The sequence below is a fragment of the Anastrepha ludens genome, chromosome 4, assembly GCF_028408465.1.
Source record: "Anastrepha ludens isolate Willacy chromosome 4, idAnaLude1.1, whole genome shotgun sequence".
NCBI classification, from domain to species: Eukaryota; Metazoa; Arthropoda; class Insecta; order Diptera; family Tephritidae; genus Anastrepha; species Anastrepha ludens.
Genome location: NC_071500.1, coordinates 9,087,016 through 9,151,332, shown reverse-complemented (window position 1 = coordinate 9,151,332; position 64,317 = coordinate 9,087,016). Strand labels below are relative to the sequence as shown.

The 64,317-nt window shown below is 37.4% G+C and overlaps 2 protein-coding genes across 2 annotated transcripts; one reads left to right on the top strand and one right to left on the bottom strand.

The window, feature by feature from the left end:
• The first annotated feature begins 38,344 nt into the window (after positions 1 to 38,344).
• Positions 38,345 to 42,893, top strand: LOC128862014 (uncharacterized). Its single transcript, XM_054100402.1, has 2 exons — positions 38,345 to 38,913; positions 42,310 to 42,893. The coding sequence occupies exons 1-2, from the start codon at positions 38,530 to 38,532 to the stop codon at positions 42,718 to 42,720; spliced, it is 795 nt and encodes a 264-aa protein (XP_053956377.1). The 5' UTR covers positions 38,345 to 38,529; the 3' UTR covers positions 42,721 to 42,893.
• A 20,181-nt stretch (positions 42,894 to 63,074) lies between these two features.
• LOC128860895 (uncharacterized) lies at positions 63,075 to 63,437 on the bottom strand. The gene has a single exon (XM_054098688.1). The coding sequence runs from the start codon at positions 63,435 to 63,437 to the stop codon at positions 63,075 to 63,077; it is 363 nt and encodes a 120-aa protein (XP_053954663.1).
• Positions 63,438 to 64,317: the final 880 nt, after the last annotated feature.

Sequence of the window (64,317 nt, the reverse complement as noted above, 5' to 3'; positions counted from 1 at the left end):
GGCAAACAATGTCATGAATTGTTTAGTCTTCAACAGAGTCTAATTGACTCGCTAACTGACAGGGTGACGCTAATGATATGAAAATATCTACAAAATACAAGCAATGTGGAGCCATCTTAGCCATATGAATTTGTGCTTGACTACCTTTCGGTAGAGCGCGGGATTGAAACCCACTCTTTGCATGAAACAACAAATGATAGAAGGGATTTTCTCTCATCTCATAGAGATCGTCCCTCGTCAAGCATTGCCGACCTCCGAGTGTATTTCGCTCCTCATAAAAAACCATGCTTGTTTCAGAGGCGACATAAAACTGCAAGACCCTCCACTTTGAAGAACAACTTCAAGGCCCACACCACAAATTGGAGCAGGAGTTCGGCCAAACATCTAAGCAAGGATGTACGCGCCAATTATATATAAGTATGTGTGTACATATGTGTGTGCAATAAATGTAATATAATAAATAGAAAGTTCCGAATAGTCTCGCAAGCAAGCGGTCAGTTTTGCTTCAAATTGCGAATGTTTTTTTTTTTTTTTGAAAATTAAAAATAGAATAAAGTAATTTGAATGGCCTAACAAGCACGCGTGGCACAGCGACGATGGTGGCAATTGGCGGGCAAGTGCAATTAGCTTAGCTAGGTGTGGTCAATTTATGGCGTGCAAAAACTATCTATAGACATTTTGTGCACAGTATCTTTCTCTACAATCAGCAGTAACTCAGGTTGAAGGAAATTCTTCTTTTTGGTTCTCTTCTTTTTCTTTTTTTCTGCTCTTGGTTTTGGTGTTTTTCATAGATAATAAAAATAAATTTAACCAAAAATTTTACACACAAAAATATTTTTCAAACAAAAATTTATTTTTTTATACATTTTTTTTCTTCTTGTCTTTTTCCAAAATTTATGATATTATTCAAAAAACAAAATCAAAAAAATATATATGTATATTCTCTAAAAACATGTTTTGCACCAAAACATACTTATATATATTTTTCTCTTGTTTTCTTTTTCCAAAACAAATAATTTTTCAAACAAAAAGAAAAACAAAAACAGACCAAAAAACAACAAAAAAAAACAAAAAACAAGAAAAACAAAAAAAAAAAAATCCAAATATCTCCAAAAAAAAATTTTTCTTTTATTCCAAAACATATATTTTTTTAATATTTTCCTCTTTCAATATATATATTTTTCCCAAACAAAAAAATTTTTCCAAATATTTTTCAAAAAAAAAATTTTTCAAATATGTATTTTTCAAAAAAAAAAAATTTTTTTTCCAATATGTGTTTTTCAAAAAAAAAAATTTTTTCCCCAAAATGTATATATTTTTTTCTTCTTTTACTTTTCCAAAATATATAAAAAAGGCAAAAATTTTCCAAATATTTTTTGAAAAAATTTATTTTATTCCAAAATATATGTACATATGTATATATATTTCTTTTTCCAAAGTATATTTGTTTTTAAATTTTCCAAATATTATCAGAAAAACACACTTTTCCAAAACATATAATTTTGGAAAAAACAAAAAATATAAAGAATTTCCAAATATTTTCCAAAAACAATTTATTTTATTCTGCAATATATATATTTTTTTATTCTTTCCCTTTTCCAAAAAAAATTTTTCCCAAAATAAAATTTTCAAAATATTTTCAAAAACATTTTTTTTTTTTCTAAAACGCATATATTTTTTTCTTCTTTTACTTTTTCTCAATATATATTATATTTTTCCACAAAAATTTTGTTTGAAAATTTTTTTTAAAAAAACATGTACAGTAAAGAGGTACTTTCTAATATACAATATGGTTTTTTTGACTCATCACACACAATGTAACAGTGAATGGCGAACACTATCGCGCCATGATGAACCACTTTTTGATACTGGATATTAAAATCCGTGATCCCCACAATATGTGGTTCCAACAAGACGGCGGACGGCGCTACTTGGCATACAACTCGTGAAACAATGGATTCAAATTTATCTCTCGTCTCGCACCAGTGGATTGGCTAACAAGATCGTGTGATATCACACGTTGGACTGCTATTTGTGAAAGTATGAAAAGTCTAAATGCTTTGTAGATAAACCAGCTGCAATTGAGGTATTCTAACCTAACAATACTAAAGTTATTCACGAGATACCGATCGAAGTTCTCCAGCGAGTTGCGACTCATTAAAAATTGTTGTTTACGGATTGACGAATTACGGCACAGTTGCGGCCGACATTTGAAAGGGATTATCTTTAAAAAATAAATGTCATGTCAAAATTAATAGAGTTTGTCGAATCAATTTGAATTTCGTTTGTTTTATTTCAATTTAAAAGCCGATACTTTCGAAGTGATCACCCTTTATATTATTCCCAACAAATTATTATTTTTTTTTTTTTGTTATTTATGTATTTATTTATTTTTTTACCTGGATACTAATTATAAATAATTAATCCACTAAAAAAGGCTAAAGCTACTAAGGCCTTCAGTTTAAGCAAATTTATAAAAAGTGAAAAGAACCTTAGATATTTCACTTTAAAAAGCTCTGTACCAAAATTGTCAGCTTTGAAAGTTTCGAAATTATATAATTCTTTCCAAAATTTTTTCATTCCACTTCTTATTATACTGAAGCCTACAACTTAACAAATTTTTAAATGAATTGACGATGATGTCCAAAATATTGGATCACTTGATGTGGAATCGCTGTCAGGCGTTTTGGCTCTCACTTTTTATTAAATAAACCCCTACAGTCGGGTCTACGCTACCAAAAAGTGGACTGTATGTAACTTCAACAGCATTCCCAAAAAGTGTATGCGCAATCTTTTATGCTGTTACAACTCCATCAACAGTCATCAAGTTTCGATATCAGCCGCCGGTGGGATTTTTTCGTTTCGCAATTTTTAACTACTTTTCGTCTGCAAGTCCTTGAACCTCTCCTTTCTTACCTTCAGTTTTTGCTTAACGACATTACAATGAACCATTTTCTATACTGAGCTCTGTTTAAGTATGCCCGTTCTGCTTTTCTTGCGAGGTTGGTTGCCTTAATTTGGGCCATTTTGAAAACACATTGAAGCAAAACGGTGTAAATATAATATAAAACAACAATTTAGCGCAACTTGCCGCACAATCAATCATGCTACACAAGCAACTTTTCACTAATTCATTCACTCTTGAACCGCACCTATCCCATAATACTCGTAGATATACTTATATAATGCACACACACACACACATATGTACATATCTACCTACTTGCATTTTCAGAATCCTTTCTTTTCCTCTGCATGAGTTGTGCGCCTCGCGTCATTTTCGTTACACTTTGTTGAACAACAACAATTAAATCAAACGAAGCGCGAAGTTTTCATTCTCCATTTTCCAACTTGCATCACCGGCCCACCAGTCATCTGGCTAACTAACTAACCAACCAACCTGTTAACATTGTTATGCAATATTTTATTTACAGCAAGCCTTTGTTGTTGTTGTTGGGTTTCAGTCACACACGAAATACACTTGCACTGCACCCTCACTTGTTACCAATAATTGCATTTACGCTCTAAATTAGCGCAAGTTTAGGAAGCGTGCGAAATGTTCACCCCTCATTCGCTGACTCTCTCCTTGAACATGGAAGTTTACGCGTTGCATCATTGGGATGGATATGTGATGCTAAGTGAATGTTGCAAAAGCTACATTTATATGGCGAAGTGTTAAATTTTAGTTACCACCTCAACGGCTTTGGTTTTGTGGCTGCGAAGGTGTTGATTTAGGACCGGTAATTGTCGCCTGCGCCAGGCGCCATCAGCTGTGACGGTGGTGATGATGTTACAGTTTTATGGTTTCGGGACGGAGTAAAGCGCTTGAAAACTGAATTTGTTAGACAATTAAAGGTGCGATAAGGTTACAGGGCCATGCTTTCAAAGGGAGTTCACGAGCTGTCGATATAGACTCCTATGATGCCCAGAAAAACGTCCATTTGTATATGGCCCGTAGAGGATTGCTGGCACAGTATCTCTAAATAGTACTTAAAATATACTCCATTTTGCATACGTTTTTGAGAACATATTTAGAAAGTTTGAAACTATAAAGTTGACTTTTTTTAAATCGTACAGTGCATACATTCTGACAGCACTTCTAAATAACGCAAAGACTGTGGATACTGTTCTTTAGTCAGACCGCAGAAGGAGGCAGTTGCTAATGTACAACTAGGCTGAGCTAATCTAAGCTTCGGGTGAAATAATGTTTATTAATTTTCTTCAGGTAAATGTCTCGGCGGTCTCCCGCAGCGAAGAAAGACGAAGTCCTGAAGACATCCAAATCGGGGCATTAACCTTTGAAGGTGTTCAACACTTCAAATATTTGGGAGTGTTAATAAAAAATGACAACAGTAGTTACGACACAATACAAGACAGAATAATGGCAGCAAACAAAGCATATTACGCCCACACAAAATTGCTGAAGTCCAAACTGCTCACACATGAATGTAAACTCCGCGTCTACCAGTCAATAATACTACCGGTGCTGTCCTACAGCTGCGAGTGCTGGACATTGACAAGCAAAGACGAAAGTAGCTTAAGAGTTTCCGAACGAAAAGTACTCCGAAGGGTGTTTGGCCTCATACGCTGCAACGATTGAACGTACCGAATACGCTACAACGATGAGTTGCTAAACTTATGCCAGGGAGAAGACGTCGTGAAATACATTAAATCCCAAAGGCTTCGATGGTTAGAGCACACTGTGCGCATGGAAGACAGCGGCCCCCAAAAATCTTTTTTACCAACGAATTGTCTAATGACCCGAGCACGAGGACGTCCAAGGTTAACCTGGCTTGACCAAGCCATAGCCGACGTAAAAAGCTACGAGTTAAGAGCTGGAGATCTATTGCTATGAACCGTGCAGATTGGAAGAGGATTGTGGATGAAGCTAAAGCTCACCCTGAGCTGTAATCGCTACTTGATGATGATGAAATGTCTCGGCGTGGGAAGTGCATCTACCTGCTGTTGAGAAGAGTCTCTTTAATCGTTTGAGTCGCAAGCGGCGTGATGAGATTTTACTTCGAGAAAACCCAATGCACTTCGAATATTGTGGACAACTGGCGTGCGTTACCGATTGTTGAACTCACATTTACTGAAACAATGCATAAATAGGTACCAATGGAATCTTCCTACCCAAAGACATATTGACCTCGTGAAGCAGCCCCACCAGCAGCAGACACCACAGCCATGCTGTATCGTTTGATTTATTTGATGCTTTTCAGCTTTTCATGTGGACGATGTCAGTAATACTGCTTCCCATCCGAAGCGGGTAATACGGGTCTCATCAAACCGGATCGCTCTTTTCCAGACGTCAGCACTCCAGTGTTTGTGCTTTTTACAGAATCTCAAACTCACTTTCACGTTTTTATGAGATAAGCCCTGTTTTTGTGGCTTGATGGCGGCCTCCAACCCAGCGCTCTGCATGCCGCCCACTAACTGATGGGCTTTTTAAACTTGTGCGCGACTGCTTTTGATATTTTAGCTACTTGATTAGTCAATAATCACTCCATTTCTCGCGCATCGCTGTGCGAAAGCAGATTGAGGCGTCTTTTTGTAGCCTTTGGAGCCTTTATATTCCGTCGTTTAAGAACATTAAGTACAGTTTGATGGCAAATTTCCATTTGGTTCTGTCAATTTTAACATACGAATGACTGGTTTGATGGGAAGCTCTTCGGAATGGCTATAATATCTTTAAACTGGAGAGGGTGCAAAGAAAATATGTGGAGAATCTCTACCGAGACTGTTACCCCTGTCTTCACTGACGGCTCCAAGATAGAATCGGAAGTCGGAGCAGGGGATTTCTCTACATCTAAATCAGCCAATTTGTCTATCTCCTTTATACTGCCGAATACTGCTAGTGTTTTTCAGGTAGAAGTCTTTCCGATCCTGCCGAATGCTTAGGGAACGCAGGAGCGCGGGAGATATCAACTTTTTCCCCCTCTAGTTAAGCTGCGAACGAGACTCTGACGACACTATGGTGCATATCCAAATTGTTCAACTTCCGTAAGGAGGAGATCAAATATCTTGCGTGATGCAGATAACTTTTTTGTGATGTGGCTTCAAGGACATAGGAACATAGAGGGAAAAGAAATTGCTGATGAGTGGTTTCAGAGATCTACCACCCGGTTATCGGCATCCCTCTGACTGTTGTTAAAGGGCAATTGCACAACTTATTTCTCAGAAAAGCACAGATCAGAAGGAACTCCATTGCTTCGTAGGGTATTTCGAAAATTCTATGGCCCCAGTGCTATAGACACAGACCGCAAATAATACTGGACATCCACGACATTCAATTTCCAAACTTATAGCTACGCTTACCAATCATTGGACACTCACGCATAAAAGTTGACTTTATCATTTAATCCACGTTGCAGTAGCTGTGGGGACTTTTTTTAATTTAATTTTATTTTTTTCGTCGGCGAGTGTTTGTCTATATCTATCCCGATTCTTTTATGATTCTGCTACAAGCAACTGTTATAAATAAGTAGCGGTAAATTCAGGGGCAACTGATATGCAAAACAAGCCACGACTACATCTTCACACGCTATGGCATCCGTATGTACGAGTATGCGCAATATGGCATAAAAAAGCACTTCCAGACACTGGCTATTATCAACAGTTGCGCAATCAGGCGGCAACAACCAGCCACCAGCTTGCATACACATACTCTTCACAGTGTGTGTGTGTGTGTGTGTGTGTGTGTGTGTGTGTGTGTGTGTGTGTGAGCTGCAAGTGGATGAAGTTCATTGCTCATTTGACTAGCTTACAGTGCAGCTGCATCTACCAGACACCACTCACTCCACACTTCTCCGCATTGCCGAGCCTTAACGACCCATTATTAGTCGTTCACTCCCTGCTGGTCATTGTGGGCGCATTGGTCCCAGAGTTTATCTGCAGTTTGATTAGTCGTTCGTTGTTGCTTGTTTGTGTTCATTAAGAGCTGTTTCCTACATCTTTTCCGAGAAGGTGTGCCAGATAACACCAGCAGCTGAGCTGAACTCCTCGTTTTGCCATTAAACTCTTCCCTTTGCGGTTGCACAGATTTTCTCTTTGTAATTTTTTTTTCTTGTACAAAACAAAAAAAGTTGCATTGGTCTGCTGTATGCGCTATGTAGTAAAATCTTCACTACAGATTGCACAGTACACGGAAAATGCATGAATGAATAATGATTAATGGTAACGAACATTGATTGCCAGAGGGATAATACCTACTCGCCAAATGTATGTATGTACGTGTGTGTGTGTGTATGCAAGTCCCTGTGCAACTTTGTATGCCTGGGGACACGGACTTAAAGCGCTGTAATTGAAGGATATTAATGACATTGGCGAAATCTTCTGCGATTGAAAACAACGACGCGCCTCAGGTAGGCAAAAAAGGTGAAAAATTGCAAATTTCAGGCTGCAGAGATTTCAAAATGTTTCCTTCTTCATTTGAATAAGCATGCTGAATTGGAGACAGAGGGTGAGCCTTCAGCGACTTTTGACGTATGCGCAATTCCACCAGTCGTTCGAGACTTTTCAGCATGAAAGAAGTCATGCTGATAGGTGTAAAGCTCTTGAGGCTGGCGTAGTCGTCTCTTCCAACCTTTGAGATGAAAGCGACCCTCACCGTTCTCCACGAGCGTGGTATGTAGGCCAGTGCCAGGCATGCCGAGAAGATTTTCTTCAGGGCTGCTGTCACGGACATATGTAATTGCATTACTGGATCAATAAATCCTTGGAATCATATATATAATTGGCGCTTACAATCATTGTGGGTGTTTGGCCGAGCTCCTCCTCCTATTTGTGGCGTGCGTCTTGTTGTTGTTTCACAAAAGGGAGGGACCTACAGTTTTTAACTGAAAACAAAATGGTTTAACGAGGACTAGCAGGTACTCTGCTACTGAGGTATCACAATGGATCGGCAACGGCCTAAGTGAGTTGGTTTAAGGACCGACAGCCACTTCTACGTACCCACCTACCTGCCTACCTGTCATGCAGTGACCGCAGCGACCAAATAGAGAGATCCAAGCTGTTGGCGAAGATTTATAAAAATACTCTATTTTTGTTGAAAATTGTTTTATTTATAGAAGAGCTGTGAACTGGTATTAGTGCTTTGGTGAGTTTATGTTGCTATGGTTAAAGACTGGTATAGGTACGTCTTCAGCACTTTTTACCACGCACAGTCCGTCACCTATCCTCGTAAAATCACCAATTAAAAAGTCAGCTTAAATTCAATTCAATTTCATGTAGAGCCAAGCATAAACAACTCATGGCAGATTCTGTGAAATTTGTAAATAATTAAAAGCGCGCAGAGTACAATAAATCACGTTTAAGCTTGGAAAGAACCATAAACTGTAACCATAAATATGTGCGTATGTTTGTATTGAATTGCATTGAGCACGAGCGTAAAGTGGCAAAGCAACGACAAAAAATAATAAAATATAATTGTGCATATAAATATTGCATTAAAAAGCGAAACCACAGAAACAATCAACAAAAAAAAAAAAAAAAATAATGAAATAAAAAAGTAGGGACGCACTACATTCGAGCCGGACCGAGCTTTTAATGCTCAAACACATTTGAAAAACACATCGTAAAATTTAGTTTAGGCTGGCTGTTCAAGCAGGAATCAAACCAAAGCATAGACAATGAGATTGATGGGTTGTAACATCAGACGGGCGGGCGGACGGAAATGTAGTTTTAGTATACAAAAAAGTCGACGATCCTCATAATATTTATGTATCTCTGATCTAACTGCAGTGGTGGCAATTCTGTTACGTCGTTATCGAGATACTCACATGGGCATTGCGACGCTCATTTTTTCAAATGATACGCAGTGCACTGGCTTGAGAGAGAGTAATTTGTTCCGAGATTTACGCTTAAAACTTGGTATAGAAAAAAATGTTCGCCCAAGGTAGATGTCCGTCTAACAGAGGTGTCCGTTAAGAGAGGTTTCACTGCATATGCCTATATTTATCTCTATTCCTTAATGCCGTTACATACAACCGTTACGGGAACAAAATTGTTATACCCTTGAGCACAAGTGCGCGCGGGTATAAAATTTGTGTAAACAATGCAAACAAATAAAAATCTGAATAAAATAAAAATGGAGCAATGAGTAATAAGCGAATAAGGAAAAAATTGTGCAAAAATACACAAACATACATACTTATAATGGCATGAGAGTCAAAATAAAAATAGTACAAAAAAAATTGAAACGAAATAAAAATTGCGCTAAAAAGAATAAAGGCCATAAAAACCATCTTTAATTCAATAAATTTGGTTTGCAAGCGCTATAAAATGTATTTTAGGTAGTTTATAAAAATTACGAAAAAAATGTCGACTCTCTGAAAAGGTAGACAACTTATATATACTTTGGTTCCACGAAAGAGTCTTCTCCTATTTTTCGATAGAAGGGTGGTTCAATGAGTACGTGAAACGTAAAGTGATTGAGAAGGTTTCGTTTTCAATCGAACTTAAACTTAAAAAACTGCGGAATTATTGATAGGATCTGTTGCTAGTCCTATTAATCGGGAAAAGACTACTCAAACCCTAGGCAAGTTGCAGTAAGGGTATTGCTTAGAATTTTTCATTTGGCATTTAAAAAATAATCTACAAGGTGGCACAAAATTAATCATCCATTTTTAATTTTTTGTTTAAAAAATTTTTTTACTAAACAATTTGGCATTTAAAATAATATACAAGGTGGCCCAAGTTAATCATCCATTTTTAATTTTTTGTTTAAACAAATTTTTTAATAAACAATTTGGCATTTCAATTTCGGACTTGACACACCCAGTGTTGGGCGGGCGTATGACGTGCAAAAGTCAGCGGAATATACTTGCATATAACCGCAGACGTTAAAAGAGCAGCAACAAAATTTATGTAAGCCAAAGTAATAACCCTCTTTTCAAAAAGTCAATCAAGGCGTGCAAAAGTTCAACAACAACAACCAAAAGAAAAAACGCACAAAGAAAATTAATCACCAATCGTCTCACGTACAGCGCTAAAAGCGAATGCTGCAACATAAAAAAACAACACAAACACAGTTGTGTTTACTTGTATCAACGTGTGCGTGTGTGTGTGTGCGGCAATTACTTTTGCTGTCAATTCATTGTTGTCACGCTGTTGCCAGCATTATTGAAAGTCCGCTTGTTGTTGTCAGCATCATCATTTTTGTAATTGCCAGTGCTGCAATTGCTTTTGAAATCGCAAGTAATCGGAGAGTCCTTGATGCGCTTGCGCACTTATCTTTTCAATGTCAGCCAGTGTCAACGCTTTGAGGCTATCATGCATTTCTGCGCACATACATACACACCAACCTCACCCCTCTCACGCACCCGCTAGCTCATTCACTCACTCACTGCGTTGCGACAATTAAACAGCCGCTGCTTTGTGTGCGTAACTCAACCCAGGTCTTGACGAATTCCCACGATCAGACTAGCAGCAGCAGAGCGGTGATGTGCGTTGTGCGCTCTTGCCATTTGCCATTTGCAAAGCTCACCTTTGCTCAGGAGTATATTTGCGCAGTTCGGTGCGCCACTCGCATATTTTTCATTTTTTTTTTGTTTCTTTTCTTTTCTTTTCTTTTGCTAAGCTCCTTTACAAAGCATGGCTTAATTGCTATTTGATTTGTTGCTGGTGTTTGTGAGTGCAGACGACAATGAGGCTGAAAGATGATATGGTACAAAGATCAACTGCCAAGGCCTATTTTACGAGTATTATTTATGCTCGTAGTCAATTAGAAACACATACATACATACATACGTACGAGCAAATATGAAGCGTTCGCTATTGGCAATTGATTTCTCATCTCTGCTTGTAATAAAACATTCTTCTTTTTGCCTGTAATTGACACTTAAAATGCTTTAACGATTTTGGCCTAGTTTATTTTTCTCACTCGGAAGGAGTTACCAATCTTCAGAGCAATGAGTCGGTCGGTGTATACCAGTCGCCAGTGTGAAAAAGTTCGTTAGTCTAAATGCCATAAATGTGTTTTGGCGAAGTCGATCAGCTTCAGTTATTCAGAAATTTCAGAATACTTTTACGAAAAACTTCTCAATGGCATAGCACAGGTTAGGATCAAAATATAACTTAGGTTATGATGCCGAGAGAATGAATAAGAGCTACTTGTTTCCTTATGTAAAGATATAAAATTAGAGCACTAAGTGGGATCTTGGTTTGTTAGCTCCCAATTCATTGTCAGATTTTTTTTTGAGGTTCAGTGCACCAGACAGTTACTGGTCTCCTATGCTGACGATTGTTCGATAATGGCGTCGGGCAATGACATCGACGACTTGTGTTCCAAAGTGAATGTTTATTTCGCCAGTCTTTCAACTTCCAACTTTCCTCCACTAAATCAATGTCAAATTACAGCTAAAGGTGCAAATTGATGGCCAATACCGACCGTTAACAACCTCAAAATCTTGGGCGTCAATTTCGATGGTTTCCTTTCCTTTTCAGCCAACACCACCGCAACTGTCACTGAGATCCAAACCTGCAACAAGGACATCAAATCACTAGCCGGTAGGACTTGGCGCAAATACAAAGAAATGTTAGTGGGGACATTAAAAGCAATTGGGCGGCTGTTTCTGAATTATGCTGCATGCGTCTGGTGCATCCGTGCAGTAAACAACACTTCAGACCTGTCAAAATACTGCATTCAGGACAGCCACGGGATGTCGCCTGATGCGCTCCCTGCAACACATTCACAACGAAGCTTCCCCATGAAAGAGCACAGCAAAAGCTTAGCAAGCAATTTCTACTTGAGTGTTTCCGCCCCAATCACTCCTGCAGACATTTGTTAGAGCCTTGAGTGAACTCCCAGGCGTGTCAGGAGATATCTCTTTAACTACACTAACGAGACGGCAGGTCATAACACAACTACAACTACTGGACGGGACAGTATATAGACAGACGTTAAACTATATTCATTGGGAGACTCATACCACCTTCCTAAATTCCCGACCCCTGCATGTCGTTATCGTTGACCAACCACCACCCATTGCAGACGAAGAGCTTCAGCTGCCTTGAACCTACTATTAGATGCATTAGAAGATGGCGATTAGGCCGCACTAACAGGGCCAACAACAACCAATGGAGCGCATAAACGTTAAAATTTAGGTTTCCTTTACGCAAATTTTTTTTTTTTTATTTATATTAGTAAAAAAGTTTTTATTTTGAAACGGTTTATAGCTGCTACTTACTACAAATCCGGGTGTTGCAATACCCACAGAAGTAGCAGCTTACTTTTTTTAATTTTTTTTAATTTAAATTATTAAGACAATTTAAAATCAAAAAAAAAAATTTTTTTTAAATTATCGAATCAAAATTTTTTCAACTTGCTTTGTTTTGTTTTATTTTTTCAATGTCAAGAAGGTGCTTTTTTTTACATTTTATTAAATAAATTATATACAAGGTTAAGTCCAAGGCTGAACTAAAATAGAAACGACAGGAGCTTTGTTCGGATAACTTCGAGATTATTTATTCAAAATAGTCTCCTGTGGTCTCGTTACATTGTTTTGCGCGATCTAAAAGCTTTTCGGAAGAGTGTTTCAAGTCATAGACCGGAATCCGGAATGCCCTTCAGGATATCGGCACGAGCCTCTTGGATGGCCTCTACGGATGCAAAACGTTTTTTTCAAGGCCAAATGCAATTTTCCGCATAGGTAGAAGTCACAGGGAACCATATCAGGCAAATAAGGTGAGTGATTGATGGTTAAAATGCGATTTCTAGTAAAAAAAAATCAGTCACTCGAGTGGATCGGTGAGATGGTGCATTATCATGCAATGAGCGCCAGCTCTCTCCTTCTCGGTATTCAGGGCGAATTCGACGAATGCGATGCAACAAACGCTTTAAAACGCCAAGATAGAAAATTGCATTGACGGTTTGGCCCGTTGGGACGGACTCCTTGTGGACAATTCCCTTAGAAGCAAATGTGCATCGTCTTGACGTTTGATTTCTACAAACGCGATTATTTGGGTGATGGCTCGTCTGGGGCCTTCCATTCGGCACTTTGATACTTAGTTTCAGGAGTTGGAAACAACACATTTCACCGCCTGTTACAATGTTGTAAAGGTAGTTCGTCTTTACTCGCCACTTTAATGAGGTCTTTCGAATGTTCGATTCTGAGTAATTTTTGGTTCTCAGTTAACTTTTGCGGAATGAAACGTGCACAGACCTTTCGTAAGCCCAAATAGTCAGTTAAAATGCGATAAGTCGTTGTTTTGGAGATATTCAACTTCGATTCCAAGAATTCCAGCGATGATTTCTGTTCATATTTGATAAATGTACGAACAATTTCGATGGAGTTTTCGATGATTACTGATTTTGGGCGGCCCGTGTGTTCATTGCCATTTATATCCTCACAACCATCTCTGAAACGTGTAAGCCATTCATGAACTCTGGCAAGAGATAGACAATCACCGCCATAAACTGTTTTCATCAATTCAAATGTTTCGGTAAACGTTTTAGCGATTTTAAAACAACATTTAATATTAACTATTTGTTCAAAACTCATTTTTGTACCGATGACACAGACATACTGACATTATAGGCGCAATAACTTCGCTTCCACTGAGCCGAATGTCACCAAGCTTGCACTGGAGGTCAGCTAGGAATGTAACTTCCAACGCACTAAAAAGATGGCGCGATCAAATACATTTTTATGACGCCAGCCTTGTTTATTTTGGGCTTCACCTTTTATATATTGTATAATTGGCGCTTACATTCTTTTTGGGTGTTTGTCCGAGCTGCTCATCCTATTAGCCTTATTGTTGTTCCACAAATGGAGAGACCTACAGTTTTAAGCCGACTCCGAACGGCAGATATTTTATGAGGAGCTTTTTCATGGTAGAAATACACTCGGAGGTGTGCCATTGCCGGCCGAGGGGCGACCGCTTCATTTTGGTGTTTCACGCAGATTCGAGCCTACATTCGACGAACTCCGAATTGTATTCACGCACCAACCCCCCACTTGGTTACGGCTAAATAAATTCGCTCCGTAAAGAAGACGAAGCACGATTTCTGTCTGATAGCTGACACTGCGAATGAGAAGAAGTACGCGTAAAAGAAGTGGCTCGTACCTACTCTTCTGGTGATTTTCCTGCAGGGTATCTATAGACTTTTTTGTGTACAATTATTACATATAAAGTAAGTGAATTAAGTCATAATTGTGGCTATTTATGTTGTATGTATATGTCTTACTGTACGTTCAAGTTCAAGGTGTGGCTCATTTATGTATTTTATTGTATTTTAACAAGCAAGCAAACCGCACAAAAGCAGTCAAAATTAATCATAGCCGAATTTTAATGATGTTGCAATGCATGGAAACAATCAATCATCAGCAGAAAGCTAACTTCAACTACAACAACACTACATAGTGAGGTTAAGCAAGCCATAACTGATTATGTAATAAGAAAATGAAGCAATTTTGAAAACTTCGCAGTCTCTCTAAATTTAAGAATGGCAAATTCACTGGTAATTAAACACCTTTACTTTCCGTGTGCTAATTTTGTCTGACTAATAATAGATATAGGAAATGGTATAACCCCCAAAGGGGCAGTTCAAGGTTGCAAGAATCATTAAGAAAAATTATGTTTGTTTATTTTTGCCAACTCTTTACTATCAAAAATGACGACTTTCGCAAAAAGTAAAAATCTTGCGATAGGATGATTCATTTTGCGCCACCTTGTATATGAGCATATTAAATTGCATGTATGGATGTACGCATATTAATTTGTAAGCCAAATTCAGACTCTTACTAATTAAACTATTTCAGTTTCATTCATTAACTTAAAAAACACAAGGCTAACTAGTTTGCTTACCACAAGAAAGGCTTTACTTTACGATATAACAGTAATTATAGGGCGCCATTCACTTGATTTTTGTAATCGCGCGCGCTTGGGCACAAGGGTATTAAAATTTTGTTCACATAACTGTTGTGTGTAACAGCATAAAGGCATACAGTAGCGGACAAAAAAAAGAGGGCATATGGTTGTAGTGACATTAAGTCAATGTAATAATAGTAAATCGAAGTTTATTATACATACAAGCAAATATTTATTATGATAATTACATTACTCAGCTTCACTTCAACGCTTCTTATTATTTTTTATGATAAATGTGAAAAATACAAAAATGACTGAAGCTGATAAGGCCACAGTTTTGCCTTTGAGATCTCAATAATTAAGTATACATAAAATTAGTGAAAAATCAAGTTTCCACAAAACTTGTGTCGGGAATTTTCTTCCAACCTATGCGTGGACCGGCTCCTTAAAACGCAAGTCTAGTTCTTCTTCCAAAAAAAAAAACAAAAAACGCTCTGCATTGAGCGGATTAGCATTCAGGACTAGTTCAAAAAAGCTGAATATATCGGGAGACAATTTCAACAACCAAATGGAGCGCGAATGACCAAGCTGCCCATCGCCCAACCGAAAAGCCACTTTTTAAAGTTAGTAGGCTTAAAACTGTAGGACCCTCCATTTATCGAGCAACATCAAGACGCAGAGGAGCTCAGCGAAATACCTAACAGAAGTGTACGCGCCAATTATTTATTTTTTTTATTTTTATAAAAACCATGCCTGCTTTAAGTATGTCAATAAAAAAAAAATAAATAAATAACTCGCATTGTCTATGAGCCAGGCAGTGATGGTAAATGAGTTTTTGAAAACTCCCTACACATCCCAAAAAAATTCCTTACTTTTCCCTACGCTTACAAAAAATGTTCCCTACAAAAGTCCCTACATTTTTTTCTCCTGTGTTTACACTATAATGAGGCACTTGCAACGTCAAAATTGAATTATTTGCTTAAGTTTTGGACTTGATGCTATTTTGACACTTATAATAAAAAGAAATTTTATTTCAAATACATACGAGTATAAGTACACATATTTATTATATTATAAACACAAATGCAAAGAAAAATTCAGCAAAAAGACTAAAAATTCAATTTTTTCATTACATTCAGTTCTGCAAGGCAGAGTTTTTATTTTTTCAGAATCCGGCACGGTTTCTTTTGAGAGTGGGATTAAATGGTTCACCACTTGCAGCGCGACATTATGCTCAGCAAAGAACGTGCTAAGTCTTAATTCGAAATTTCTGGAGCCATTTGGTTTACTCGATTTTTTCTTAAAAAAATCTGTTTATTTTAGGTGTCTTTTTTATTGCCTTCATATTTTTTTGGTGCATTTCTGATTCGGCGTGCTTCTGAAAATCAGACTTGCCGCAGTTCAAAACTTTGTCGCAGCAGTGTATTTTCATTTGAATGGATCGTTAGCCACAGCTTCCAGCCAGCCACTAAAATTGTCGTCGTCAAGCCGCTTGTTATTGAACTTTTGTTTCCGATACTTGCATTGTTTTTTCTGGTGTTCCTCCGAAGAGTCAGTCGAAGAGGAGGAACTCATATATAAATATATATATGCATTTTAAATATAAAAAAAGCTAAAACTAAATTATTTGTAAACTTACTTCAAAAATGAAAAGCACCAGAAAACTAACAATTTTCGCGCGAAGAAAAAGTCGCGTTAGCGTTAACGAATAAAAAAACGGCAATGCTGTCGTATTAACGCTTTCAAAAGTATTCTGCCATAAAGAAAAAAAGTCTTATTTTAAATGAATTTTTCTAATTTTTCCCGCTATTTTAAATTTTTTTCGGTCTTTCTTGAAAATTCCTTACATTTACGGAATTTAACAAAATCTGTCCTTTTCCATACACCCACATTTTTCGACAAAAATCCCTACATGTAGGGAATTTCCCCTACATTTACCATCACTGGCTCAGCCAGCACAAATTAAATTATACTAAAATGTTCGCGGCATCGAATTTAGCATCTTATCTTATTTATAAATTTTCTTTTTTGTGAGTCATTTAATTTTTTTATTTTTACTTTTTGGATTTATTTTATTTTTTAAGTTTTATTTTATTTCTTTTTTATTTTATTTTATGTTTTTTTCACTTTTACTTTTTTTAATTTTTTTATTTCTTTTTTTATTTATGTACTTATTTTTATTAATTTTTTTCGTTTTGTTCTGTAATTCGTTTCATTTTTTTATTTTTACTCATTTTTATTTAATAATTTTGTTTTCGTGATTCTTTTAATTTTTTGATTTTAATTTTTTGGACTAATTTTATTTTTTCAGTTTTATTTTTAATTTTATTTTATGTTTTTTTCACTTTTCACTTTTACTTTTTTAAATTTTTTTTTTCTTTTTTTATTTACTTATTTTTATTAATATTTTTCGTTTTGTTATGTAATTCGTTTCATTCTTTTATTTTTACTCATTTTTATTTAATAATTTTTTTTTGTGATTCATTTAATATTTTATTGTTTTTAAAGTAATTTTTTTATTTTTGCTCATTTTTAGTTATAATTTTTTTGTGTGATTAATTTAATTTTTTTTTTTAATTTTTTGGACTTGTTTTATTTTTTCAGTTTTGTTTTATTTTATGTTTTTTTTATTTCTCTTTTATTTATTTCTTTTTGTCAATTTTTTTGTTTTGTTCTGTAATTCATTTATTTTTTTATTTTTACTCATTTTTATCTATTAATTATTTTTTTTTTTCATTCAATTTTTTTTTTATTTTTACTTTTCGGATTTATTTAATTTTTTATTTTCTTTAAATTTTTTTTTTTTAATTTTTTTTTATTTTTACTCATTTTTATTTATAATATTTTTTTTGTTATTCATTTAATTTTTTTTATTTTTACTTTTTGGATTTTTTTTTTTAAGTTTCATTATATTTCTTTTTTATTTTATTTTATTTTATGTTTTTTCTTATTTTTTTTTTTATTTTTTAATTTTTTCACTTTTAATTTTTTTCCCCTTCCTTCCTTCATTCCTTCATTCCTTTTTTTATTTTTATTCATTTTTTTGTTTCGTTTTGTAATTCATTTATTTTTCATTTCTACTTTCTGGATATGTTTTTTTTAAGTAAATTTTTTATTTTATTTATTTTTTTTTTAATTAAATTCCTTTTATTTATTTGTTTTTTTTTTTGTTTTATTATTATTATTTTTTGATTCTATCCTCTTTCACAATTGTTGAAGTCGCTTAACAGAAAATGTACGAAACACTTTTTTAAAGCTTAACAAGTTCCCGCATTCAATTTTTATGAACACAACTATGAACTCAAGTCTGCGCCGATGATGACAGTTGAATGTACTCTATGTAAAAACACACTACTGCGTTGCCATGACATTCGCCACGTACACATGTATGTGTGTATGCAAGTAGGTAAGGCCCCCTCCCCCCCTCAGATGTTAGGGCAGCTTTTAGGGCTTAAGTGCAAAGTACCTTTACCTCTTTGCTTCTACAAAAAAACGCTCGTTTCATTGCCATCAATGAAAAACATGTATGTATGTATTTATGTATGAGCACAGTGCTTGTACTCGTAAATGCTGTTGCTACAAAAGTCTTGCGGTAAATTAACCTAAGACAAGACAAGTTGGCATCAACTGGAAGACTGGTTAGAACAGTAGCAAATGAGCAGTAAAAAAAGAAAAAACCAAAAATAGAATAATAAAAGTATAAAAATAAAAAACAATAAGAACACTAGCATGAAAATAGTTGGGAAGCAATTAAAGAAACAAGTGAAGCACTAACAGAGACAAAGAAAAAAAGGCGCTTGTGGCTAACGAAATATTTTGTACTCATAAGACAGTTTCGTCTTTGTTGTCTGCTTTTCTGTCACACTCGATCTTTTGCCTTACAAATATATTAGAGCTCGCGCTGAGCCAGCAAAAGGTGGCATGCCACTCACAGACAGACATACATACATATATGTGCACGTCATTAAAGTGAGTACTCTTTGTAAACCGCTTGGCTGCCTATGACCGATGCAGTAGAATTGTTGAATCACACAATTGTCTGATGATGTTTATATAATATAAAAAAATTAAAAAAAAAATATATAGAAAAAATTAAAATAAAAAAAAATATATGTATACATATATGAAAAAAACGAATTAAAAATGTTGAAATTTCAAAAAAAAATATAAAAAATAAAAACAATATATAAAAAAAAATAAAAATTAAAAAAATGCTTATATTGGGTTGGGAAAGGCTGTTTGGCAACTGGTAAGTATTCATTCGATAGAACTCTTTCTGCTCTACAAATCTATTTTGATTGTATTTTTGAGTTATTTCATTTTTTATGAGTTTTGAGTTTTAGAAATGGAATACTCGGGGGCAAAAATAAGCATTTTCGACATCTTGCATTTTGTCGAGCCTGGGTGCCTTATGAGCTCAACGAAAAAAACAAAGAAAGTCGTCTTAAAATTGCTTCTCAGCATCTCGTCTGCCATCGAGCAACACGCGGTCACAAACAGCGCTTTTCGTACCGAAACGTGAGGGAGATGAGAAATGGCGCCTATACATCAATAAGAAACAAAGAAAGGAGTGGGTGGCTCCAGAAGATACGCCAAAGGAGAGAGTCAAACCGGATTTTCATCCAAAGAAAATCATGAAATGTTTTTGGTGAGACTGAGAGGGCATGATGTACTGGATTATGCTCGAAAAGAATACCACGGTCAACAAGGAGCTCTACATTGCCCAGCTACATCGTGTGATTGAAAAGACCTATTCGACTGAAAACACTTGATCGAGATGGTCAAACCATACTTCTTCACGACAACGTCAGGCCCTATGTTGCACAAGTCGTCAGAGTCGCACTCCAAGAGCTCGAATGGGAGGTCTTTCAGCATCCGTCGTATTCTCCGAACCTTACACCGGCCAATTACCATCTTTTCCACTCCCTGTCAACCCATATGAAGGGAGTTACCTTCGATAAAAAAGAGGCCCTTAAAAACGGTCTCAACAAGCTCGTTGACACCAGACAGGACGATTTATGGCGGAACGGTGGCAACAAATTAGTCGAGAGGTGGAAAGAGGTTGTAAGTAGCAACGGCAAATATATAATTGATTAACTTATTTTTAAATTTATGTTTTTTTGTTTAAATAAAAGCCTTCGGTAAAAACGCTACAAACCTAACATATTCCCCAACCCAATACATTAAATTACACTATTCTAAAATAGATAAAGTTACAAACTGAAGGTTACAATTGAAAATGCTTTGTAATATTTGTTGCTTTTCTTAAAACCGCTGGTCTGTATGGTCATTCATGTATCACTCCCGAACAACTACGGAATGCAAGCCTTTAGCTATGTTTGAAGGAAAATTTTGTTAATTTATATGAAAATACGACTTTTTCAGCAAACGTTTTGCAGATCTGTGACTTACAGGGTTTCCCACATTCGACGGACCCATCTGGCAATCCTCAGATCTCGTAATGACATTCCGCGTTGGAAGCGTCAGTCCAAGCAGATTTTTACCATGGAACAGTACATGCCACGCAAGCGCTCCCAAATTGTTGAAATTTACATTCAACAAAAGAAGTGAAAAGAAGAAGAAGAGAACAAAATCATCATGACCGATGAGGCTTATTTCTTATTGAATAGGACGGTAAACAAGCAAAATTGCCGTATTTACGCCACTGAAAATCCTCACGAAATACAAGAGGTACCTCTTTACGACGAAAAAGTCACTGTTTGGTGCGGCGTTAGTGCGAAAACGATTATTGGGCCGTTTTTCTTTGAAAATGAAGATGGTCAAGCTGTTACCGTCAATCAGGAGCGTTATCGCGATATGATAAACACTTTTGTGATGCCAATTATTCGTCGAAAGCGTATGAGGCAGTTCTGGTTTCAACAAGACGGCACTCCATCACACACAGCTCGCACCACAATGATTTTTTGAAGAAATTGTTTCCTCGTCGTTTGATGGAAAACTATGGAAAATGCTGCAAAACGGGCACAATACGCCGTACAGGCTCAAGGCGGCCATTTGAGGGATATCATATTCAAAAAGTGATGTCAACAAATCTACATACTTGAATTAAATAAAATGATTATTATCGTCAACATCAAAAAAATTGTGTTTTTCTTTGATTAAAAACAAAAAACACAAGGGTCCGTCGAATATGGGCAACCCAGTGCATCTGGGCTATTCGTGAGCAGCATTGACAAAATCCTTGTTTTACTTACTCTCCCCGCAAAATCTGTTTCATAACACAGTACATGAATTTTACAAAAATATTGGTCAACACGAAAAAATTCATTTTTATATCAACCTTTAAGTTACAGTAAATTAAAAAATTGCTTTCCATAGGAATCGACCTTCAGAATTGCACGAGGGTTGACTTTTATATTTTGCTCCATTGCAACAACATCGTACAACGAGTTCCAATGTGGCCGTCAATCCTGCCGGGATGAATTTCGTGAAGAGCGTTAGTGGGACCAGCATACATTCAATATTCCATAAACATTTGGTCGTCAAGAAGATTTGCTCTCCTTGGATATCGCGCAATGTGACAATTGCCTTAAACGAACTCTTGTCGATTGGTGTATAGAAATGTTGAAGATTATATCTTATATATAAAATAAAGTCAACTTTTTGTGTGTGTTCGCTAACCGGCCGTGTCTTTGCACCGAATTAAACCAAACTTACACACATTGTTAAGTAGGTATTGAAGATGGTTTACGTATAGTTTGGATGCCTATTGGTGGATAGGGCTCGAGATATAGGTCAAAACGTGGACCCGGCTAACCTTCGGATGTGTATGTACAATATGGATATCAAATTGAAGCTGTTGGTGAATGCTATAGTACAGAGTATTTTTCATGCCGCTCCGTGACTAGGGTCTTGAGATAGAGACCAAAACGTGGAGCCTAGAATGTGTTTGTACAATATGGATATCAAATGGAAGCTGTTGGTGAATGCTTTAGTTCAGAGTATTTTTCATGCCGCTCCGTGACTAGGGTCTTGAGATAGAGACCAAAACGTGGAGCCTAGAATGTGTTTGTACAATATGGATATCAAATTGAAGCTGTTGGTGAATGCTTTAGTACAGAGTATTTTTCATGCCGCTCCGTGACTAGGGTCTCGAGATAGAGACCAAAACGAGGAGCCTAGAATGTGTTTGTACAATATGGATATCAGATGTAAGCTGTTGGTGAATGCTTTAGTTCAGAGTATTTTTCATGCCGCTCCGTGACTAGGGTCTTGAGATAGAGACCAAAACGTGGAGCCTAGAATGTGTTTGTACAATATGGATATCAAATTGAAGCTGTTGGTGAATGCTTTAGTACAGAGTATTTTTCATGCCGCTCCGTGACTAGGGTCTCGAGATAGAGACCAAAACGAGGAGCCTAGAATGTGTTTGTACAATATGGATATCAGATGTAAGCTGTTGGTGAATGCTTTAGTTCAGAGTATTTTTCATGCCGCTCCGTGACTGGGGTCTCGAGATATAGATCAAAACGTGTACCCGGGTAACCTTTGGTTGTGTATGTACAATATGGGTATCAAATGAAAGCTGTTGATAAGTGCTTTAATACGGGGTAATTTTCATACCTATTGATGACTAGGGTCTCGAAATATATGCCAAAACGTGGACCCGCCGTGTCTTTACGCCGAATTAAACCAAACTTACACACATTGTTAACACTTGATGATCATGAAAAAAGAAGATTTTTTTTAAATTTCAAATCAACGCAAATGAATAACTAAGAAACAATCGTCAAAAAGAAAAAAAAAAAAATTATTATTTTTCCAATTGACAATCGCTCACGTGCTTATATTTTTCTTGTACATTTAGGAATTTTCATTTTGGAATTGATTAATGTAAGTTCTCATCAAATTTAGTGGATTTATTTTTTCGGTTCATATGCGATAAACTACGTTGCACCATGAGTGAATCAAATGATAAAAAAAAATAAAAAAACAAAAAATATAATCCACAAAATTTCAGAATACCATAATTACAATAATGTTTATTACAGTACAAATGCCAAGACAATCGCGTATTCATATTAGTCGCTCGACAAATAATAATAGGCGCATGAGAAATGCTCGGAATAACGCGACATCAGAAGAACGTCAAGAAGAAAATGAAGCAAATCGGCAACGAATGGCACGGTCCAGATTAAATCGACTAAGGGACATCAATTTGAACAAAGCTGCTATGTAACGGAACTAGACTTGTAGTCAAACGATAATGTTATCGAAGAAACTATTTTAATTGGCAAATTCAAGAATGAAGACGTTCTAATACCGAGAATTCCAATGATTCCACCTGAATTGCCATTTGAATTCAAGCGTTTGCAACTGCCCATTCGTTTAGCATTTGCAATAACTATCAATAAATCACAAGGGCAAACTTTAGAATTATGCGGGATGAATTTAGAAGAACCAGTATTCACCCATGGTCAACTATACGTTGGCTGTTCACGTGTTGGGAAGCCAACAGTATTGTATATTTACTCAAAAACAAATAGAAAAACAAAAAATATTGTTTATGCCAAAGCGCTTGAATAAAGAATAAAGAAATAAATAATATGAAAACCATATCTTTTCTGTTCTAAACCATATCTATTCTATTTTAGTGTGCCCAGCGAAGCGGGCGGGGTTTGCTAGTTTTATATATATAATTGGCGCGTACACCCTTTTTGGGTGTTTGGCCGAGCTCCTCCTCCTATTTGTGGTGTGCGTCTTGATGTTGTTTCGCAAATGGGTGACAAATCGGTATCATTTATTTAGAGCAAATTTACGCCAAACTCTTCGGTTAACTCTTTCACCGGTACTCACTCACACACACACACACACACTAAAAATTCCGGATAAATGTTTACCTGTGCATTATCTCAAAAAAATTAAGTGCCCTTCCGGGATTTCACGCCTTCTAAATGAATTGGGCGAGTGCATGTGTTAATTACTGTTCAATCTACTCGTATAATTTGGCTTATCCGTTTCAAAGACGAACGTGACTAAGAATTAGGAAACTGGCAAAAGAGTTGTACGAGTATGAAGTGAAAATCGCCATCAACAAATAGCTGCTAATAAGTACTTCTATAGAATACAGGCACAGCAAATTAACGGCACAATCATTAGTGACAGATGACGCCACCACCCAATACCCATGCCATCATTTTTGTACAATAGTCAAAACAATTTGTAGCATGCACCATCATTGCATTATCAAACCCCACCATGGTGCTTCATATCTACGAAATTAATAATGGAATGCAAAACAAAATCGGGTTGATATCAAAACAAAGAAAATCAGAGAAACCATAGAATGCGAGCAAAAACATATTTCCTTTACAACAAACAAAAAAAAACATAATATATAAAACGTGGAGAATGACCGAATAACGATTTTTAAGGTCGAACCGAAGCCGAACCGAACTTTCTTGGTGGAGAGTATTCAGACCGTTAACCGGCTCTCAGAAATTTTGATGGAATCAGCAGATTTGTTGATGCACAGGGAATGTGACAGTGTTTTTGTTTACGACAAAATTGAGATTGTGTTGGTGATATACGAAAAAAGGCAACGCAGCTATCGCTCATTTTACTTCATTGCCGATTGAACATTGTACAAAAATACAAGTAAAAACACTCTTATGCTTAGTACTTTTTGACAGGCCCCCTCGGGGTGAGTTTGACAGACCCGACAAGTGTGTTATAGTGCGAGTGCTTGGACTTTTTGCTTGAGCGTATTGGTGATGTTGCTATGCCGAATTATCATACCAATTTTGTGGTAACAAATGCAAAATAATGTCTTTGACTTGGAAAATTTAGACTTTTTGATTCATACAATTTTCCATGAAATTTAATCAATTTTTATGTAACCATGCTAAATAGTTAGAAGAGCGTTTTGGAATCAGGTGACCTCAGCTGTAGGCATTTTTTGACAACCAGCTGAGTGTTTTTGCTTATAGATCTGTATAATGCATCTGAACAACGACTGATGGCATACGCGTGACGTGGCAGCTCTCACAATTTTACTTCGGATGGCCAAACCTGGTAATCCATCGTCCTTACCGAACTACGGCCTATATCAGCGGAAGCAGAACCGTGCATTTGAAATGGTCCAAGTTATAAACAAGCAATCATTTTTTGAACACCCAGTATATTTATTTAAAAAAAAAAATGTATATAAATTTTTAGTTCACAAAAATAACGAAAAAAAAAAATTATTTTTACACGTGGACATGTAAAAATTATTTAACGCTCATATTCTAATAATTATTTTCGTAATGTAAATATTAAAATAAATAATTGGCGCGTACACCCTTTTTGGGTGTTTGGCCGAGCAGCTCCTCCTTGTTGATGTTGTTCCACAAATGGAGGGACCTACAGTTTCAAGCCGACTCCAAGTGACAGATATTTTTTATGAGGAGCTTTTTCATGGCAGAAATACATTCGGAGGTTTGCCATTGCTTCCGAGGGGCGACCGCTATTAGAAAAATGTTTTTCTTAATTTTGGTGTTTCACCGAGATTCGAACCTACGTTCTCTCTCTGAATTCCAAATGGTGCTCACGCACAAACCCATTCGGCTACGGCGGCCGCCAAATGTAAATATGTAAATATTAGTTAGAGGAAAAAGAAATCCATTATTTTCTAGGTAGATGGACCTACAGATCGATACCTCGTAAAGTATGGTCCAAGCAATTTAAAGTTTATGTTCGTTGTCAAGGTGACATTTCGAGCTAAAAACATTATTTTGCTGTTTTTTGTTTGTGCAATTCAGTTGTGAGTTACAAGGTGTTAACAAATGGAGGTCAAAAAAGCGAAAATTCGATACAATTTACAGTTTTTCTTTGATAAAGGCGAAAATGCAAGCCCGGTCGCTGAAATTATGAATGCTGTCGATACTGTGAAAGCGAATTACGTACAATTTTGCGGTCGTCGATTCCGTTCAGGCATTTTTGATGTTAAAGAAAATGTTGATAACATCGAAAATGTCGATAAAATCACACAAATAATCGCAGTTGACCGCTATGTTAGTAGTCGCAGCATTGCGCAGGAACTAAAGATCGACACAGTTTTAAACCAATTGCGCAAAAATTTAGCTTAGCAGCACTTTCCCTTTCCTAGCGGCATCGGCTACCGATGAACGATTGCTCACAAGCCACACCCGATGGATAAGCAGAAACTCGTAGATATTCAAAAGGAAGTTGCAAAAACTAAAAGTTCGCACGATTTCTCTACAAAAAAAATTTAAAGAAATGTCTTCTATTTTGGTCGAAACCGAACCGAACCGAATTTGAAATTTCGTAGCCGCCTATGACCGAAGCCGAAATTTAAGTTCGGTCGTTCTCTAATAAATCGTTCTCTGAAATGGAGAAAGAGAAAGCAAAGGATACGCCAGGCGGTGGTACATATACCAAAAAGCAAAAGTCTCATCAATTCAAGTAGCAAAAGATTGGGGTAACTGGAGGTTATTCGTTTTGTTGGAGTGAAACCATGGTAAATGCAATTTTAGGGGTTGCAATGGTCTTGCTCTTAGGGTGAGTGGGTGTCCGGAAAACCGCGTGTTTTCTTTGTAAACTTTCCGGTGCACAAACATTATACAGTGAAGGTTTACAACCGCCTGGCAGCCGGCACGCAAAGTTTCGAAGGTCGATAATGTAAACAAGCACAAGCAAGTGAAAATAATCAGCAGAGAGGAAGAGAGAGAATGAAATGATGAGGATTTTCAGCGTCAGACAATGCACAACATGCCAGCCAGTAGCCGGTAGACAATGGAAAAGTGAAAAGACTTGCATGAACTCGAGTGACTGCCCGGCAGACGCACACTTTGAGGGTGGATGCCAACTGAAGTTGAAACTGCATGACTGGCCTCCGCACCATGAAATGGTAAGCTGGCAAAGTAATTGGGAAAGAGCAAAGCTCTTCTGAGAGATATTGCAGGCATATTTTTTAGTGAATTTAAAATGTTGACGTTACTTTTGTTTTAAAAGTTCTACTTTTGATGGTGAAATAAGTCGGTAGGTAGCCTATTTACTATATAGTTGAGCCTATCGTCAAGGAAACTAAGTTTTTCGCTTCAATGCTGACTGCTACGATTGATTAACTAGCTGTAACTAAAAAAAAACCAAAAAATAAATTAATGCCCTTTTGTCATGCTTCACAGCGAAATTATGGAAATTGAGTTACTCAAGCAACTGGTTTCGTAAATGATACCATTACAGCTACTGTTGTTAAACTGCAAAACTAACTGATTGGCTGGTTGACTTGCTGTATATGATTGGCGAATATGACATGACAGGCGCGCGGCCACAAGTTTTTTATATCGTTTACAATTTGTTGAATTTAATACGATTAAAATTAATTAAGATCGATCATATAACTATCAACAAACAATCAATACAATTGACAATTGAATGACAACAAAGGTGGCAAGATAATGACTTTGTATAGCTACACTGCATAATTCAATCACCTTGAATGGCAGATTACCATAATACTCTCGTACTTAAAAGCTGCTTATATGACAAGTAACTAATACTCGTATAGGGTTGTCTAATAAGGATGAGCCGATTTTGACAGACTACAGCGGGGGCATCCGTTATTTTGGCGGCGTCTGTGGCATTCGTTTTTTTTATTTTTATTATTTCGTCACTGATGCAGTCACATTATGAAGAGCAAAACCTTTATTACGAACGATTTGAGGTTCTAGTCGGGGTTTCGAACCTGGGCTAGGGCACACGCTTAAGGGGTTACATACGTCCAGAATTTTCAAAAGAACGATTTTTGTTTTACAGATTATTATTCTTTATAGTTTTAAGCGTATTTCTGTGGAAGTCGACTGTTATGGTAGAAAATCTAACTGCCCGACGAGAGTTTGAAGCACACAGGTAGCTGTTTAAGCTCATTTTTCTCGAAACTACTTTTTCCGGCACGGTTTGCATGATAACTCATACGGGTTTTAAATATATTTTTTGATGCGATTTTTTTTAAATATTCGAACGTGTTTTCTCTATAAACTTGATTTTTGATATTTTTGTTAAAAAATTTTATAAACATAATTAAAATGTGACATTTATGACGCAAAACGCATACTTTTTTTAAAATGCTCTAAATTGCAAAATTTTTCGAAATTCTAAAAATCCGGCTCAACGGACTATAACAACTTTATTCTACAAGAATTTTTTTACTCTTACAGATCCATCAACATTTGTACGAGAAATGACGCAGACCGTGGAGCAACATTTTTTTCATTGTATGATACTTTGGGTGACGTGATTTTTTGTATACTATGTTTTGTAAAGTGGTCTCGGTAGTCTAGCATAAGTACACTAGCCTGCCATCCCAGAGGTTGTAAAGCGTAAAGCACGGTCCTCGCACTTTTCCAAATTTACCTAATATACTTTCCCTGTTTCTAAAAACAAAAAAATCTCATTCCTCAAACCCAAAACCTTATCCATTCCATCCCTACTGCCGCACAATAGTCAGCGCATTATTTGCATTGTGACTGCTAAAACAAGCAAAAACAAACAGTCACACATTGCATCAGCGGCGCCAGCAAGAGAAAGCGGGCAATCGCGGTAATAGTGCAGACACATCAAATTTAGCGAAGTCCTCAACCATCTGTGCAATCCCTCTGACAGAAAAATGTGAAATACAGATGTCGCTAAAAGCAGTAAAAAAGGCGTTGTTCCTAAGCAACGACAGGTGGGCATTTCCACCACTTAGGACTGGTAGCGGCAGGCTAATCACCTAACCTGCCAGAAATCAAATGGATTAACGAAACCAACGCAAGACAAGTCTTGTCGAGGCCCTACGACTCAAACTTAATTTACAAATTGGATCCAGTATTCAGGCAATGATACTCGTCATTTCACAACCAATTTCGACTTCAAGAACGAGTTTTAAATTCTTTTTTATTTTATTTTATTTTTTGTTTCCGATAAATATGTATCTCAGCCAGTGATTATCCTCGACAATCACGCGAGTAAGTTATCCTATACGAGTATTTTCCGTTTTCGGCATATGTTTGATGCTATCTGACAGTAGGCCAAAGAAACGTACTGCTCGATGTGGTGGAACCAAATGCAAATAGTTGTTGGCTTTAGAGGACAAAAGAATGCCGCTGGATATCTGCCTCAGATTACTAGAAGTGTTACGGAAAAAGTTTCCGGACCGTGTTATCTCTCGAAGAGGTGATCACAATTGGTCACCGAGATCTTGTGATTTAACACCTTGTGACTATTTTCTTTGGGGCCACGTGAAAGAGAAGGTCTATGTCAATAGCCCAGTGTCAATTCAAAACCTCAAAGATGGAATTCGTGAAGCTATCGAGGACATAGGGCAGCCACTTTGCAATTCGGTTGTGGAAAATTTCATGAAAAGGATATTGTTCTGTAAGCGTGGTCGTGGTGGTCATTTGCCTGATGTTATTTTCCACTATTAACGGCATATCTTCGGAAATAAACATGCCGTCATTTATAAAATAAAAAATTTATAAAAAATATAATTTTTCTTTGAACATCAAAATAACACCTCTTATTGGAAAACCCTTTATATTATTTATTTATTTATTTATTAGAATTAATATATAATACCAAAACAAACATGAGAAGGAGTACTAGCTGCCAGGACTCGCTCCAACTCGATGGTTTCATAAAAGAGTCGTTATTAGTTGGTATTGTTGTATTGTGTTGTTATTAGCAATTCATATTAAATCATAGTAGTTAAGTTGAAATCTTTTGAAAAATTATTTAAAGCAGTTATTTTGATGGCTGAAACAGTAGCCAGTAGAACAGAAGGCTTGTAGTATATCGATGCTTAAACGTATTCCCTTCTGCCAGTTTAAAAGGATATTGAAAACATGACACAACATAGCATGGCATAACATGACGGCTTTTCGAATTTCGCAAGGGAAAATATCTGCCGTTCGGAGTCGGCTTGAAACTGTAGTTCCCTTCATTTGTGGAACAATATCAAGATGTATACCACAAATAGGAGGAGGAGCTCGGCCAAATTATATATAACGGGCGGTTAAGTTTCAAGGGCGGGTGTTGATTTTGAATAAAATAGAATATTTTTAAGAAATTATTGTTATTTCTCTTTATTATGATAATATTGGTATGCTTCAATTACTTATGGAACAAAATATCGGCCAAATAGCCGCCGCGGCCTCGGCGGCACACCTCCATCTGATGGCCCAAATTTTCGATGACGCTGAGCCATAATTGAGGTTCTATGCCGTTAATGTGCCGAATTATCTCATCCTTTAGCTCTTGAATTGTTGCTGGCTTATCGACGTACACCTTTCCATTTAAATAAACCCAAAGAAAGAAATCCAACGGTGTCGTTGACGTTTAGGTGTGGTTCACATTCAACATCAGCCCTTGAAATTTAATCGGCAAGGGTTATGAAATTCTTTCTAGGACTACATATTGAAAGCACCAAACATAACACAACAAAACATAATGAAACATAACAGAACAGAACACAGCATACAAATACATAAGGGTCTTTCGAATTTTGCAAAGGATTTCTTGGTAAATCTGTGATTAATAAAAACTTATTTTTTGTTTTATTTTTGCACTCTAGTTGGTGGATAGTCATATATGTAGATATGGATGTACGTACAAAGCTAATAAAGCTAATAAAAATATTGAGTGTACGTAAAATTTTTAGTATTCCTATAATTTTAACCAAAAATAAATAAAAACATTTTTATTATGACTCATCAGCAGAAATAACCCTATCTCTGTTTACCCATGTGTGTTTTAATATTAAAATTTATTAGCGTGACTATTAAATGAAACATTTAGCTAAACATTTGCACACACATACATACGCATATCAGGTATTTAAACACTTCCAACTTTTACTACACATACACACAATGTATTTGGTGATAAGGTTGTTTGTTTATTTGTTTTTTTTTTCTCTTATGGACACAGCTTTCGCTCGGATCTGCGAGTTTCTCGGTCAAAATTTTATCTTCAGATGCCTTTAAACAATTTGAATATGAAAAAATTTGCTGCTAGTTAGTAAAGAAAAATTGTATACTTATATCGATACATGTGTGTATGTATGTATATGTATATGTATATAAAAAGGATGTATGCTTGAATGTGTGTGTTTGCTCTCTATGGATTCCGAAAGTACAAACCACATTTTGATTAAAAAATCAGGAATGTCCTCCCGTAGTCTGGAGCGGTTGCTGTGAAATTTTGTGCCGATCGATTAAAAAGAGTTACAATCCTAATACAGATAATAACAAATAAAAGGAATTAATTATGTACAGTGATTCGCACGTCTGAACGGATATATGCAACTTCGACTTTGAAGGCTTTCCAATACAATAGAAAATTTTTTGGATTAAATTCACCAAATTAATGGAAATGTTTTCTATTTCATTTTTGTAAACAAAAAAGTAGCAATAAATCAATTCAATTATTGGGAAATTTCGTTCAGCTATTCTGTTTAAGCATCAGAAGTTATTGATCAGCCTTTGAGGCAGCAACACATTAATATGGCGCCCTTACCTACTCATACTTCCTACACTCCCTTTTATTTCCTACTTTTCCTATCATCGTCCTATTCTCAACAGAGAAATGGTTCATTACCATGCACACAGGAAGAAGGCATATGCAAATACAAGTATGTGAATTTATATACAAACGCGCATATACATACATACATATATATGCTCACTCAAGTAGGAGAGAGCCAAATGTCGAACGTTGCCGAACGCGGGGGCCGACTGCGCCTCTTTGTCGTTCGTTCCCCGCACTCGCTTGCAGTTCAAGCAAGGTAACGCCGGTGCGTGCAGCTGGCTACATCGAATTATAAGACGTTATCATGTCAAAAAATAAAAGGCATTTTACATATTGCTAAAAGGAGTACTTTAACGGTCCACGAAAACCCCCGGAAGCTTCGATTTAACTAAGCCTAAGGAGTTTTGGCAAGAAGTGAGTGACAAAATGCTAATAGTCATTGCTATGTAGTCATTTTAAAATATATTTTCTTCACGTTCCCTGTTCTTTTCACTGACGAAAGCAAATTCAACTTGCAGGGGATTGTTGGATGCCATTTTGTACAGCGACTTCGCAACGAAGCGCATTTGGCAAAACATACCAGACCAACACTTAACACTGGATCGATAATGGTTTGAGGATGTGTACGAGTATCGGCTAAGGCACAGGCAATCTTTATTTTGTGACATGTATTATGGATCGTTTTCAATATCTTGACATATTAAAGCAGTCATGTACCAGATTGGAAAATGAAAACAATTTCGTATACTGCCAAGATAAAGATCCTAAGCACATTCCGGAGATTCACCAAGCTTGGTTGATCGATAATTGTACTCATGTATTGCATACGCTTTCCCAATTCCTAGATCTCAATATAATTGAGCGCGTGGCATTAAGGGGATCGAAAAGTCTACCAAAGGCAGTATTCGAATACTGAGGAGCTCAAATAATGTTTTTTTTTTGAAGAGTGGAAATGCAGTTTTTGCCAAAATCTTGTCAATATTATACCAAGATGACTTGAAGCTGTTATTTCTGCCAAAGGTTATGCGGCAAAATATTAATACATTTTAACTAAAAAAACATTTGGTTAGTTGTGCGGGGAACGAATTTTGTACGTTTTAGTTTTTTTTTGTTTTTGCTCATGAATTGATTTATTTTTACGGTTTTGCTTTACAAGAATAAAGTAGAAAATATTTTATCATGTGTAATAAATTTAAATACATTTTTTTCTATTAAAATTGAATGGTTATTAAGCAACAACCGGAGCCAGGTGACGCTCTAAGTCAACTGATCTAAGTTCAGTTCTTTGTTTTTTTTTGTTAGGTGGCCACATCTGTGATTAACATTCTTGCCAAAATTTAATCGTCATTGCTTGAAATTCGTTAAAATTACGCCGTCTTGAGTATATCTACCTCTGTACGTGTTTTCGACTCTTTTACCGTTCCAAAAATCGATTTGAGTTTGTGCAACAACGAGTTTGTATTAAATTATGCGTTAAAAATGGGATTCAATTGTGGGAAATCTTTAGAAATAATGGGAAACTATTTCGGCAAAGATACTCTAAAGAAAACAGCCGCTTACGAGTGGTATAAATGCTTTAGAAGAAATCATGAGTCCATCGAGGATGACGAATGTAGTGGCAGGCCATCGACATCGAAAACTGATGAAAACATCAATAAAGTAAAAGAAAAGTTGATCAATAACCGCAAATTAACCATCAGAGAGCTGGGAGAGAACTTGAACTTCGCTTATGGATCTATTCAGGGTATTGTATGTAAAATTCATGCTAAAAAGGAGAATTCTTTGATATCGCCAAAGAAATGATTTCCAAGGCTGAATGCGACCCAACATTCAGCAATCGCATCATTACTGGAGACGAAACGTGGGTTTTGAGTGCGGTACGCAATCTAGACATCAGGCGAGTGAATGGAGACCTCCGAATGAATCAAGACCTAATAAAACTACGTCGCTTTCAGTCAAATAAGAAGGCAACGCGGATGGTTTTTATGAACTAAAACAGTATTATACTATAGACCATAAATTTTTACCAAAAAACACAGTATTATAGGCCATGCATTTTTGCATGGCAGTTAATAAGGACTAATAGTTGTGCTTTGTGATGCGTTTGAGTGAAGCAATTGTACGTAAACAACTCGAAGTGCTAAAATTATCCGTGAATTTTTGAGCAAGAATCATAGTTGCATTGTTCTCTTCTTCTTAATTGGCGCGATAACCGTTTACGCGATTTTGGCCGCGTTTAACAAAGCGCGCCAGTCGTTTCTTTCTCGAGCTAACCGGCGCCAGTTGGTCACGCCAAGTGAAGCCAAGTCCTTCTTCACCTGATCTTTCCAACGCAGAGGAGGCCTTCCTCTTTCTCTGCTACCACCAGCTGGTACCGCATCGAATACTTTCAGAGTCGGAGCGTTTGTATCCATTCGGACGACATGACTCAGCCAACGTAGCCGCTGGATCTTTATTCGCTGCGCTATACCTATGTCGTCGTAAAGCTCATACAGCTAATCGTTCCATCGCCTGCGATATTCGCCGTTGCTTACGTGCAAAGGTCCAAAAATCTTACGCAGAATCTTTCTCTCGAACACTCCAAGCGTCGCTTCATCGGATGTTGTCATCGTACAAGCTTCTGCGCCATACGTTAGGACGATCATCAGGTCTACAGTGACGTGGGTGCCGATACGCGAGTGCGTCGACTGTTTGTTTGAAGACAGGAGGTACTTCGTTTTGTCCTCGTTCACCACCAGACCCATTCGCTTTGCCTCTTTATCCAGTTTGGAGAAGGCAGAACTAAAAGAAAAATAGTTGCATTGTTATCCATTTTTATTATTATTCATGAGCCAATTTTCCCTACATAGACCTTCTCTTTGTTGCTTATTTCTTGTTACGTCACAACCAGAAATTCTCTTCCAGATGTCGCAAACTTGTAATCTAACAGTTTTGCTTGCTAGTGTATATACATACATACACATATTTCTATGTGTACAGGTAGGAATGTTTACACAAATAATCAACCAAAAACGTGAGATGCGCTGGGCAAATAAAAATATTTGCTAATTTTATTAATAACCTGAATATTAAAGATAAAAAGTCGCTACTGGAACTGGTGTTCCCATTCAGAGATTAAAACATTTAAATATTTTGATTTAAACTAAAATCTTTCGGGTTTGATGTGACCAAAGAAAAAAACGACTTGCAAAATTAAAACAATTTTTTTTTGTTTAATGAATAATTTTTTTTTAATTAATATTTTTTTTTTGTGTGGTACTTCCATTCACTCTATATGGCAAGTTTCATGCCATTATCTCCATTGGTTTCTTAGCTTCCCTTGGGCTGGGTGAACAACTCAAAGTGAATTTGACGATTTTTACGTTGTCTGATTTTATTGCGCAGAAAAGTTGCATTCACGGTCAATTTGATTTAATGCCTCTCGACTATTTTTTGTGTGGAACTTTGAAGACAAAAGTCCACGCGAATAAGTCAATAACTTTTACGTGTTTTTGGAAACCAACCGTTCGAAAAAGTAAAAGCAGTCGCATGCGCTTTGTAAAAAAGTTCCTAATAAACTCTAATTATTTTGTTTTATAGCTTCAATGGCCTCTTAACTATATAAATCTGCTAATAGAACAAAAAATTTTCCATATCGCTTAACTTTATTTACTTCCATGACTCATATGCCGTATTTGTTTTAGTGCAATTGGGATGACACAGATGGCAGTTTTATCTCCAATTGCTCACAGATTCAACTTATTAGGAGCGCCAGCGTAAACTAACTTCCACCCATATTGCATTTCCTATCAGCGGCGATGGTGTAAATATTGAAAGAGAATTGCGCACGATTATGACGATAACATATCCTGCAGAGCTATAGAGTACTTGCGCTGTTATTTTAACGTCACGATTCTGAAGATCTGCAGAGTAGCCGCAGTGTGAAGTCTAGTGAGAAATTAATCACAAAAAAAATAACCAAAGGGAAATGGAGACGAGAACAATTAGTCAAGCAAGCAATTGGCATACATATTTCCGAGGGTGGACTATAAAATATTTACTCTGAAAAGCAAGAAAACTTTTGAGATGAGTTGAAATCATGGGAACATAGGATTGCAGTTTTGCACCGAACTGCTCCGCTTTTTCAGGTAATCCACAGCGTACATGCCGGTTATAAAATATGGCTTAGACAAAGTTAACCACAACGAAGAACACACAGTTTTGACGGCAAGCAACTAGGGCATTCACGAGACGTTACTAAACTTGGAATGTTTGACAAAATCCACGAAATCGTAATGGATGGCCAACGAGTGAAGGTGAGTGAAATACCTATGACCGTAGCCTATTTTTAAGAAAATTTCCAAAATATTTGGCAATAATGCAAACCCTACAAAAGCAGTGATAGTCAATTGGCCGAATATATAGTAACACATGGGCTGAAAAGTGCCGGGTCTAATATTATACACAGATGGCACTAGTTTTTTTGCATTAATCTAATTTTCAGTTAGTACTAAACTTAAAAAGGAAGCTGTTATAATTTCATGATATTCTATTAACTAGTTCGTGAGTTATTGGGCTAAGAGTGACGCTACTTTTGGTATTTCAAAAACCAGGAATCAAAAAGAATTTCGTGTTTTAATTTTACACTGTTTCTGGATTGGGAAAACAACGTTCAAGCAATGCAATGGCTTGAAAGGGGGTTTCCACTCCATATGAAACAACACTAAAACGATGGTTTGCTGACTTCAAAAGTGGTCGTAGAGACGCCGATGATGCACAACGCAGTGGACGTCCAAATGAGGCGGTAACACCAGAAAACATCAAAAAAATCCACAAAATCGTTTTAAATGATCGTAGAGTGACGCAACTTTTGACTAATCAAACTTGGTGTAGGTATGAAAATCGAGTAATTATATTTTTTCCTTCATTTTCTTAACATTTCAGAAATAATAATCTCATATTTTTCCCATATTCGAAGTCATGCAGCGACAGCAATTATTAAATATTTTGCGCTACCGCGAATTTCGCCCGTCATACGACAAACTGAGTGCCCCACTTTTTGGATTCCACTTTGTATTTACGTATTAATTTGATCTGATCTGTTAGCAGCGATCGGATATATTTAGTTTTTAATAATTTTTCTGGTGAGTGAATACTCATAAGGGTGTCAAATAATTGCCACTATTTGCAGTGTTGAAGGCCTTTTAGGCCATTTAAATTACTAAATTAAATTATAAAATTAAAACAATTATTTATTTTAAGTTCTGTCATTATTGATTTCAAATTTTTGTACTACAAAATAAGAGTCGTAGTTGTACTAGTTTATACCTACATCCAAAATATTGGAAGCATTCGCTTATGCAGTAGTTTTCATTATCCAATTCTTATAGAGAAGTGGATCAACCTAGTATCTATACAGGAAATGTATAGGGAACATCCCCCGTGGGAAATTAATACTAAAGAAGATCAAGAGCGTCTATGAGCGAACATGATGATTGTCTGAGGAAGGGCGGAGGTTAGGTTAAATGGCTGCCCTAGCTTGGGGCCCACTTGGACAAATATTGAAAATTCGTCCGTTGTGATGCCATACAGGGGAGAGGAGAAAGGAGAAGGGAAGGAAGAAGGAGCCTTGGGATTGGAGGCGATGATGACCATGCATTTTACGACGACGCCGACGGTGGCTGATTTACGTACGTAATAATAAAAGCTACTGATGAACTTCACCAAATTTATGCTATTTAGACCCGCTATATCCGCAGGCGTAGCGAAAACATGAGAGCCCAGATGTCTAAATCTTTGCCAGATGAGAGCAGGGTAGCTGAGAAGAAGGTGTTGAGATGATTCCACCTCGTCCTCAAGACAGCTTCTGCAGAACGGACTTGAGACAATCCCAAGTCTCACGACATGAACACCTAACGGACAACATCTGGTAAGGATACCCACCAAATTCGAGAGCCAGCTCTTTGTTAGCCGTAGGAGTTCCCTCGAGCGTCCCCGATCTACCCGCGGTCAGAAGGATCTCGCGACCTTGCACGTTTGCGCACTAGCCCAGCGCTCGCTGAGTTGACTCGGCCATCTTTCCAGGAGTAGACCACAGATTCTTAAGGGAACCCCAATTCTCTCATTTCGCGACGAAACCGTCTCCAAAGTTCTCTGTCTAGCCAGCTCATCAGCCCAGCAGTTACCCTCTATGCCGCTGTAACCAGGAACCCAAATGAGCCTGATGTAGAAGTATTCGGATGCAATCGAGAGAGAAGCCAGACATTCCCCGACCAATCTCGAACGCACAAACTACGAGCCCAAGGCCCTAATTTCCGCTTGGCTATCTGAGTAAATATTTACTTCCTTAACGGTAATTACCGAGGTAAGCAACCAATCCACTGCTTCCTTAATTGCAGATACCTCCGCTTGGAAAACACTACACTTTGATGGGAAGCTCCTTACAGAATACTCCCCCACCAACCCTCCCGGCCAACTTCCAGCCATCCGTGAACATGTTTGCCATGCCTTGCCGCCAAATGTTGCACCCCGCCCACTCATCCCTTGAGGGAATATGAGTAGAAAAAAGTCCGCTCGGACCTAGCGTTGGTGTACAGTGATCCAGAACCATGGGGATGAGCTCAAAAGAAACGGCAGAACACATTGATTTCCGGATGAGACGCGGGGTCAAATAAAGAAACAGATTTTCCAAACTTAACGCCTAAGTGGAAGGCGACGAAAAGGCACTTACGGAATCGCTCCCTTAAGAGAATTGAGTGAATGAAATGGAATAATAACAAATAAATTGAATGTTATTAGAAATGGATATAAACTACCACGCGGTTAACTTTTCAACTCACCCTCGTAGTATTTGGATGAAAACTGAAACGCCAGATATTGCGCCACGATGACGTGAATCTGTCTATTCGATGCTGTTAGAGAGCGGAATTCGCTATTTATTGACCAACTCTTCGACCCAACCAGATAAGCACTGATAAGAGTAGGCAAAATATTTCAGCAACTATTATAAAAAACAGACAAACAACTTATCGGTTGACATAGTTTTGTGAAATTCATACGACGAGCCACAACTTGCCCGCCGCCGCAACTTCATCAACACCAAAAGTTTATTAAAAGCCGCAGACTTGGCGAACGCAGTCATCCCGTTGGAGGCAACTACAGCCGAAAAAATTGCGAAATTGCGTAAAAGGCAAAAACGGACAGTGCAAAATGTTAAAATTGGCAACAGCAGTTCTTATTTTCGCCGCCGGCCTGCATTTGGCGATGCCACAACTGCCGCCCAGCGCAGCGCTACCATCCCACCAGGGTTTGGCACGTTTGCTATTCACCTCGCGAATTACGGCGCTGAATCCACAGGTGTCGGTGGCCTGTTTCACCGATTATATAGCCCATTCGAGTGCCATCGCCAAGGCCTACAGTCGAGACTACAAAAGTTGCCTGCTCGAAGCGAGCGAGGAACACAAACGCATTGATGGTGATTCGGTGGTGGAGCGGCGCGAAATTGTGGAAGCTTCCGAGACAGTTTGTAGAACTTTACGCAGTTGTAATGAGCATAATAGTACGTTGGAACTCTTCAACTGTCATACGAAAATTGTGAGTAAATTTGAATTTTAAGAATGGCAAATATTTTTAGCTAAAAGAAGGAAATTTGAGATCTGTAAATTTTACACGAAAGTTTTATGTACAAGAAAGTGAGACCAGTCTCGATGAGATCTTTAAATTGCTAAGCATTAGTAGCCTCGTAAGGCTTGAAGTTGAAGTTCTTACTTATTTTATAGAGAAATTAGTACCTATTTTGCTCTCGAATTGTTTGCATTAAGTGATAGTTTTATCAAAAGCAACTTTCGAAAATTCTTAAAGGGCAAACAAAAACAAAATACCCAACCAAGTACTATGAATATTCTAGGAAATATCAAGCATACATACGAGAATCATGAGATGCCTAAATTTACCTTTAGGTACACGTTGAAAATACCTACTAGTCAAGGAATGCTAGAAGTTTTCCGAAGCGATTTATGTACTTCAGTATTGGCCCATTATCGGACTAAATCTCAAGTGGTTTTATTTCGGAAGAAGAGCGATATAGAAGAGTAAAAAACGATGTTTAGCAGTTTTCAGTGGTGGGACCACTCTTGAGGATTCCACCAGTTCGGAAAAGTTCAAAGTGAATAGCTTGAATGCAAAAGTACTAATAGTTTTCGGTCCTTGATATCTATTAGCTCTCATTTCTTATGCTTATCAGATCCTGATACGAGTATCTTGTAACGCACTGCTACTGTTGCAGGCCATATTCCGTTCATGCGCAGACCTGAAGCAAGCATGCGACCTCAGCACAATATCGTGGTTCGTCCACTCCTAAAAAAGGTTTTCCAGTTCGCCTAGAAAGGAAGCATTCGCTTAGATTGGTGAAAAATTGCTTGTTTCTACAATAGAGCCGATTTGAGGCACCCTATTAATAGCCAGCCATCTTCACTTAGTACCACTTGGCGAAAACATGAAATAAATATGAAAATTTTGTATATCCTTGGTCACTACGCTCGGGAGCATAGGGCCTCGACAAGACTCTTCCATCGTACACGGTTCCAAGTGATCTTGGGCCGACCGCGATCTCCGCTACCTTGCGGGTTACAGTTCAGTGCTATTCTCGGGGTCTGGTGGTTTTCTATGCGTGCCACCTATCTACAGCGCGTCGTTGCTGATGGTATACGGGCAGAATATTCGACAAGCATTTGTTGATAAAAGATCACCTCTCTGTGATGGTGTTGGATACCAGCTATGTTTCACTTTTGTACAACAATACTGACTACGCACACGAGCTGAATATTCGCATTAGTGCGCCTGGATATGTACGAACTCGCCCATACTATATGCATTCGCTCGACATCTTAATCTGATTCGCCGCCTGTCGTGATATTGCAGCCGAGGTAACAGAAGCTTTCGACAAATTCCTCCACTATAGGTCTTGCTTTATTGTGATTGACTCTCATAGCCTTGGTCTTGGCGAAGTTGACCTCCAATCCGACAGGGCGTACCAGTGTGCCTAATCTGTCCGCCTTCGCTTGCATTTCAGTGAGTTTGTCAGAGAGGAGGCAGATGTCATCGGCGAAGTCCAGGTCCTCAAGATGTCTGGTAAAACTCCATATGATGCCTCTTTTGTGCAGAGTCAATTAGAAGCCGCTCAAGCCTAACTCATAACAAAGCTGACTGTGCCGATGAGTAGTTTTCCTAGTACCTTCCAAGTGGAAGCGTATGTTGTCTGTTTATGAGCAGAGATGAAATCAGGAAGAAACCTCCGAAGTGAGCGAATTGCCATTCTTAGCGGCGGCCAAGCTACACTCAACACTTTGTCATCCTTTGAGGTTAAGTTCTCGTTTGTACTTGAGGGCATCGAGAAATTAAATTTACTAGGAATGCACAAACGCGTCTAACTCATATGGCTTGCAGGATATAAGCCAATACCTTGGAAAAAACTAGCGGAGGGACTGGTTAAAGAGCATGCAGCTAATAATGAGGAAGGAAAAAGTCTTGCAGGCAATAGGGCAATAGACTTAAAGCTAAGAGGAGATGTAAACTGGCCACTAAACTGCAGGGCTACGCCACGTAAGGTCCCTTTTGGTAGCAAGCAAAGCCTAAGCTTCCCTGAGGACAAGCTGAGTAAATTCATACACTCACAAGTCACTGCAGATTGCACAGGCTCGGGATATAGTCGACCAACTCGCGTCGTTTTTGTGATTAGTCCACATCGGGAAGTACAGATCTTGGCTTGGTACGGCCAAAAAAAAACTCACAACACTCAAAACAAGGCTCAGCCCAACCCAGCTCCATCTCAGGTTTATGGAGGGAATCGGGTTTGGATTAGGAACTGTGATGAGTAGAGGTCACACCGGATATTTAGGTCGAAGTGCAAACCTCCATTTCATTCATTTATTCACCCAATTAAGTACCCACCTTTGCTTATTGAAACTGATTCCTGAGCTTCAAATCGTGATTGTCACATTTGCGATTTTTAAGTAAAGAATTTTGTAAAGTTACCATAAAATACCTGCAATTCTAGCTGCGCAGCGGGCAACATGCTTTCATTCCTTCGTTTCCGATTGGCTTAGGTATTTAAGCTTTCAAACAGGAAAAGTGTAACGAAACTTCGCTTATTACTCAATGAAGTCTAGTAGGCCAGATGTGATTTTATCACTAAGTCCAGACCTTCAATAGCTACGACGTAAGTGGCGGCCCGCTTTAAGAAAATCTGGTGGAGGTTTCTTTAATATCCCACACTTACTCTACGTACTCGTATTTTAAATTTGTATGTGTGCAAGGCTCCTTTTATTATTTTCTAGTTAACTCAACGCCCTTTAATGAGTAATTTCATAGTAAAGTTAGCTTATCTACGACATGTACGTCCAAAGATGATAGATTTCCATGTTTGGTCATTGCCAGAATGAAATATTACAAGGTTTGACCACCCGAAGCAAACTTGTGAAAGTAACTTCGGCTGCTACGTCATCGGGGATTCGACAGCGCAATTCTGCTCTCGCATTTCTCGCGCATTCACACACTCATCCAATCAGGCGCTGGGCGCGACGGCAACAAAGCAGTGGTTGCGTTGATTTTTGCTTACTTCACTTCAGTTTCGTCGTGAACAAACCGCCTCTACCCGCTAACACAGGTGGCGTCAGCAAATCAGCTGATTCCTACAAAATCACTCAGAGCCGGTTGACAGTCTGCTGTTGGCCACGATATTCTGTATACACGCCTCTATATTCTGTATATGGTGAATTAATTCAGCTTAACGTCTCACTCGAAGATAAGGCGCATTTTTTAATGGTATAAAAGACAGATATTTGGGTACCAGGCAGACAATTAGACCTCTTTTAGCTATCCTTGTACAAATAGATTTACATAGAAAATAATTTTAATTAAAAAATATTCAGCATTTAACCGCCATCTTAACTTAACCTGACCTAACCAGCAAAATCTTCTCCACATCTATAGGGCACCAACAACACAAAATCCACGTATAGCATTTCGGGCAATGCCTCTCAGTATGCCACTGTACTGCAAGAACGTTATCGCCTAATCGATTTGCATCATCAACAATGTGGACACGGCGCCGAACGAAGATATGTAACAGATACTGCCAACAATTACAACTACTTGCAGAGTTGTCTAGATGGGCGCGTTAAGCCACGTCCACTACCTACTACAGCAGTGCCAGCAATAAGTTCAACAACAACTACGCCCACCACCCCCTCCACGACTACAACTACAACCACCGAAGCACCAGCGCCATTGCAGTCATCCACCACAATAGCACCCCCGGTGGCCATCGATGAGCTGATGACCACTGAGCAAAACCAAGGCATTCAAGCACAAGTTGCACAGATTTTAAACTTGTTAAATTAACCTCCGGTAGATTTAAGCGATTCTTCGGGGGTTAAGTACAAGGGGGACAGGGATGACAGCAATTGGCAACGCCTTACAAGTTGAAATTGTAAATGAGAAAAAAAAGAAAAATGAAATAATAGATTGTAAATGTTAAAGAAAATACTTTTAGCAAATTTACATGAAAATCATGGGTTGGCATTTCAGTTAGTTGTTTTTTTTAGCATATTTTTTTCAAATTTGTTTATCGCTTGCAAAATTTTTACTTGAGGGCGAAATTGCTAAGCTTTGCAAATATTTTAATATAGTAATACAACGCCGGCGGGTTTGCAAACAATATTTTGCCTATGTATGCGTATATGTAATATATGTAAAAATGTGTATGGGTATGTGTGCGTAGTAAGATAAGTAGTCTTCAAAGCCTTCTAAAGCCGGTTGCGGAAAACCAACCACCAACCACCAGCAGGTCAGAAAAGAATCAACTTCCCTTTTTCGCATTGAAAGTAAAATGCAAATATTTGCTTTTCAAATCAACACTGCACTGCACGACTCAGGTGCATGCAGCCCCAACCTCAGTATTGGCATTCATACCCCACAATCGCAAGCGAGTTTTCAACATTTTTTTTTTTGCGAATTGAGTTTTCTGCAAAGCCCATAAACTCCTCTGCATATTTTTAAAAAATTAGAGCGATACACAACGACGCGTCCACTGTTCACCAAGCCTACAGTGTTGTGCAAAACCTAAGCACCGTTTTTTGCTGAGTCATTAGATGCAAAGTTTCTCTAAAATTTACCATCACCACATAAGTTTCCGCAACCTATTTATGGTAATTTCCTTCTTTAGGCCTAAGAATTAAAGCACATTGAAATTTGTAAGTGAAATCAAATTTTATTGGCAAGTTTCAATCAAAGAGCTGCGATTGATTTTTGTGTTAAATCTGGTTAACCTTATGAAGAAACGTAGTATAAACGCTTCAAAAACTCAATATTTGATGATGATTTTTTTTTATCTCGCATGCAATTTTACGAATGGCACAAGCGATTTCAACGGAGTAAAGAAAGGCTAAGTGTTTATGAAAGACCAGGTCGTCCACAGTGTGGATATATCTAGAAAACATCGAAAAATTCTATAAAACAGATTTTATCGAAATGAATGGGCGATTCCTCAGCGAACAGCGTAGCGCATTTTGGCTGTCCCTTCAGGTCTTCGCAAGCTCAATTAAAGAGTTGTGCCACACAAGCTGACATACGAGCAGAAAATAAGTGGATTAAGAGCAGTGAATGTATTCACCTGATGCGGAACCCTGCGTCTCTTGTCCATGCCCGAAACTATATTTGACGATTTGGCCATTTAAACCGATATGACCAGCATCCTAAACGACATTCCTAAAAACTAAATATGTACATAGAAGATAGTAAATCGACTACTCTTTCCCTTAACACACCTTTGGCAGGCTCTTCAAGATCGTCAAGAAGAGAATGGTAAACTTAAAGACCATGGAGAAGGTAGGTAGGTAGGTAAAATGGCAAGAGTGCCCCAGACACACTTCAAGTAGCACTTACGTGCCGTTTTGATACCATAATGTGGGCCATTACCTGTGCAAAGAAAAATTATTGGGAAGAGAAAACCTGCTATAGCCATCCAGTGCTGTTGATGTAGTAGAGGAGAGAAAAGGGATATAGACTTGAGAATTTCTTCAAGTCATCCCCAAAGGGCACGCTAAGGAATCTCAAGCGCCTAGCCGCCAGAGCCGAACATTTGTAGAGAAAATGTTCAACAGTCTCTTTCTCTGCAGGATCCTCACAGCTTCTGCAATAGGAGTTGTACGGAATTTCAAGCTTCTCCGCATGAGTAGCAATCGCCCAGTGACCAGTGAATACCGCAATGAGTTTGGAAATTGAATGGCGGGGGATTCCCATCACCTTAACCGTTCTATTTCTATCGTATTGAGGCCATAGTGTTTTCGAAATAGCACACGATGAGACAGACCTCCATCTGTCTTGCGCTTTTTCTAGAAAGAAATTGTGTAGTTTCCCTTTAACGACGGCCAAGGGGACACCGATGTCTGAGAAGGGGACAGCTGGAACCGTTTCTGCCGACCCCTTTCTGGTAAGCTTATCGGCAATTTCATTTCCCTCTATATTCCTGTGCCCAGGAACCCAGATAAGGGAAATGTTTCCTGTTCGATCGAGGTGTTTGAGTTCCTCCTTGCAGGAGTTCACCAGAAGAGAGCTGCAATACGGCGACGACAGTACCTTGATCGTAGCTTGGCTATCGGAAAAAATATTAATGTCTGCCTCCCAACAGCGATCCCGAAGCATTTTGTATGCCTGCAGAATCGCGAAGACCTCTGCTTGAAAAACGCTGCTTGTTTCCGGCAGTTTAAAGGAAACCGAAATGCTGGCTGATTTAGAGAAAACTCCCGCTCCCACTCCAGATTCCATTTTGGATCCGTCAGTGAAAACAGAGGCATCTATATCCGTACCGACTCTCCCCTCTTTCCAGTCTTGCCTGCTCGGAAAGATAGCTCTAGCACAACCTTCAAAACACAGTTTGCGGATGGAGAGATCAGTGCGAAGAACAGAGAAGGAAGAGGAGATCTGCTTCAAGATGCTACTATGTCCTGCAGGAAATTGTCTCCAGAGGGCAAGTTCCTTCAACCTGATAGCGCTCTGAGCAGCAATGGATTTAGTGGAGAAGAGGGGAGATAAATATTTACACGGTTTATTTTAAAATATTGCGATACTTGGCATAATAATTTGTGGCATGCAATTACCATTTTTGACGAGAATTTTACTGAGTTTAACGTTTTCAGAGCTGCCTGAATATCCGAGTAAATATATACATACTTCCCTCGTACTTAGGTGTCTTTTCTTGAAGAGCAATAAACCCTCTCTTATGGTGATAGTTCTTGCCTGAAAAGCACAACAGTGATTAGGCAAGCGAAAGACGCATAGCTTTTCGGAGTAAACTACTCCACCAACCTGCTCATAAAACTTAGATCCTTCGGTAAATATGCTGACTCTTTTTTCATCATCCTGCGCTCCAGTGCCCTTTAGAGACGAATCTTATAATCAAGTATTTAGTAAAAGGACGTTCTACGCTGTTACAAAAATATGTGGTAGCTGGAACATGGCCATACAGCTAAAAAAATATTTCCAAATCCCAACCAAATAATCTGGCTTATTTTTTTTTTTTCAAACATTCAATTTTAAAATATAAAATTTTCAAAGTGCTTCAAAAACATTTTTTGCATACAAAATTTATTTATTTTTTAATTTAAGTGTTGCCTTAGCCCCGCCAACCCTTAGCCAGGTCTACGTTTCTGTATTTAGATAACATAAAAAAAGTATTCTAGATGATTTTCGTTGTGCCTCAAATACCTGCTCAGAAATGCTTACCAGCTCTTAGATTATTTTTTAAAAATCTAAAAAAAAGTTTCTACAAACGTTAATCTACGATATTTTTATAAAAATCTTCCAATCCGCTACTTCTTTTCTTAATTCTGGTACTTAAAATAAACAAAAAGAGATATTTTGTGAACACATATTTCGTAACTCACTTTTCTTAGCTGTCGAATTTCGCACTTTCAAGGCTAAATGTGACCCTAAATTGAATTTTATGTTTGGCGTGTGACTTACCTGTAAAGAGAAGAAAAAAGAATAAATTTATATTTACTTTTATTTCATATTTCCACAGATATAAATAGGCATTAAAAAGCGCAACGAAAGTGGATATTCTACAGGTTAGGTTAGGTAATATAGGCTGGCCCAAGCCCCACACAGACCATTTTGTTACATTTTGTCACATGAAGTAACTTCTTAAAAGTAGACTTAGAATAAGAAGAATCAAAGTTTAAGCAAGAAGAATAAGCATTAAATTGAGCTGGGGTGTACTTCTAAAAGCGGCATTCATTAAGCAGTTTTAGGAATAGCCACAAATAACATTACAACGGAAATGAGTGAGGCAACATTAAAACGAAGATAGATAGAGCAGATACGGATGATCTATTGAGCCCACAAAATTTTCAAAAACACATTACATCCACAACAGAACACGACTAGACTCCAAGAACATGGGATTTGTTAGTAAGCAACAAGAGCGATAGGACGGGATGCGATTAACGAATTTCATCGAGCTCGCAGAAGCTCTCTGAACAGAATCTAATCTATTAATTGGAGACTGCATGAAACGGTCTCCAAACAAATACCGCGTAGTCCAATAGTTTGAGAGTAAAAATAAATAAATAACTAATTGGCACTTATAGCCTTTTTAGGTTTTTGGCCGAGCTTCTCCTCCTATTTGTGGTGTGCGTCTTGATGTTGTTTAAGAGTATAGGGATCAGAAAACAAAGAACTATTTCGATTAATAAAGCCAACATTGCGAACGATTTAGAAACAATATAATTTGCGTGAGTGGTGAAGTGGTGCTTGGAGTCAAACTAGACACCCAGCAGCTTGAAGAAATATTACCCAAATTGAAGTCGCCTAAGACACAGAGTTTACTGCGCCACCAATTTTTTCACACATTGGTAGGATGTTGTCAATATTTGCATTATAAAGGGTTTGATTGAAAAGTAATGAGCCTTTCCGCGCGGAGCGTCTGCCAAGCGATCAACCGAATCGGCTGGTGAGGGAAAATGATCGTTGGACCTTCCCCTTCCACTAGAAACCGGTCCCAGTTCGCTGGCTACAGCGGTGCAGTCAACATCGCTCCGCGCGTGAATGTTATTTTAAAAGTGTGTTAGGATTTTGCAGTGGCGAAAATGCAGCGATCGTTGGAGCAACGTTACTCGATCAAATTTTGCGTAAAGCTAAACAAAACGAGTACAGAAAATATTGGGCTACTCAAGGAGGCTTACGGAGACCAATCTCTGTCCAGTGCCCAGGTAAAACTGTGGCACAAGTCGTTCAAGGAAGCCCGGGAGGACGTCGAAGACGAACAGCGATCTGGAAGGCCTTCGACGACGCAAACAGACGAAGATGTGAACCGGGTTTGTGAATTTTCGAACATTGACCGTCGTGCTAGTCCACGTGAGATCAGTGAAGAGTTAAACCTGTCCCCTCCGGACTTCTTCTTGTTCCCGCGCCTGAAAAGAAAGCAAAATCTCTGTCCCTGCGAGAAACGTCAAAGAGAGTTGTGTCGAAGAACTCCGCATCAAAAGAATTAACATTCAGCCAAATCTCGGTTAGGACGAAAGAGTCGTAATCCAGTTGCGAACTCAAAATGTAGACGGATTCAGATTTGGTTCTAAGTTTCGAAGAATTTTTTTTTTTTTATTAAATGCTAGTTTTGTGAACTCCAGAGAGAGAGGGGTTTTTTAATTCGTGGTTGAGGCTGACGACTTTTGTGAAAAAAAAAATCAAACGATCGGAGAGAAATATCTGAAGCGCGTAATATTTGATGTCAGCAATTTATGGTATCCGGGAATCCAAGCCTGAAATTGATGTATTTAATATCCTCCGAATTTGTAGCTTTTTATATCTTTTAGCGTTAAAATACTCGTGACAGCAGCATATTTTCCGGGTGGCACTTGGATTGGCACAAATTTTGATTGATTTCAGCGTGGTCTTGGATATTTTCCATACTGCTTAATACTTATTCAGAATGTTTGTCTTACCATCCAGCTTCAATTAAACGAACGATTTCTACTTATAAGGCGAGTGCACTTACAAAATTTAAGATATCTTGAATTACTATTTTTACCTGCAGCCAATACTTGTATAAAGTCTCCTAATGTGGCATCTAAAGGCCTTTTATTCACTAAAACACACTTTAAAAGTATTTCAGATACATTTGAATAAAACTTTAAGTATCGTACTTTTTGCCTCTACGTGCGTAATGATAAATCGGCGCACAAAGAAAAATATGAAATAAACCATGAACAATGAATTCATGATTCATTGCTTACAAAGTCTTAAAAATTTGAACGCATACACATCAATGAACTGCGACATTGGCTTCATTGGAGAGAAGATAAGCTTTTATGTCATAATTCACTTATCCAATGCCCAATGCAGCGTTTCGTCTGGCAAGCACCAGCGCAGACAAAAAGTGTTATTGAAAAACCTTAAAGTTTAGCAGATTAACAGCAAATGCAGTTAAATACGAAACGAAACATAACAAAAGGTAATTAATCTTCATTGAAATAAATTAGAAATTAAATCGGTTCATTTGATAGATGTGGAGCACCGAGGTGAACTTTTAGGTGGTAAAGCTGATGGAAAATCATAACTGGCACTAATTTCAAAATGTAATGGAAATGACTTAAGTTAAAGAAGAAAAATTAAATTGTGGTTCTCTAATATTTTCAAGATGCCCACATGGCCTCTTTATTTATCGATTGTGGGTATCGTTTTAACGTACAACTGCCGTTCTTCGACAGATGGTTGCCGTACGCGTAGTAAGCGCCAGTCCAAATAGACAGACAGACATAGTGGAAAAGCATATCGTGAAAATATGAGTGCTTCAAGTGGTGGAACACTAAAAAGAATCGAGGTTTCAGAAATAAATATGTGGCGGCGGTATCGAAAGCAAATGACGCGCTTGGTTCGATCATTGATGGAAATATGATCACAGTGTCAACACTCATGCGCATCAAAATCAGCAATCCTGTGCAAAGGTACTGGTCACTAGGTCGATCTTGGACTGCGAACAGTTCATAAAACTGGTCTTTAAGCAGCAGTTTGAGACCAAACTTATTGAGAATAGAGAAAGTTTTTTTTTTTGTGGGTGAGATAGGGTTCAAAATGACTTCGCACATGACTACAGCGACCGTCGTCTATTGCGTCGAGTGGTGTGGCCACTGAAACCCGTCCCTCCTCTCCTTCTGGGGAGACACCCTTCCCGGGACTACTTTCTGTATTACTTCGGGAAGGCATCCATAAAGGACCAATTCTATTCACCCACCATATTTGTAACCAGCTTTCTTGCTATAGGCTCGTCTTCTTGTGTCTCTATCTGTGCGGCTTCGCTTTCTTGCTCTGTGTAGAGGTCTATCTGTTTTTTCGTAGTGCGTTTTCGATGTATTTCTTTACCGTGTTTCAGCTATCTTCGCGTTCGAGCATTTTGCTGAGTATGTTGCTCGGCGCAATGTCGGCAATCTGCTCACTCAGAGCATTTCTTTCCGCGAGCCATCTGTCACAACTCAAGAACGTTAGTTCAGCGTCATCGCTCGACGCCTCGCAGTATATGCACTTGGGATCGCTTATCTTGCCCATGCGGTGTAGGTATCTCCGGAAGTATCCGTGGCTCGAGACGAACTGTGTTAAGAAGAAGTTCGCGTCCCCGTAGTTCCTTTGGATCGTGCGATAACGTGCTTCTTCTTGGAGTCCCACGCACACATTCGTTCCTAGGCCATGAGATCGACGGATATCTCCCCGCTGATTACAAAGACTTCAGCGTCAGAGACAGTACGGTAGGCTGAGGCAATTTTGAGTGCCGCTGTTCGTTGCACAGCCTCCAGTGTATTGTGCTTGACTTTGCAGTTTACCTCAATTAGCCTTCTTTTGCTCTGTGTTGGCCCACCGATGTTTGCCATTAACCTATTTTGCATTTCCGTGACTTTTGCTGCTTTGGTAGCCGCATGCAGTATCTGCGCTCAGAAAGTAAGCTTGCAGTCAAGTTGAATACCTAGGTATTTCACTACTTTTTGGGTCACTAAGGACGTGTCGCCTATTAGCGTGCTGATCTCGAGTGGCGTGTGATCTCGTGTCATAGGATGACTTCGGCCCTTATCATAACTTGGTTCAGCTTCCTACTAGCGTCCTCAGTGTCCCGGGCTGGTATGACCGCCGCTATATCGTCCGCGTATTTATGCTCAATATCTCGTCGCAGCTCAGATTCCAGAGATCGGGGCCGAAAATAGATCATTGGGCTGCGCCAGACGTTACCGTTTTTGTTTTCTAACCACCTGGTGTGTCGTACAGCAGTTCACGCTCACTCAGGTGACTCTGGCGAATCCTTAGCAGGTATGCAGGTATTATACTGTCTATCCATCGTTAGCTTTTAAAGGTGTTTCGTACATAAAGCATTGCCAGGACGGTGATGCGGGAGAGATAAGACGTAATGAGACGAAAATAGTCAACCAATTACGAGAAGCTAAGCATATTATACCAATGTCCTCATCCCCCAACATGGCTTTGGAATATATAGGGTTGTTCAAAAGGAGCGCTTCAACTTTTTTCCGATAGGGAGGGCGAACGACGCAATATTTTTTATTTTTCGCTTGTCATTTGTAAACTTCATTACTATACATTTCATTTGCAAATCGTGCAAATTTTTTATGAAAATAATCGTTCTGTTGCTGCTACTTTAAGAGCATTACGGCCATTTTACGGTCCATTTAACAAGCCGTCCCGTTTTGGGGTTATGTGATGTCATTGGTCTACATTAACAAGCCGGCGACGATTTGTGAGCTCAGAGCGAATATTGAACGCGAAATTGCTGGAATTTTGGCCGATTTATGCAAAAGAGTGGTCGAAAATTGGGTTCAACGATTGGACTTCGTAAAACGTGCACGCGGTGGTCATGCAAAAGAAAACGAATTTCATACTTAAATGTATATGTTCAAACTCGATAATAAAAAAAAATAGTTAAAAAAGTCAAACCGTTTGTGTTTTATTCAAAAAAGTTCAAAAGTTGAAGCGCTCTTACTGAAAAACCCTATAAAATTGGCGCGCACACCCTTTTTGGCTGTTTGGCCAAGCTGCTCCTCCTATTTGTGGTGTGCGTCTTGATGTTGTTCCACAAATGGAGGGACCTACAGTTTTAAGCCGTGGCAGGACGAATGGAGGAACTCCGGATGATGGACGTATCGATTGACTCCGAATATCACAAAACGGATAAACCGAAAGCATGGGCAGATAGATTTCTACCTGACTCAAGTACTTAGTGGACATGGATGCTGTAAAGCTTATCTGCATAGATTTAAGCATAAACACGAGCCGTACTGCACCTTTTGTGACAGACTGGTTGAAGATGCAGAGCATGTTTTTTTTGTCTGCCCTCGTTTTGAGCTGAAAAGAGAGTGATAGGGTTGGGAAGCCAATATTGGTTAGTAACCTAGTAGTTATCATGCTTGACTCAGAAGAATATTGGTCCGCTGTCAGTATTATGGCAAGAATAGTAATTACCAAAGTGCATCGCGCTAAAAACAGTGCAGATTTTAATGAAGAGGCAATAGGCTGATCCCGTGAAGTATTACCTAACGGTCATCCCGCGGAAGGGAAACAGGACTGGGGTGGGTTTTTAGTGGGTGAGTCAAAAAACAAGTCTCACACTTTTCGGCTTTTAATGCTGTTTGCCACCCCCATAAGAAAAAAGTTTGAAGCCGACTCCGCTCGGCAGATGGTTTTTTTTTATGAGGAGAAATACACTCGGGGGTTTGGCATTACCTGTCGAGGGGTGACCGCTGTTAGAACAAATCAATCATCTACGACTGCCGCCGTATTTTCAGACTCATAAAAAAATATTATTGACCAAATAGTAAAACTTTCGGCGGCAAATGTTGGCATTTACGCTCCCGTTTCTTGGCGAGAGTTATTTTTAAGAATAGAGTGACTGTGGCAGTCTTATTATATCGCTGCGTTATGTTGTGAGTTTCTTATCCAAAGAAACTAAAACAAAAAACCGAGTAATTTAGCTACCTTTGCAAAGGAAAGAGCAGGTCCAATTTAATTCTGATGGAGTTACCGCTGGCACTTAGTATTTTTTGCATAAAGGGAACAAGTTCCATAAATTATAAGTTCAAACGAACCCAGGCAAAGTCAAGTGTCCTCAAGGAAAAGAACAAAAACGGAAAAAAGAGTATACAAACTCAGCAACTACAAACAATGGGCCAGAGAATAACAGCAAATCGAATTGCGCATACAACGAGTGAGCCAAAGGTGCAAGATCACCAAGCAACAATTGCCGATTTGACCATAGATAAAAGTAAATAAAAGCAACAACAATGGGGCATAGATGAATAGGTAAATAATTGTAAGCGCTGCTGATCAAAACGAGCATACGCCAATATAACTTACGCACACATACATCCATACATCTACGCGCATACATCACTAAGTAACCATATATGTATGTATGTACATGCACGAAGTCATGGTCATGATCATTTTGCAAGCGCCGAACATTTATGTATGTTAGTGTGATTTCGATTTGGTAGGCTCGTATGCTCGACGTAGAAAAAACGTTGCCAGGTGGCGACTTTTATGGACATGAATACACCAAAACACAGACTGCGGAACTGAAACAAAGCGGCAGCTCCCAAAAACAACAAAAAAAAAACACGAAAAACAACAAGCCGAAAAACAGCTTACAAAGTCGGTACAAGTGGTTCAGTTTATATATTAATTAGTTCTAAAAAAATTAAATTTTTTTTTTTTTTTCAAAAATATTTTGCTATTTATAGTAATTGGAAAATAGTTAAATCCATGATAATGCTGCTCAAAATAATATTTTTGAAATATACAATATAATAACGATTTATGTAGTATTTTTATTTCAAAAATTGATTTTTACTACCTCTGATGCACTGTGCCGCACTGGTCAGCAAGTGAGCTGTTTGAATGGGGCCGCTAAAAAACAACGCAGCAACTTGTATTTATACAAATATGGGCTACGAAAGTGGCACGTTGCCACTTGCCACCAAAAATGGGCATATTGAGTTTTTGTTTTGTTAATAAAAACCGGAACGAACAAAGCACACGAGGGTGGCTTAGTAAGTCGTTGGAAATGGTGTTTCTAATATGCAAAGGGCGATCAATTTAGAGGTATCGGATTTTAAATTGAAATAAAACAACGAAAATTCAAAATGATTGGGCAGCCTTTATTATTTTTGTGTAGAGTCATTCATGACATCGAATTTTTAAAGATAGTCCCTTTCAAATGTTGGTCGCAACTGCGCCGTAATTCAGTCATCTCTAAACACCAATTTTGAATGACTCGCGACTCGCTGGAGGACCTCGGTCGGTATCTCGTGAATAACTTTAGTATTGATGGGTTGCAATACTTCAATTGCAGCTGGTTTATCCACAAAGACTCAACATACCCTCATAGATAAAAGTCACACGATCTTGGTGGCCAATCCACTGGTTCGAGACAAGTGATAAATTGCTCAACGAAAAGGCGACGCAGTAAATGCAATGTTTCACGGGCTGTATTGCAAGTAGCGGCGTATTGCAGGAACCCAGTGGTGTGGAGATCGCGCGCTTAAATTTCCGGCATCAAAAAGTCGTTTATCATGGCGCGATAATATTCGCCATTCACTGTTACATTGGCGCCAGCCTCGTCTTTGAAGAAATATGTGTCGATGATTCCTCCCGCCCATAGGCCGCACCAAACTGCTGTTTTCAATGGATGTTCTTGAATGGCTTCAGACAATGGATTTCTCTTCAGCCGAAATACAGAAATGTTGCTTATCGGCATAGCCATGACAAGCCAAAAATGGGCCGCATTGCTGAACATCGCTAATTTGGCCTGAGTGCGCAATGAACACTTTTCACAGAGCGTCGGTTTTCGTAATGCATTTGCACGATTTGTAAACGTTGTTGAGGCGTTAACCTTTCCATAATTACATTTCAATGAACGCTGAAAAGAATGATGTATTTAGTTTGACAGTAGTCATGCTTGGTTTGTCAAAAAACCCTATTGGAAGAAGTACTTCCAATCTGATCACCCTTTAAACGCACGCATTTTTAATGGCTATGAGTCTTTGTTTTCTTTTTTACAGTTTCACGATATTTTTTACATCGCTCGACATTTTATGATTTTGCTCTTTTATTGGTATTAATTGCTTTCCTTTTTTCTATATATTTTTTGGTACGCTCGGTGGCCCATAAGGCAAAGATTTTCCAGTATGGATTTTCATACTAAATAATCTTATAAGACTGCGATAGAATTTCCGCAATTTTCTCGTACGTGTAATTATTCAAACTGTAAAATTCTAAAAAAAAATATTGTAAAATCTACATATCTAACAATTACGAGTATCTTCAACAATACATTCTGTGTTCCAACGCTCCATTTATACATTTTGGAAATTCCGCCTTCTAATTTTCAAATTCTACACATTTTGGAAATTCCGCATTGTAAAATTTTACATGACGAAATAAAAAATAAAATGTATACATTTGACAGGTTTTAATGTTTGATAGCTTTCCATATTTTATTTACATCCGTGACGATTTGTATGTCCTGTCGCCTTTGCAGATTTTCAAGCGCTCAATTATTTGCTATGATAAACCTTAGACACGTTTCGTGCACAACTTCAAAAACCTGGTGGAAAAATCTGTTTTGCTTACAAGAGGACAACATAAACAAAATATACATATTTAGAGCAGCCCTCGTAGGAAGTGATAACTGATGGACTGGATAGTAGCAAAACAACATACTTTGTATACCGGCGCATACAGACCAACAGACGCATTTGTTGTTAACTGTATGTTTACATATACAATACATTAGGGTGTCCCTTAAATTTCAAGTTCGATATTTTTTTTAAAGAAGAAAGATCTAGCCGACGTCTGGAAGAAGAGGAAAGGATTGTGAGACAAAGAGAATCACTGGCTGTTGCAACTTCTTGCACCATAAATAACTTAGAAAGTGCCGAACAAATCTTGAATTCTGATCCCAGCTTGCCGGACGTTCGCTGCCATGAGCAAAGTTCAAAAAAAGGTAGAAAGAATCTTATAACACCTAAATTAGTTGCAGCTTCGGATCGATGCCAGTTAAGTATTAGAGACAGACCATTTACATTCTTAATGCGATGGTAGAAGCGCTTGGTCTGAGTAGCAATGATTCCCCTTGAAAATCAAGGGCAGAAGCAATAAAATCTGACTTCCATAATAATGTACCCGAAGTAGTCACAGTCCATTGGGATGAAAAACTAATACCCGGGTTGGATGTACGCAGTTCAAAAGCAGAACGCTTGCAAGTTATTGCTTCGTGAGAGAACAGCTTCTTGCTTTTAAAAACTATAGAGGTCTTCTAGAAAACATTAAGCTAAGGCCGTATCAACAGCTCTCGATTAAGTAGAGATAATGTGCTGCGACACAACAGCTTCCAATACTGGCCGTTTGATTGGAGCTTGACTTATTTTGGAGCAAACTTTAGGAAGAGAACCGCTGCTTTTTGCCTGTTGTCATCAATTTTATGTAGCTGGCTTTGACACCATGTTTATGAATTCGTCCTTAAAGCTGTCGTTGTTTCTTAATATTTCATAGGGCAGAATTAGACAAAAGTTTTGTTTTCAATTTCTAAAGCTTCTATAAGCAAGTTTAGTCATCACTTGTGGTATTTATGTGAATAGACACTCATTCTATCTCTGTTTGATGATGAAGTTGATAACCAAACTAAAAAGTGATGATCCAACTTTAACAGGGACAAAACCTCAGATTTTAGGAAACGCTATGATCCGTCCAAGGAAGAACTGGCTCAAATGTTGTTTGGTAAGTTAAATTGACTTTTTGTGATATTTTCAAATCTCTTGTTGATTTTTTTTTTTTGTTTTTGTTATTTATCTTATTTTTCTTCTTTTTTTTCAGACAAAAACACTGGATGATTTCGTATCGGAGAAAAACAAACAGATCGGCGGACAGTTTTCTAAAGGAAGATGCATCATCTTGGGACAATAGTGCTGCTTTTCTGAAAGCAAAAAAGAGTCGAATCGTAACTCTTAAGCGGCTTTTTACACCAGCGAGATGTCTGAATGATGAACTGTGGTTTGGTTAGATTGAAGCCTGAAAGACACTACAGTAGTCGGACAGCCGTAAACTGAAGTAGATCCCCAGATGTTGGGAATATATCCTCCACCCACTCTGCCCTCGAGCTTTAGGCCATCTATTTATACATGGATGGTCTTGACCTATATTACATCATCTCGTTCCAATTCTTCCCTTGAGGGTTGGAGGGTTGTCAAACGTTGTAATGGCAAGTGTAGGCTGTAGTGCATAGTCCACCAGTTCGGGAAGCGACGAATGAATAAACTTAGTAAGCAAAAGTTCGGCTTTTCTTAATATCTACGTCTCTTCAGAAATCGATAAAAAACTTTAGATTTCTACACTTGTGAAGAAAAATCAAGACACAAAATACAAATTCCTTTGCAAAGCAAAGTGGATTTGATTAAAAGATTTTTTTTTTTTTTATTTATATTAAGAAAACCGAAAAAGACGTAATAAAAAAAAAACATAAGAAAAAAAATTATAATTTTTTTAATAAAAAAAAATTTAAAAAATTTTATAATAATAATTTATAACAATAAAATTTCAAAATACTAAATTTACAAATTTAATAAAAAAAACATTTTTTTTTGATTACGTCTTTTCCGGTGTTCTTCATATAACAAATGCAGTTTATAAAATAATAATTTTATAATTTTAATAAAAAAATGAACTCAAAAAAAATTTTTTTTTTAATAATAAAAGGCATATTTTTAATTTTTTAAATTTTGTTTTTAATTTTTAAATTTTTTTTTTTCATTTTTTTTTCTCATTTTTTATATATATGTTTTTAATTTACAATTTTTTTTTAACTTTTAATTTTTATTTTTATTTTAAAAACTTATTTTTTTTTTATTTTAAAAATTTATTTTTTTTATTTTTTTTTAATACGTCTTTTCCGGTTTTCTTCATATAACAAATGCAATTTATAAAATAATAATTTCATAATTTTAATAACAAATAAATTAAAAACTTAACACAAAAAAAAACTAAATAAAAAACAATAAAAAAAAAATAAAATCAAATAATTTTTTTTTTTTTAATTTTTAAAATTATTTGTTTTAATTAAACAAATTTTTTTTTTTTAATTTTTTTTATTACGTCTTTTCCGGTTTTCTTCTTCTTAACAAATGCAATTTATAAAAACTGGAATTGATCCTGTTTAATTTTTTTATAATCCCTCGGATTTTCTTCCGCAACCATTTCATTTTTATATGGAAGAAGGCGCAAACAGCCCTCGGCGCAAGAAGCATTTCACCGCGCTAAACTTTTATTGTTACTATACCAGCATTCAATGGGCTATAACACTGTATACTCGAAATTTTTCTAAATATTCAAATAAAAAAGTTTAAAATTTAGATGAAAATTTGTTGCACTTCTTTTAATTTTTCTGCAAAGCTTTGGAAAAAACGAAACAAAAAATAACAAACAAATTTTAACTCGAAAAAATTTTAAATATTAAAAAAATCAGCATGCACTAGATTATGAAAGCTACTGTATGTAGTCAAGCGCCAGAATAATACAGTAGATTGCAAGGTTTAGCCGTGCGAAACAAAATTGTGACAGTAATTTGAACTGCCATGTCATTGGGGATTCGGAAGCAAAATTGTGCCCACACATTTCACACGCTTTCTTCCTGCTCTTCCAATCAGTTGCTATTCAGATGGCAATGAAGTAATGTGAGCGTTGATTTTTTCTTTACTTCACCAACACAATCAGATCAACTCCAGTTACGTCAGAAAACCAGCTGATTTCTTTAAAATTGCTGAGAGTCGGTTAACCAGCTGATGTTGGCCACAGCTTTTGAATTCTTAGCACCGTGGAAGAGATTGTACAGTTTTTTATTGATAAATAATACTTTCCAAATGTTACCCATGTTACGCTAAAAAAATTCGGTACTCTTGGTGATGACACTGTCCCGTTAGTACTTAAACAAACATTTTGTACACTTTCCTAAGCAGTGATAAAATAAAGGTTGTACCTTTCGTATTCCAAGACCTTACTACAATATAATTTTGGCAGTTTTGTACGAGGTTGAGTGTTCGCATATTGACTGCCTTTCCAGAGCTAGTTCTTCATTTAGTTGCGTTTTCATAAAGGAGAGTGATTTGTATATGTCTGCCGTACTCAATCTCGGCAAGCGAATACCTTCCATTCGAGCTCATCGGCTCTCTGATTTGCTTAGGCAAAGAATAGACAAAATCAATTGGCAAATTTCCATATTTTTCAGTGTTTTCCCCATTGAGCAGCGATTCCACGGTCAGGGCGAACGAGTACCGATGCTTTTTACCGAGAACCGAGCTAGTCTACTCAAATTCGTCGATGAGCCTTCTTATTCCGGGACATGTTGATGATTATAAGAACCGAACATATCCAGAATTTTGCGAAATTGTGCAGTTTCACGGATCCATCATTTTTCTTAGTGGATTTTGGCTATTTTTATGTACATAGTTATCGAATGAAGTACCGTTACAATTACACTCAATTGTAATAAAAACAAATTACATTTACTGAAAAATTTACTTTTCAAAGGTAGAGAATATGAAGCGAATAAAGATCCAGCGGCTCCGCTGGCTGGGTTATGTTGTCCGAATGGATACAAACGCTGCGGCTCTGAAAGTATTCGGTGCGGTACCAGCTGGTGATAGCAGAGGAAGATGAAGGCCTTCTCTACGTTGGAAAGATCAGGTGGAAAAGGACTTGGCTTCACTTGGTGTGTCCAATTGGCGCCGGTTAGGACAAATAAGAAACGACTGGCGCGCTTTTTTAAACTCGGCTGATAACGCATAAGCGATTATTGCGTCAATCAAAAAGAAGAAGGTAAAAAAATTATATAATATATCATTCGGGAAATATTTTGATGCTGAAGAAAAAAAATTTATCAAAATCCAAGCATTTAAATATAAATATGAAGAAAGATATAGAGAGCGGTATAGCGGCAAAGTTACGAGGAGCGAAATACAATTGGAATTGAATAAAACCAACCAATTGCAATGTGAATTGTTCGACCACGGGCGATAATAGTTTTTACAAGCACGCGAAAATACCACACAAACTCCGATTTACTAGACAGTTTCTACGTTCCCATTGGCATCTACAGCCACAAGAATCGACTTGCTCACCAAGAACTTTGATTGGCGAAACATAAAAAGAGTGAAGCTACAAAATTAACACGCTTCAGGGTGATATGACGGCTTTACATAAACTAAAGTAGACCGACATTGGCAGGATCAGCATAGAGAACAGAAGGCGACCGGATCAGATAAAAGTAATAAGTAACGCATGGCATTGAAAACACCTGAGCACAACAAGTGTTTATTATTATTATCATTATTATCACGTCAAGCTTTGATTGGAGGCCCGAAGACGGCACGGCACACCATCACCTTGCTTGCACACTTCGAGCAATTTGCAGTCATGAAGCTGTGGTGGTGCTGGTGCTAGTTGAGCGCGTGCGCAACGACATGTTTGGCTGTAGATACACACGACTGCAATGCCAAAAAACTGTTTTTCAAACAGCTGCACCAATTGAGTTGGTATTTATCTGCGCTAACTACAAATAGCGAATTTACACAGTCAGAGCCACCTTATACGCATGCGCAATAGAGCGCCAACGGCAGTTGCATTGCGGATAAGCGAATGGAAAGAATTTCAAATATTTTTGCATTTTACAGCCATTCAGTATTTGTTTCTTTTCGTCTACAAAAGAGCTTTTAGCTTTGTTTTCTATATGTATGAGCGTGTATGTATGTATTTATGTGTGTATGTATGTCTCCATATGCGAAAAGGTACATTTACGTTGTTAAAAGATACTGCATGTAGGTACATGCCAGTCTACGAGTTTAATAAGTTGCAATTAACTGTTGGCCGACGTCGGTGCCAAGTAGAGATTTATACGATAATTGCAAAATGTAATTGGCTTGGCCAGCCAATGATGATGCTGTGATCTTGACAGAGCTGTAAAAAATACGAAATTGCCGTGGTTCAAGGAGAGATCGGTACAAGTTGGCTGAAGTCAATGTCGTGAGATGACATTAGATGCGCACACGCTTGGAGGCAAAATCATTACTGCAAGTACAATGTCTTGTTTTGATTACTTAGAATTCTATACGCGAGGTGCTGCTTACGTTTTGAGCATCGATAATATAAACTAATATCTATCATTGGTTATTCACTGTTTTTAGTTTTATATTTTTATGTGTGGAATGGTTAGAGCAGAGTAATGGAACGTGGATGGCAACATATAAACCTACACACAGCACTGTTTAAGAAGCAAGGAGAGACTAAAATGAAGAAACGGCGATTAATTCGAACTTCGCTTTTTGCGAATTAGCTACCGGTGGCAGTCTCATGAGAGGCGATGCCAGCAATACACCCTTTTTGGATGTTTGGCCGAACTTTTCCTCCTATTATGCGTCTTGATGTGTTTCCACAAATGGATACCAACTGTACCAACTATTTTTCGGTATATAACTAATAATAATAATAAAAACATTTTTCTAATAGCGGTCGCTCCTCGGCAGACAATGGCAAACCTCCGAGTGTATTCCTGCCATGAAAAAGCTCCTCATAAAAATATCTGCCGTTCGGAGTCGGCTTGAAACTGTAGGTCCCTCCATTTGTGGAACAACATCAAGACGCACACCACAAACAGGAGGAGGAGTTCGCCCAAACACCTAACAGAAGTGTACGCGCCAATTATTTATTTTTATTTTTTTTTTAACTAATATTCCTATGACGATTTGGGACTAACAGATTCGACCTCGGCTGGCCACAATTATAAATACTCTATACTTAATCCTATCATAAGTTCAGTAACAAGTTAAGTCCGTTTTAGATATAAAATTATAATAATTTTTTTTAATACAGTTAGTTTTATTTAAAGATCTAGCGTCCACGTGGGCTGGGTCATGTCGTCCGAGTGAAAACAAACGCCGCGGCTCTGAAAGTACTCTGCGGTACCAGCTGATGGTAGCAGAGGAAGAGGAAGACCCCCGCTACGTTGGAAAGATCAGGCGGAGAAAGACTTGGCTTCACTTAGTGTGTCCAACTAGCGCCGGTTAGCGCGAAACAAAACAACTGGCGGGTCAAAATCGCGTAAGCAGTTAACGCGCCAATCAAGAGGAAGAAGTTTTATTTAATCACGTAAATATTCCTAAAAATAATTTATTATTTTCATTCGAAATTGTCACCATTTGCTTTTACACAAATCTTCAACCGATTAGGCCATTCATCTATTGCAGCACGTGCGGTTTCCATGGATATTGACGTCGCTGCGCGAACCAAAGATTGTTTGAGACTCTCCAAATTTCTGTGAGCTCTTCGGCAGGCAATGTTCCCCAATGCTAACTAAACAATTTTTTTCTTTATTTATATGAAGAAAACCGGAAAAGACATAATAAAAAAGACATAAAAAAAAATTTATAATTTTTAATTATTTTTTCATAAAAAAAATTTTAAAAATTTTATTATAATAATTTATAATAATAAAATTTCAAAATAATAATTTTATAATTAAAAAAAAAAATAAAATAATTTTTTTATTTTTTTTTATTACGTCTTTTCCGGTTTTCTTCATATAACAAGTGCACTTTATAGAAAAATAATTCTATAATTTTAATAAAAAATAAATAAAAAAAATTAACTGAAAAAAAAAAATAAATAAAAAAATTATAATAAAAAACATTGTTTTTAATTAAAAAAAATGTTTCTTGTACATTTTTTTTAATTTCAAAAATTTTTTTTTAATTAAAACTTTTTTTTTTAATTTTAAAATTTTTTTTAAATTTTTTTTTTTTACTTTTTAAATTTTTTTTAAATTTTTTAAATTTCTTTTCTTTAATTTTTAAAATTTTGGTTTTTAATAAAAAATTTTTTTTTTTTAATTTTAAATTTTTTTTTTAATTTTAAATTTTTTTTTAATTTTTTAAATTTTTTTTCTTTAATTTTTTAAATTTTTTTTCTTTAATTTTTTAAATTTTTGTTTTAAATTAAACATTTTTTTTTAATTTTTTTTATTACGTCTTTTTCGGTTTTCTTCAATAATTATCTTCTAATAATTTTATAATTTTAATAAAAAAGAAATAAAAAAAATTTACCAAAAAAAATAAAAAAAAAAGATTAAAAAACATTCTTTTTAATTTTTTTTTATTTAAATTTTTTTTTTTTAATTTTTTTTTTTTTTTAATTTTTTTTTGTTTTTTAAATTTTTTTTTATTTTTTTAATTTTTTTTTATTTTTTAAATTTTTTTTCTTTCATTTTTTAAATTTTTGTTTTAACCCTTTCGCTCCGACTTTTGCAGGGGATTTGCTCAAACTTTATTTTTGAATTTTTGGATACCCATTGGTACTTTATGGGCATAGAAACCAGATGAAGCTTGTAACTTATGTAGATAACGGTATTTTGAGGTGGGACATATGTGTCCCAGCAGTATTTAAAAATGGGATATATTTGTCCCAACAGGGTACAAACTACACCTAGAAAGTAGAAACATTTTTTTGGTAATAACATATGATTTGTACTTTTATTTATTTTATGAATGTGATGAAGCGAAACATTGTATACAGAATGGCAAATTACAAGCCCGGCAAATAATTTTTGTTCTTTTCTCGACTTTTCGATTGGCGCATGCTACGCACCGACGTCTTTTAGACTGCTATATGAGTAAATGATCTCCCACATTTGTCATTGATTTATACCTATTCGATGATCTTCCAGACCGACGGGATCGTTTATATGCGGTAGATTCCTTTCCTTTTTCACTTAGCGACTCAGCAATCTCGACCAGCACTGGTAAGAAGGCAGGTTTCTTCCTATTCAGCTCCGAATATATAACCCAAGTGTTTACAGCAGCCATCATCATGCCACGATAAAATACTTTTTTCCACCATTTATTTGATTTTCTGTTTATATCATACAATCCCGACATTTGATCTGCCAAGTCCACACCGCCCATTATTGCGCGGTACGTCTTTGCGATATCAGGGCATGGAAACTCTGCCTCAGTTCCATCTTTCATTTTGCGTCTAACAGTGCTCATTTCAGAGTGTGGTAGTTACTGAGCAGCATTACCTCTTTGACGTCCTGCCACTTTACCGCTATGGTACCTGCTATCAAGAAAGTTACTTAAAAAATTAATTAAAGGGTTTTAGTTTGACTTCGTACCCGCCGAATTAACTTTGAAAATAGCTTCGCCTCGCTGCAATTTTTCTGGTATTTGCGGAAGATTCTTCCGGTTGGACATGAATGTTCCTAAAGCTGGATATTGTATGTTGTTAATAAGATTAACAGTGGTGAAAAAACGATCAAAGCAAAGTGTCACGTCAGGGTTAGAAATCGTTGCTGCAAGATCATTCACAACTCGTTCGCCGAGTGTCCTTTCAAGGACAGATTCTTCTTTTCCACAATAGATACTCGTGTCATAGGTGTCTCCAGTCAAAGAATCGCAGCGAAGCCACATTTTGATGCCCCGTTTCACTGGCTTGAGTGGCATATATTGCTTGGGCAATGTACAAAGATATGCTTCTTGGAAACAATTTGCGAAAAATTTCGTAGGGGGTTGAGTGGCGCCCAATATTTACAGCAATTTTGCATTCGCGGTGGTCACTAACCGATTTTCTTGAAACAAACGACTCATTCGGTGTGCTCCAAATAACCGTGCCTGAGGCTTCCTCACCTCGTGCAGGTTGATCGTCTATGCCACCATTCTCGTCACTCAATCCGGTCTCCTCTAAATCGCTGGAAGAATCGTCATTGCCAGTGGTTTTATCTAACTCAGGACTATAAATATCATCACTTTCGTCACAAAAATCAGTTCCTGATTCCATGGATTCATCATCATCTTCTTAAAGTAATGCACTAATTTGATCGCGATTTAATTTCGACATTTTTGCTGTCTA

Excerpts from the sequence above, each read along its gene's own strand:
- LOC128860895 (XM_054098688.1), bottom strand. The coding sequence starts at position 63,437 with ATGAAAGATGGAACTGAGGCAGAGTTTCCATGCCCTGATATCGCAAAG.
- LOC128862014 (XM_054100402.1), top strand. The coding sequence starts at position 38,530 with ATGTTAAAATTGGCAACAGCAGTTCTTATTTTCGCCGCCGGCCTGCAT. Across the intron at positions 38,914-42,309 it reads TCAACTGTCATACGAAAATT|GGCACCAACAACACAAAATC; the intron begins GTGAGTAAATTT and ends CCACATCTATAG.